The following is a 72089-nucleotide window of genomic DNA, read 5'->3' as shown; positions in this document are numbered from 1 at the left end:
TACCCACTGTTAAATAATAGTTGTAGTTCAAAGCACTCCTTCTGCCCTAGAATTTAATAATTTTGTCCAGAGAAAACTATTCTATTTTTGATCCCCAAATTTTGAGGCAGAGAAACATACACCAGTACCAAGCCACTGTAATTTTTGCAGAATTTTTAGAATTTTATAAAAGCAACTTGTAGTTCAAACCTACTCCAAAACATTTAAGAAAGTAAAAGAAAAGGGAAAAAGAAATAAACCCCACCCCAATAAGTCTAACTTGAGTACTTATCAACCCTCACTAAGACTTAAAAGGAATTCAGTGGAACCCCAAAGATAAACATACCACTTACCTTAGCTAAGTTTAGCCCAATTTACCTAGTACACACCCAAAGGTCTTACATAAGTAAAGTTAACCTTGTTTAACTCAAGTAGATCATACATCGTCAAAAGTTGTAATTTCTAAAAGCAACTATCATATCATGCATATATCTTACCCCTTGCATTCATTAGATTGTAATCTTGCCGACGGAGAGTACGTGCTCATCCCCGAGCAAGGACCTGTCCAAGAGGAGGACCAGGAGCAGGCTTCAGAGGCTGCTATTGAGGATCTCCCCGCAGCCCCAGCAATTGAAGGCAAGCCCCGGTTTTATGCATAACCGTGTTATTATATGCTATTTTACTACACTTAATGCTTGTAGGATTGTAATGTGCACTTAAGTGTAGGAGTTGCTTGAAACCTCTAGTTGCATGAACTTAGGATTCCTTTTTGAGATGAATACTAGTATGCTAGGTCGAGTAGCTGCTTGCTAATCAGGATCTCGGTAGAAGTCGAGTGATTTTTCTAGCACTCGCGCGAGGTCAGGAATTGATTGTATTCATCTTGATAACTGGATATATGTTAGTCTATGGACCTGGATCCAGGGAGGATGCCTTGTCCATGAGACGGGAAAAAGGAATTAAGGATTAATGTGTGGATACCTGAGTCAAGCTTTTGAACGTACTAAGCACATGCCGGGAAAAATGGTAACCGGTAAACCTAGTACCTGAGTGAAGCCGGGCGCGGACTTTATCCCTCATGTGACCTGAGACTAGGTCTCCCATGCTAGCTATGGTGGGTACAAGTGCGGTCACTGCACGGCGGCAACTGGGGTCAGTGGAGCATTGTATGCCAAGGCGGTGAGGCCTGGACGCGAATGGGGAATCGATGGGGACGGTTGTCATGTGTGGGGTCGGAGTACCCTGACATGCTGTGTGTTTAGGTTTACCTTGCAAGGTTAAAAGTCGATTCGAATCGTCTGCTTCTCGCAGCTAATGAGACTGCTTGACCCCTTGTACTGCATCGAGTAAGAAGTGAAATGAGGTTACATGAGATAACTTGTTGATTGAACTAAATGCTTGTCACCATGTATGCCTAGAAGGAGCAAATCTAGCTAATTTAATGATGATAGAATTTGAAAAGCTAAAAATTGATTTTAGAAACAGCTAGTGCTTTTGGCAAACCAAACCCCTCAGCCAAACAGCTGCATAGTCTAGAGGTAGAGGAGTAGACTCCTCATACCGGTTAAGTCTAGCTGAGTATTAGTATACTCAGCCTTGCTTGTGGCACAATTTTTGCAGGTACCATTCAGGAAATGGTTGATGGTGTGACTTGGCCTACCACCCTGCCACCGGGTTGGACGGTCGAGTGGGATGTTGCTCCGGCAGGAGAGGAGCACGAGGAGTAGTGGGCTAGGCCTTGCCCAATTCCTCGATACCGACGACATCGATTATTCGCTGCACTTTATTTTGTGAACTTTATTTGCTACTCAAAAACTCTGATCTATGTAATAATCCAGCACTTAAGTTGAGGTTTCCTGTTTTATTGTATTTCTTCTGTGACTCACCTTCGAGTGAGATTGTGGAATTTGATCCTGCTTAAGTGGCTCTATCAGACTAGATCCGAGGGACTGACGGGTTATTCCGATTTAAGTGTGTTACGGCCCCTGAGGCGTGACTTAGGCACTTAAGCTGGAATAATTCGGGCGGTTCTGCCACAGCTGGTATCGGAGCAAATTCCACCACAGAGAAGGACAATAAACCATGAATACCAATTTTCAAAATCTAAAACTTGCCTAGAAACTGCTACAGATCGTAAGGACTAGACCGCTAGACCTAGGACGAAAGGCCTTAGGCATAGAGGGAGAAATAGGTGGCTAACTAGGCCCCGTGGGCCAGTACTTATATTTTAAGGATGCCCTAAAAAGCACCCTATTTTCTTTTGAGAGGCAACGTTTCTTTCAGCATGCATGCATTATAAAACACAAAGAGGAATTAAAAATTTGAGCTAACCCACTTTCTTTAAAACCATCCAGGCTCTCTTTTTCTTTTTCCTTCCACCATAATCTTTACCATTGATTCCCTTCCGCAGATGAATTCACCCACCCCCGCCAGTGGAGGAGACTCTCGTTTCAGTTCTGACTTCCTTTCTCGCGATGGTTTTCCTTCCATCTTGTGGGAAGTGCTTAACTCCGTCGGTTACCCTACGCCCCCTTTGTACACGGTGCAGTTGTATGAGGAGCATCGGGTACCTCGTTGTCGGGTCTGGCTGACTTTGGAGGCTCATCCCCTTCAGCCGGGTTGGTGTTCTCTTGATTCTGAGACGATTGGACTCAGGACGGATGACACCGTTGAAGCAGCAGCCATGAAGACTCTAACGACTTTCTGTGACTACCATCCCCTGGAGATGGTGATGCACCCCTTGGGACTCTTCCCTGCTGAGAAGAAGGATGATCCCATGTGGTGTAACCGCGTGAGCCATGTGAAGGATGTGTGGGCGATGTATCCTGACTTGGTTGGGAGGATCACCGTTCAGTGCATGAGTGCGTTGTACCGCCTTCAGGCCCTTCAGAGCGATGTTATGGCACTCCTTGCTAACACCGCTCAAACTGCCAAGCTCACTCTCGACAGTCGAGAATATTTTGTGGTCGATCTATCCATCGAGTTGGTAGAGAAGGATCTGCAGGTGGAGAGGCTGAGCCAGCGCATCACCACCTTGGAGCAGCAGGTGGAGATCCGAGACAACACTATTGATGTCTTGGAGAACCAGCTTCACGATGTGCAGAGGGAACTCGAAGAAGCAAACGACCACTTGGACATGCACCACCTAGAGATGGAGGCCAATGAAGCCGAAAGCGAGGGAGAAGAGGCTCCCGAGGAGCTAGGACCAGCCCCCTGGTGCCAATGGGACTACCTCCGCGATGCCTCCTTCACCCGTATCCAGTGTCGCTTCCACCGCTCAGGGTTAAGCAGTCGCTTCGACACTTTTAGGCGGATAGAAACCTATGCGGGCTTAGTAATATCGGATTTTGGACTAGGCTTATGGGTACTTTCCCCTGATTGATGTAACCCTATGAAAATCTATGGGATCTTTGTCACCATGTTATCTTCATTTCGAACCTAATATTATGATTATGGCATTTTTCCTTCCATATGAGATGATATCTTGTCGTTCGAAACTGTGAGTTGGGATAACAATGGCGACAATCTCTGTTTTCAGATGGTAGCTAGGCAGCGTTGCGGGCATAACGAGCAGGTTCCCCTGCCACCTCCTCTAGCTCCCACAGTGTAGGAGCTGATGGCCCAGCAGAATGAGATTCTGCGACAGCTCTTGCAGCGCCAGCCCCACCCTCAGCAGCATGGTGGAGGCCAGCATCAGCGACCTCCGGCTATGGCAACTTACCAGGAGTTTCTGAGCACACAGTCACCCTTGTTCACCAAGGCAGAGGATCCATTGGACGCCGACGTATGGCTTCGCGTCGTCGAGTCTAAGTTTCCCCTCCTCACAGGAGACTGCCCTGATGAGGCCAAGGCTCGCTTCGCCGCACAACAGCTTCACGGCCCTGCTCGGACTTGGTTGGATCACTTCCGTGTTATGCTCCCCGATGATCGTGAAGTATCTTGGGAGGAATTTGAAAGGGAATTAGGCTTACACCTAGTTCCTAAATAATTTTGGTGGTTGAATTGTCCAACACAAATAATTGGACTAACTAGTTTACCCAAGTGTATAGATTATACAGGTGTAAAAGGTTCACACTCAGCCAATAAAAAGACCAAGTTTTGGATTCAACAAAGGAGCAAAAGGGCAACCGAAGGCAACCCTGGTCTGGGGCACCGGACTGTCCGGTGTGCCACCGGACAGTGAACAGTACCTGTCCGGTGCACCAGGGGACTCAGACCTAAACTCTTCACTCTCGGGATTTCTCGGAAGCCGGCGCGCTATAATTCACCGGACTGTCCGGTGTGCACCGGACATGTCCGGTGCTCCAAGGAAGCGCGGTCTCCGGAACTCGCCAGCCTCGGGTTCGCGTGGCAGCCGCTCCGCTAAAATTCACCGGACTGTCCGGTGTGCACCGGACTGTCCGGTGTACCAGCGGAGCAACGACTCTTTTCGGCGCCAACGGCTCCCTGCGGTGCATTTAATGCGCGCACAGCGCGCGCAGACGTCAGACATGCCCATACCGGTGCACCGGACATCAAACAGTACATGTCCGGTGTGCACCGGACACCCAGGAGGGCCCAGAAGTCAGAAGCTCCAACGGTCAGAATCCAACGGCAGTGATGACGTGGCAGGGGCACCGGACTGTCCGGTGTGCACCGGACTGTCCGGTGCGCCATCGAGCAGACGCCTCCAGCCAACGGTCAAGTTTGGTGGTTGGGGCTATAAATACCCCAACCACCCCACCATTCATTGCATCCAAGTTTTCCCACTTCTCAACCACTTACAAGAGCTAGGCATTCAATTCTAGACACATTCAAAGAGATCAAATCCTCTCCAATTCCACACAAAACCCTAGTGACTAGTGAGAGTGATTTGCCGTGTTCATTTGAGCTCTTGCGCTTGGATTGCTTCTTTTCTTTCTCACTTGTTCTTGAGATCACAACTCCATTGTAATCAAGGCAAGAGGCACCAATTGTGTGGTGGCCCTTGCGGGGAAGTTTTGTTCCCGGCTTTGATTTGAGAAGAGAAGCTCGCTCGGTCCAAGGGACCGTTTGAGAGAGGGAAGGGTTGAAAGAGACCCGGCCTTTGTGGCCTCCTCAACGGGGAGTAGGTTTGCAAGAACCGAACCTCGGTAAAACAAATCTCCGTGTCTCACTTGCTTATTCGCTTGGGATTTGTTTTGCGCCCTCTCTCGCGGACTCGTTTATATTTCTAACGCTAACCCGGCTTGTAGTTGTGTTTATATTTGTAAATTTCAGTTTCGCCCTATTCACCCCCCCCCCTCTAGGCGACTATCAATTGGTATCAAAGCCCGGTGCTTCATTAGAGCCTAACCGCTCGAAGTGATGTCGGGAGATCACGCCAAGAAGGAGATGGAGACCGGCGAAAAGCCCACTACAAGTTACGGGAGCACTTCATCGGAAGAGTCCCGCACCAAGAGGAAGGAGAAGAAGAAGGACTCCTCCAAACGGAAGGAGAAAAAGTCTTCCTCTTCTCACCACAAAGAGAAGAAGGAAAAATCTTCTTCTCACAAGCCGCATCGGAGAGGGGACAAGCACAAAAGGATGAGGAAGGTGGTCTACTACGAGACCGACACTTCATCAACATCGACCTCCGACTCCGATGCGCCCTCCGTCACTTCTAAGCGCCAAGAGCGCAAGAAGTATAGTAAGATCCCCCTACGCTACCCTCGCATTTCCAAACATACACCTTTACTTTCCGTCCCATTAGGCAAACCACCAACTTTTGATGGTGAAGATTACGCTAGGTGGAGCGATTTAATGCGATTTCATCTAATCTCGCTCCACAAAAGTATATGGGATGTTGTTGAGTTTGGTGCACAGGTACCGTCGGTAGGGGATGAAAACTATGATGAGGATGAGGTGGCCCAAATCGAGCACTTCAACTCTCAAGCAACAACAATACTCCTAGCCTCTTTAAGTAGAGAGGAGTATAACAAAGTGCAAGGGTTGAAGAGCGCCAAGGAGATTTGGGATGTGCTCAAAACCGCGCACGAGGGAGATGAGCTCACCAAGATCACCAAGCGGGAAACGATCGAGGGGGAGCTCGGTCGGTTCCGGCTTCACAAAGGGGAGGAGCCACAACACATGTACAACCGGCTCAAGACTTTGGTGAACCAAGTGCGCAACCTCGGGAGCAAGAAGTGGGACGACCACGAAGTGGTAAATGTTATTTTAAGATCTCTCATTTTTCTTAATCCCACTCAAGTTCAATTGATTCGTGGTAATCCTAGATATACTAAAATGACCCCCGAGGAAGTTATCGGGCATTTTGTAAGTTTTGAGTGCATGATAGAAGGCTCGAGGAAAATCAACGAGCTTGGCGACTCATCCGAAGCCCAACCCGTTGCATTCAAGGCAACGGAGGAGAAGAAGGAGGAGTCTACACCAAGTCGACAACCAATAGACGCCTCCAAGCTTGACAATGAGGAGATGGCGCTCGTCATCAAGAGCTTCCGCCAAATCCTCAAACAAAGGAGGGGGAAAGACTACAAGTCCCGCTCCAAGAAGGTTTGCTACAAATGTGGTAAGCCCGGTCATTTTATTGCTAAATGTCCTATATCTAGTGACAGTGACCGAGGCGACGACAAGAAGGGGAGAAGAAAGGAGAAGAAAAGGCACTACAAGAAGAAGGGCGGCGATGCCCATGTTTGTCGGGAATGGGATTCCGACGAGAGCTCAAGCGACTCCTCCGACGACGAGGACGCCGCCAACATCGCCGTCACCAAGGGACTCCTCTTCCCCAACGTCGGCCACAAGTGTCTCATGGCAAAGGACGGCAAAAAGAAGGTTAAATCTAAATCCTCCACTAAATATGAATCCTCTAGTGATGACAATGCTAGTGATGAGGAAGATAATTTGCGTTCCCTTTTTGCCAACCTTAACATAGCTCAAAAAGAAAAATTGAATGAATTGGTTAGTGCTATTCATGAAAAGGATGACCTTTTGGATTCCCAAGAGGATTGTCTAATTAAAGAAAACAAAAAACATGTTAAGGTTAAAAAGGCTTATGCTCTTGAAATTGAGAAATGTGAAAAATTATCTAGTGAGCTAAGCACTTGTCGTGAGATGATTGACAACCTTAGAAATGAAAATGCTATTTTAAATGCTAAGGTTGATTCACATGTTTGTAATGTCTCAATTCCCAATCTTAGAGATGATAATGTTGACTCGCTTGCTAAGATTGATGAATTGAATGTATCTCTTGCTAGCCTTAGATTAGAGAATGAAAATTTAATTACTAAGGCTAAAGATTTTGATGTTTGCAAAGTTACAATTGCCGATCTTAGAGATAAGAATGATATACTTCGTGCTAAGATTGTTGAACTTAATTCATGCAAACCATCTACATCTACCATTGAACATGTCACTATTTGTACTAGATGTAGAAATGTTGATATTAATGCTATTCATGATCACATGATTTTAATTAAGCAACAAAATGATCATATAGCTAAACTAGATGCTAAAATTGCCGAGCACAACTTAGAAAATGAGAAATTTAAATTTGCTCGTAGCATGCTTTATAATGGGAGACGCCCTGGCATTAAGGATGGCATTGGCTTCCAAAGGGGAGACAATGTCAAAATTAGTGCCCCTCCTAAGAGATTGTCCAACTTTGTTAAGGGCAAGGCTCCCATGCCTCAGGATAACGAGGGTTACATTTTATACCCTGCCGGTTATCCCGAGAGCAAAATTAGGAGAATTCATTCTAGGAAGTCTCACTCTGGCCCTAATCATGCTTTTATGTATAAGGGTGAGACATCTAGCTCTAGGCAACCAACCCGTGCCAAGTTGCCTAGAAAGAAAACTCCTAATGCATCAAATGATCATGCCACTTCATTTAAAACTTTTGATGCTTCTTATGTGCTTACTAACAAATCCGGCAAAGTGGTTGCCAAGTTTGTTGGGGGCAAACACAAGGGTTCCAAGACTTGTGTTTGGGTACCCAAAGTTCTTGTTTCTAATGCCAAAGGACCCAAAACAGTTTGGGTACCTAAAGTCAAGAACTAAATTTGTTTTGTAGGTTTATGCATCCGGGGGCTCAAGTTGGATACTCGACAGCGGGTGCACAAACCACATGACCGGGGAGAAAAGGATGTTCTCCTCATATGAGAAAAACCAAGATCCCCAACGAGCTATCACATTCGGGGATGGAAATCAAGGTTTGGTCAAAGGACTTGGTAAAATTGCTATATCTCCTGACCATTCTATTTCCAATGTTTTTCTTGTTGATTCTTTAGATTATAACTTGCTTTCTGTTTCTCAATTATGTCAAATGGGCTACAACTGTCTATTCACTGATATAGGTGTCACTGTCTTTAGAAGAAGTGATGATTCAATAGCATTTAAGGGAGTGTTAGAGGGTCAGCTATACTTGGTAGATTTTGATAGAGCTGAACTCGACACTTGCTTAATTGCTAAGACTAACATGGGTTGGCTCTGGCACCGCCGACTAGCCCATGTTGGAATGAAGAATCTTCATAAGCTTCTAAAGGGGGAGCACATTTTAGGACTAACCAATGTTCATTTTGAGAAAGACAGGATTTGTAGCGCATGCCAAGCAGGGAAGCAAGTTGGCACCCATCATCCACACAAGAATATCATGACGACCGACAGGCCGCTTGAGCTACTCCACATGGATCTATTCGGCCCGATTGCTTACATAAGCATCGGCGGGAGTAAGTATTGTCTTGTAATAGTGGATGATTATTCTCGCTTCACTTGGGTATTCTTTTTGCAGGAAAAATCTCAAACCCAAGAGACCTTAAAGGGATTCTTGAGACGGGCTCAAAATGAGTTCGGCTTAAGGATCAAGAAAATTAGAAGCGATAACGGGACGGAGTTCAAGAACTCTCAAATCGAAGGCTTCCTTGAGGAGGAGGGCATCAAGCATGAGTTCTCCTCTCCCTACACGCCACAACAAAATGGTGTAGTGGAGAGGAAGAATAGAACTCTATTGGACATGGCAAGAACCATGCTTGATGAGTACAAGACACCGGACCGGTTTTGGGCCGAAGCAGTCAACACCGCCTGCTACGCCATCAACCGGTTATATCTTCACCGAATCCTCAAGAAGACATCATATGAACTCCTAATCGGTAAAAAGCCCAACATCTCATATTTTAGAGTCTTTGGTAGCAAATGCTTTATTCTTGTTAAAAGAGGTAGAAAATCTAAATTTGCTCCTAAGACTGTAGAAGGCTTTTTACTTGGTTATGACTCAAACACAAGGGCATATATGGTCTTTAACAAGTCCACTGGACTAGTTGAAGTCTCATGTGACGTTGTGTTTGATGAAACTAACGGCTCTCAAGTAGAGCAAGTTGATCTTGATGAGATAGGTGATGAAGAGGCTCCATGCATAGCGCTAAGGAACATGTCCATTGGGGACGTGTGTCCTAAGGAATCCGAAGAGCCTTCAAGAGCACAAGATCAACCATCCTCCTCCACGCAAGCATCTCCACCAACTCAAAATGAGGATGAGACTCAAGTTGATGAAGGGCAAAATCAAGAAGATGAGCCACCTCAAGATGATGGCAATGATCAAGGGGGAGATGCAAATGATCAAGAAAAGGAGGATGAGGAAGAACCAAGGCCGCCACACCCAAGAGTCCACCAAGCAATACAAAGAGATCACCCCGTCGACACCATCCTCGGCGATATTCATAAGGGGGTAACCACTCGATCTCGTGTTGCACATTTTTGTGAACATTACTCTTTTGTTTCCTCTATTGAGCCACACAGGATAGAGGAAGCACTTCAAGATTCGGATTGGGTGGTGGCGATGCAAGAGGAGCTCAACAATTTCACGAGGAACGAGGTATGGCATTTAGTTCCACGTCCTAACCAAAATGTTGTAGGAACCAAATGGGTCTTCCGCAACAAGCAAGATGAGCATGGTGTGGTGACAAGGAACAAAGCACGACTTGTGGCCAAGGGATATTCCCAAGTCGAAGGTTTGGATTTCGGTGAAACCTATGCACCCGTAGCTAGGCTTGAGTCAATTCGCATATTATTAGCCTATGCTACTTACCATGGCTTTAAGCTTTATCAAATGGACGTGAAAAGTGCCTTCCTCAACGGACCAATCAAGGAAGAGGTCTATGTTGAGCAACCTCCCGGCTTTGAAGACAGTAAGTACCCTAACCATGTCTATAGGCTCTCTAAGGCGCTTTATGGGCTCAAGCAAGCCCCAAGAGCATGGTATGAATGCCTAAGAGATTTCCTTATTTCTAATGGCTTCAAAGTCGGCAAGGCCGATCCTACACTCTTTACTAAAACTCTTGAAAATGACTTGTTTGTATGCCAAATTTATGTTGATGATATTATATTTGGGTCTACTAACGAGTCTACATGTGAAGAGTTTAGTAGGATCATGACACAGAAATTCGAGATGTCGATGATGGGGGAGTTAAAGTATTTTCTAGGATTCCAAGTAAAGCAACTCCAAGAGGGCACCTTCATCAGCCAAACAAAGTACATTCAAGACATTCTAACCAAGTTTGGAATGAAGGATGCCAAGCCCATCAAGACACCCATGGGAACTAATGGGCATCTCGACCTCGACACGGGAGGTAAGTCCGTGGATCAAAAGGTATACCGGTCGATGATTGGTTCATTGCTTTATTTATGTGCATCTCGACCGGACATTATGCTTTCCGTTTGCATGTGTGCAAGATTCCAATCCGACCCTAAGGAATCCCACCTTACGGCCGTAAAACGAATCTTGAGATATTTGGCTTACACTCCTAAGTTTGGGCTTTGGTATCCTAGGGGATCCACATTTGATTTGATTGGTTATTCGGATGCCGATTGGGCGGGGTGCAAAATCAATAGGAAGAGCACATCGGGAACTTGCCAGTTCTTGGGAAGATCCTTGGTGTCTTGGGCTTCAAAGAAGCAAAATTCGGTCGCTCTTTCCACCGCCGAAGCCGAGTACATTGCCGCAGGCCATTGTTGCGCGCAATTGCTTTGGATGAGGCAAACCCTGCGGGACTACGGTTACAAATTAACCAAAGTTCCTTTGCTATGTGATAATGAGAGTGCAATCAAAATGGCCGACAACCCCGTCGAGCATAGTCGCACTAAGCACATAGCCATTCGGTATCATTTTCTTAGGGATCACCAACAAAAGGGAGATATCGAGATTTCTTACATTAATACTAAAGATCAATTAGCCGATATCTTTACCAAGCCTCTTGATGAACAATCTTTTACCAGACTTAGGCATGAGCTCAATATTCTTGATTCTAGAAATTTCTTTTGCTAGCTTGCACACATAGCTCATTTGAATACCTTTGATCATATCTCTTTTATATACTATGACTAATGTGTTTTCAAGTCTATCTCAAACCTAGTCACAGGTATATTGAAAGGGAATTGGAGTCTTCGGCGAAGACAAAGGCTTCCACTCCGTAACTCATCCTTCGCCATCGCTCCAAGAAAAGGACCTTGTCTTTGGGGGAGAAAGTAAAAGCCCAAAAGCAAAAGGACCGGATTTCGTCTTTGGTATAATCTTAACTCATTTACTTATGACCAAAGGGGAAGAAATTACTTCGAGGGCTCTAATGATTCCGTTTTTGGCGATTCATGCCAAAAAGGGGGAGAAATGAGCCCAAAGCAAAAGGACCGCACCACCACCAATTTCAAAAACTTAGTGCTTTCCAAAAGTATTTATCAATTGTAATCCTATTGTGTTCAAAAGGGGGAGAAAGTAGTATTTCAAAAATGGTATATCAAAACCTTCTTGAACACTAAGAGGTGGATCTCTTTTAGGGGGAGTTTTGTTTAGTCAAAGGAAAAGCATTTGAAACAGGGGGAGAAAATTTCAAATCTTGAAAATGCTTTGCAAACTCCTATTCATTTACCTTTGACTATTTGCAAAAGATCTTTGAAATGGATTTACAAAAGGATTTGCAAAAACAAAACATGTGGTGCAAACGTGGTCCAAAATACTAAATAAGAAAGAAACATTCCATGCATATCTTGTAAGTAGTTATATTGGCTCAATTTTCAAGCAACCTTTACACTTACATTATGCAAACTAGTTCAATTATGCACATCTCTGTTTGCTTTGGTTTGTGTTGGCATCAATCACCAAAAAGGGGGAGATTGAAAGGGAATTAGGCTTACACCTAGTTCCTAAATAATTTTGGTGGTTGAATTGTCCAACACAAATAATTGGACTAACTAGTTTACCCAAGTGTATAGATTATACAGATGTAAAAGGTTCACACTCAGCCAATAAAAAGACCAAGTTTTGGATTCAACAAAGGAGCAAAAGGGCAACCGAAGGCAACCCTGGTCTGGGGCACCGGACTGTCCGGTGTGCCACCGGACAGTGAACAGTACCTGTCCGGTGCACCAGGGGACTCAGACCTAAACTCTTCACTCTCGGGATTTCTCGGAAGCCGGCGCGCTATAATTCACCGGACTGTCCGGTGTGCACCGGACATGTCCGGTGCTCCAAGGAAGCGCGGTCTCCGGAACTCGCCAGCCTCGGGTTCGCGTGGCAGCCGCTCCGCTAAAATTCACCGGACTGTCCGGTGTGCACCGGACTGTCCGGTGTACCAGCGGAGCAACGGCTCTTTTCGGCGCCAACGGCTCCCTGCGGTGCATTTAATGCGCGCACAGCGCGCGCAGACGTCAGACATGCCCATACCGGTGCACCGGACATCAAACAGTACATGTCCGGTGTGCACCGGACACCCAGGAGGGCCCAGAAGTCAGAAGCTCCAACGGTCAGAATCCAACGGCAGTGATGACGTGGCAGGGGCACCGGACTGTCCGGTGTGCACCGGACTGTCCGGTGCGCCATCGAGCAGACGCCTCCAGCCAACGGTCAAGTTTGGTGGTTGGGGCTATAAATACCCCAACCACCCCACCATTCATTGCATCCAAGTTTTCCCACTTCTCAACCACTTACAAGAGCTAGGCATTCAATTCTAGACACATTCAAAGAGATCAAATCCTCTCCAATTCCACACAAAACCCTAGTGACTAGTGAGAGTGATTTGCCGTGTTCATTTGAGCTCTTGCGCTTGGATTGCTTCTTTTCTTTCTCACTTGTTCTTGAGATCACAACTCCATTGTAATCAAGGCAAGAGGCACCAATTGTGTGGTGGCCCTTGCGGGGAAGTTTTGTTCCCGGCTTTGATTTGAGAAGAGAAGCTCGCTCGGTCCAAGGGACCGTTTGAGAGAGGGAAGGGTTGAAAGAGACCCGGCCTTTGTGGCCTCCTCAACGGGGAGTAGGTTTGCAAGAACCGAACCTCGGTAAAACAAATCTCCGTGTCTCACTTGCTTATTCGCTTGGGATTTGTTTTGCGCCCTCTCTCGCGGACTCGTTTATATTTCTAACGCTAACCCGGCTTGTAGTTGTGTTTATATTTGTAAATTTCAGTTTCGCCCTATTCACCCCCCCTCTAGGCGACTATCAGAATTCAAGACTGCCTTCAGAGGACACCACATCCCAGCTAGCATTCTTGATCGGAAGTTGAATGAATTTCTGGCCCTTAATCAAGGAACCCGCACGGTACTGCAGTATGCGCAAGCCTTCAACGACTTATGCCAGTATGTAGGGTATCATGCTGATTCTGATGAAAAGAAGAGGGATCGCTTCCGCAGGGGTCTCAATACCAAGTTGCGGGAACGACTCAACACTGTCCGGGCTGATAGCTTTAATGAGTTGGTCAACATGCCCATCTCCCAGGAGGATTGCATTGTTGCTCACCGGGCAGAGAAGAAGAGAAAGGCACCAATGGCAGCACCATCCGCTCAAGCTCAGAGGTTCCGGATTGTTTCTCACAATCAGAGCAGGGGTTTTCAGCAGCAGGCAGGCAGATGAGTGATCAGGCCACCTCAGCAGCAGCAGCAGCCGACACCCAACCGCTTTCCAGCTCCCGCCCCAAGGAACAATCAGCCTCCGCAGCAGCAGCAGTTCCGCCAAGGCAATGGGAACAAGTGTTTCACTTGTGGCAATGTGGGCCACTATGCCAAGAATTGTCCCAGGAACCAGCAGAGGCAGATGCCAGCACCATATCAAGACAAGGGAAGAAAGCAGAAGGTGCAGGTTAGGCAAGGGAAGCTCAACTTCACTACTCTGGAGGAAGTACCTGAAGGAGCTCCTATCATGACCGGTATCTTTTCAGTTTATAATCAACCTGCTTTAATTCTGTTTGATTCTGGTGCATCTCATAGTTTCATTAGCCAAAAGTTCAGTGCTAAATGTAACCTGCCATTCTCTCACTCAAAAGGGTCATTCATGGTAGTCACACCTGGGGGTAAAATTGCAACTAATCAATTAAACCAAAGTGTGCCTATTCAACTGGGAAGCCACATTGTTAAAACCACTCTTCTTGTGTTGGGGTTGGAAAATGTGGACATTATTCTAGGAGCAAATTGGATGACCTTGCACCAAGTTGTGCTTGATATAGCCAGCCGTACCGTGGAAGTTAATTCTCCGTTTTGCGGGAACTTCACCTTAATTCTGCCTAATCAAGGTTCTACTCAGTCATGTGCTTTCTCTATGACGGAGTTACCTCTGAAGAAGATCCCAGTGGTCTGTGAGTATGCAGATGTCTTCCCTGATGAATTGCCAGGAATGCCACCAGACCGGGATATTGAATTCGCCATCGAGTTGCAACCGGGAACGACCCCAATTTCCAAGAGGCCCTACCGAATGCCACCCGCTGAGTTGGCAGAGTTGAAGAAGCAATTGCAAGAGTTGCTAGACAAGGGATTTATTCGCCCAAGTACTTCGCCTTGGGGATGTCCAGCACTGTTTGTGAAGAAGAAGGATGAAAGCTTGAGGTTGTGTATAGATTACCGCCCTCTTAATGCGGTAACTATCAAGAACAAGTATCCTTTGCCTCGTATTGATGTTCTTTTTGACCAGTTGGTCGGGGCCAAGGTATTTTCCAAGATAGACCTTCGCTCTGGCTACCATCAGATCAAGATACGAGCAAGTGATATTTCGAAGACGACATTCTCAACCAGATATGGGCTATATGAATTCTTGGTGATGTCATTCGGGCTGACAAATGCACTAGCATATTTCATGTATCTGATGAATTCTGTTTTCATGCCGGAATTGGACAAGTTCGTGGTGGTTTTCATCGATGACATTTTGGTGTACTCAAAGAACGAAGAAGAACATGTCGGGCATTTGCATGTAGTGCTTCAACGTCTGCGAGAGCACCACCTTTATGCCAAGTTATCCAAGTGTGATTTTTGGCTAAAGGAAATCAAATTTTTGGGCCACACTATCTCTCAGGCTGGAATAGCTGTTGATCCTGATTAAGTGCAAGAGGTGATGAACTGGAAGCCACCGACAACTGTCCGTCAGATTCGGAGCTTTCTGGGATTAGCTGGTTATTACTGAAGATTTATTCCGGACTTCTCTCGAATTGCGAAGCCTATAACTGAGTTGCTGAAGAAAGAAGTCAAATTTGTTTGGAGTCAGAAGTGCGAAGATGCCTTCCATGCATTAAGGCAGCATCTGACCACAGCACCAGTATTGGCACAACCCGACAACAGCAAGCCTTTTGATGTATATTGCGATGCCTCTGGCACCAGGCTAGGTTGTGTCTTGATGCAAGACAACCGGGTCATTGCTTATGCCTCAAGAGCACTCAGGCCTCATGAGCAAAACTATCCCACTCATGACCTCGAGTTGGCAGCAGTGGTTCATGCATTAAAGATGTGGAGGCACTATCTAATGGGAACCCACTGCAACATCTTCACTGATCATAAGAGCCTTAAGTACATTTTTACTCAGGCTGATCTCAACATGAGGCAGAGAAGATGGCTAGAGCTGATCAAGGATTATGACCTGGAGGTACATTATCACCCAGGAAAAGCTAATGTGGTAGCAGATGCCTTGAGTCGGAAGATGCAATGCAATTGTATTCTGATGGATTCTCGCATTAACACCTTGTGTGATGAGTTGAGCAAGATGCAAATTGAAGTGATTCCTTCTGGTTCTTTGCCTCACATTTCTGTTGAGCCAGCTTTGCAAGACCAGATTATCATGGCCCAGCTCAGTGACAAGGGAGTGCAAATTATCAAGAAGAATCTCCATCAGAAGGTTGGGAAGTATAATTGTTTCCACCAGGATGAAAAGGGTGTGTTATGGTTCAAAAGCAGATTGGTGATTCCTAAAGATCAGGACCTCAAGAGGAAAATCTTGGATGAGTCTCATCTCTCCAAATTCTCTATGCATCCGGGAAGCACCAAGATGTACCATGATCTGAAGCCTTTGTACTGGTGGACCAGAATGAAGAGGGAGATAGCCCAGTATGTATCAGAATGTGACACCTGTCAGAGGATAAAGGCAAGCCACTTGAAATCAGCTGGAGCTTTGTAACCCCTGTCTATACCTTCGTGGAAGTGGGATGACATCAACATGGATTTCATTATGGGTCTGCCCAACACCTCTCGTCATCATGATTCAATTTGGGTTATTGTGGACCGATTGACGAAAGTGGCACATTTTCTTCCTGTGCACACCACTGATAAAGCTCAGAAGTATGCAGAATTGTATATTGACCGGATCGTGTGTTTGCACGGATTACCTCAGACCATTGTCTCTGACCGAGGAGCCCAATTTGTTGCCAGATTTTGGGAACAATTGCAAGAGTCTTTGGGAACCAAACTAATCAGGAGTTCAGCTTACCACCCACAGACTGATGGTCAGACGGAAAGGGTAAACCAAATTCTGGAGGATATGCTGAGAGCTTGTGCAATCGATTGTGGCAAGAACTGGGATAAGCACCTCTCCTTGGCAGAGTTTGCTTATAACAATAGTTATCAATCCAGCCTAAGGATGGCACATTTTGAAGCTCTCTATGGAAGAAGGTGCAGGACACCACTCAATTGGTCTCAACCTGGAGAAAGAGAAGTTTTTGGACCTGACTTAGTGACTGAAGCCGAAAGGAAGGTCAAACTAATCAGGAAGAATCTAGAAGCTGCTCAGGCCAGGCAGAAGAGTTACCACGATAAAAGAAGGAAACCTCTCCAGTTCGAGGTGGGAAGTTTTGTATACCTCAAGGTATCACCCACCAAGGGAGTGCAGAGGTTTGGGATCAAAGGCAAGCTAGCCCCTCGTTACATTGGACCTTATGAGATCATAGAAGCATGTGGACCCGTGGCATATAAGCTGAAGTTACTTTCAAAGATGTCTGCCATTCACAGTGTATTCCATGTATCTCAGCTGAAGAAGTGTGTTTGATTGCCGACCGAGATCATAGCAGAGCCAGAATTGGAGATAGAGCCAGATCTATCGTACCAAGAGTACCCCTCCAAGATTCTGGATTGCAAAGAAAGATCAACTCGGGCTAAATCGACCAAGATGTACAAGGTCCAGTGGAGTAATCACTCAGAGGAGGAAGCTACTTGGGAAACCGAGGAATTCTTGAGATCCAACTTCCCCGATTGCCTACCTAAGGAAGCTGGTACGTAATCACACCCAACCCCTCCTCCTGCCCTTCGAATCTAATTTTCAAAAATATGATCTTAATTCAGAATGAAGTAACTATGAAGTAAAACTTAAAAAGGGCTTCCTTCTGAAGTTGCAAAGAGAATGACGTTCGAAGAGCAGTTTCACCCTAATAATAACAATAATCACCCATTTCCTATAAGTCTCACCCTTCGCTTCACCCTGGGAGGACTCTGGCCCGAATCTCGGGACGAGATTCCTTTAAGGGGGGAAGGCTGTGACACCCCAGTGTCACCTAGGGTTTCTCTTAAAATGACAAACCAAGAACCATCATTTTATGTGAACCAAAGTAAACATGAGCATCAAATTAACTTAAGAATAAAGAATTCACAAAGCATATACTTAAAAGTATCATGATCAAAGCAAATGGGTCTTTCAAAAAGGTAATAATGTTGTAACCCTAATAAAACCCTAAGTGAGCCCCATGAGCAAATTCAAGAAAATAAGGAAAATGGTATGAAAAATTTAAAATTATGATTTGAGCCAATTATAAAAATTGAAGTATATTTAATAAGCAACAAGAAAGGTTGAGAAAGCTTGGCCAAAATAACTCAAATAAAACCCCAAATCAAGCTTCTCATGTGGGGACTTAATGGGAATTCTGAATTTCAGAATTCTGAAATTCAGACCTTGAGCCAAAGATCAGGGATGTTCACCTTGATCCCTAACTCGAATCCTAATGGCCCCATTAACAAAAATGTGCCTAATTAACCTCTCTGTCATGTGCCAGGAGATGACATTGGGACGCGTGCCTCAGACACGTCAAACCAGAGATTTTCTCCTTGTGTGTGGCAGTGAGACAAACAGGATTTCTCCCCTCTCTATCTCATAATCCAGTCAGCGAAACTTGCTAGCCTCCACAAACAAACGACAAAGGGACCTGAGAGGAAGAGATCTTTCAACGGGATCGTGGCCTTAATCTCAAAGATTTGGGCCCAATCCGTGTTTGAACTTGACCTCTCTCTGCGCTGCCTCGTGTTCGACGCTGTGCCAGGCGCCAGAGCGCGCACTGGCGTTCGCCGCGCACGCCCAGAGCACATGTCAGAGCCCCGCCCTCGGCCGTGCTCGCCCGCGCCTATAAAGCCTCCCCGGGCACGCCTCACTTCACCCCGCGCTCACCTTCACCGGCCAGCCCCCTCTCCTTAGCTCCGGCGAGCTCAATTCCGCCCGCCATTGCCTCCAGAGCTTCGACCATCGTGGCCAGCCCAATCCAGCCACCCCAAGTCGAGCCAGTGCTTCGGCTAGCTCTGCCAGTGGCCCGTGAAGCTTCCCAAGCCCTCGGACCAGGCCGGACTTCACCAGAAGCCCGAGATCGACCTCACCGGACTTTGGTCTTTCGCCGCCGCGCGTGGACAGAGCTAACCGGTGAGTCCCCGTCCAATTCCTTGCAACCATATCTTCTCTGGCATCCCGTGAACCTCTCTGACTCGTCCAATTGGACTATCTCGCCGTGAGCAGGCCGGACTCCTCGCCGCCGACGAGCATCCCCGCCTGCGCACGTGGACCGGCCAACTCAGACCATCCCCGACGGCGACCCGCACACCATTGTGATCCCCGAGACCTCCCCTACATCCTCGACCACCTCACCGGAGCAATCTCGCCGCCGGTAAGCCCCTCCGCCCTTTCTTCCGCCGCGGTTACTGTTTAAGATAGGAGAAGGACCTCAGGTTAGGATTTGAAGAACCCGAGGGGTTTTCTGTAATGTCAGTGACCCATGTGAATAGTAGCCTAAGGACTGATCCGCGAAGTAAACTTAAAATAACCACCAGGGACCCCAGTGCAAAGTGGTTTTCCATTTAATCAATTCTGTTAATCTTTTTAAAATGACCAGAGAACTTAGAAAACTCATAACTTGATGAATTCTCAATAAAAAGTTGTCAAACTAATTTTACTAGCTCCTGAATATTATGAACTATCATTTAAAAATGATAAACTCTATGCTTTCTGTTCTAATTTTTAGAGTTTAAAATTAAAAACAGAAACTGGCCAAACCTTGTTTAATTAAGGAAAATTAGTTTTTCTTCTGTACTGAACCTAAGAAAATTTGTAGGTATTTAAACCTCATTTAGACACTGTTTAAAAATAGTAGGAACCCCAGTATTGAAAAATATGATGTAGATATTCATTTAAAGCTATTTTGCCCAAAACTTAGAAAAAACCAGAAGGGCATTAGAAATTAATGAACAACGATTAAAATTATTTTTCCTAGTTTGCTTATGTAACAGAGAACCTAGGAAAAATAGAGAGACCATTAGTCCAGATCAGTTTTAAATTAGAATGCTTTATTTAGCCTTATTTGAACTGAAAATCAATTATTAGAGTTACAAAACTATACCCAAAAAGGATAATAAAAATCCAGTGAACTTACAACCACCAGAACCCACTACAAAAATAAAGAACACCTCAGCCCAACATTTTAAGTAAGGAAAATAAATATAAAGTGATAATAAGGCATTTTCCGAATAAATCATGAACAACCTCTAATGATGTGATAATGGGCAACCAAAAATTTGCTAAGTTCATAATGAGATAAACCACCAGAGAAAAATGCAAACCCATGAAAAAGGAGCAAACTCATACCTATTGCTAAAGATTTATGAGAAAGGCCACTTAATTCAAATAATACATACCACCCCCTTCCCTTAAGCAAAAAGATGCCAAACTTCAGAATGATTGCTCTTGCACAAAACAATAACTAAGAAAAATAAGAACTGTGTTGTTTGATATTTTTCAAATATAGTGATAGTAGAAAGCACCTAATTGGCTAGAAACTTGAGAAATCCATAGTAAAATAACTAAAAGGAATTAATGGCTAGAAATTTGTATCAAGTCATGTTATAACACCTAAAAGCCAGCAAAAATAAGTTTTAGAGAACTACCCACTGTTAAATAATAGTTGTAGTTCAAAGCACCCCTTCTGCCCTAGAATTTAATAATTTTGTCCAGAGAAAACTATTCACTTTCTGATCCCCAAATTTTGAGGCAGAGAAACATACACCAGTACCAAGCCACTGTAATGTTTGCAGAATTTTTAGAATTTTATAAAAGCAACTTGTAGTTCAAACCTACTCCAAAACATTTAAGAAAGTAAAAGAAAAGGGAAAAAGAAATAAACCCCACCCCAATAAGTCTAACTTGAGTACTTATCAACCCTCACTAAGACTTAAAAGGAATTCAGTGGAACCCCAAAGATAAACCTACCACTTACCTTAGCTAAGTTTAACCCAATTTACCAAGTACACACCCAAAGGTCTTACATAAGTAAAGTTAACCTTGTTTAACTCAAGTAGATCATACATCATCAAAAGTTGTAATTTCTAAAAGCACCTATCATATCATGCATATATCTTACCCCTTGCATTCATCAGATTGTAATCTTGCCGACGGAGAGTACGTGCTCATCCCCGAGCAAGGACCTGTCCAAGAAAAGGACCAGGAGCAGGCTTCAGAGGCTGCTATTGAGGATCTCCCCGCAGCCCCAGCAATTGAAGGCAAGCCCCGGTTTTATGCAGAACCGTGTTATTATATGCTATTTTACTACACTTAATGCTTGTAGGATTGTAATGTGCACTTAAGTGTAGGAGTTGCTTGAAACCTCTAGTTGCATGAACTTAGGATTCCTTTTTGAGATGAATACTAGTATGCTAGGTCGAGTAGCTGCTTGCTAATCAGGATCTCGGTAGAAGTCGAGTGATTTTTCTAGCACTCGCGCGAGGTCAGGAATTGATTGTATTCATCTTGATAACGGGATATATGTTAGTCTATGGACCTGGATCCAGGGAGGATGCCTTGTCCATGAGACGGGAAAAGGAATTAAGGATTAATGTGTGGATACCTGAGTCAAGCTTTTGAACATACTAAGCACATGCCGGGAAAAATGGTAACCGGTAAACCTAGTACCTGAGTGAAGCCGGGCGCGGACTTTATCCCTCATGCGACCTGAGACTGGGTCTCCCATGCTAGCTATGGTGGGTACAAGTGCGGTCACTGCACGGCGGCAGCCGGGGTCAGTGGAGCATTGTATGCCAAGGCGGTGAGGCCTGGACACGAACGGGGAATCAATGGGGACGGTTGTCATGTGTGGGGTCGGAGTACCCTGACATGTCGTGTGTTTAGGTTTACCTTGCAAGGTTAAAACTCGATTCGAATCGTCTGCTTCTCGCAGCTAATGAGACTGCTTGACCCCTTGTACTGCATCGAGTAAGAAGTGAAATGAGGTTACATGAGATAACTTGTTGATTGAACTAAATGCTTGTCACCATGTATGCCTAGAAGGAGCAAATCTAGCTAAGTTAATGATGATAGAATTTGAAAAGCTAAAAATTGATTTTAGAAACAGCTAGTGCTTTTGGCAAACCAAACCCCTCAGCCAAACAGCTGCATAGTCTAGAGGTAGAGGAGTAGACTCCTCACACCGGTTAAGTGAGAGCACCTAGAGGGGGGGTGAATAGGTGATCCTGTAAATCTTGAAAACTTAAGCCACAAAAACTTGGTTAAGCGTTAGCACAGTAAATGCCAAATGGCTAGAGAGGAATCTCAACAAAACACAATAACCACAAGAAAACAATCACAGAGATGGCACGGTGGTTATCCCGTGGTTCGGCCAAGACCAACGCTTGCCTACTCCACGTTGTGGCGTCCCAACGGACGAGGGTTGCAATCAACCCCTCTCAAGCGGTCCAAGAACCCACTTGAATACTACGGTGTTTTGCTTTTCTTTACTCAATCCCGTTTGCGAGGAATCTCCACAACTTGGAGCCTCTCGCCCTTGCACTTTAAGATCACAAAGAAATACGGAGCAAGGGAGGGATTAGCAACGCACTCAAGACCAGAAATCACAGCAACACCACGCACACAAGTTGCAATGAGAGCTCACAACACAACTCAATGAGTTCACCACTCAACTAGAGCTCTAATTGCTATCGCAAAGAATCAAAGGCGCGGAATCGATGTCTTGGTGCTTAGAAATGTTGTAGGAATGCTTGGTGTCCTCCTCCATGCGCCTAGGGGTCCCTTTTATAGCCCCAAAGCAGCTAGGAGCCGTTGAGAGCAATCTAGGAAGGCTGATCTTACCTTCTGTCGACTGGCGCACCGGACAGTCCGGTGCACACCGGACATGTCCGGTGCCCGATTTCTTTCCATAAATGGCGCAGTCGACCGTTGGCAGCCTGAGAGCCGTTGGCGCACCGGACATGTCCGGTGCATACCGGACAGTCCGGTGCCCCCTTCTAGTCGTTGGCTCGGCCACGTGTCCCGCGCAGATCGCGCGGTCGACCGTTGGCCCGGCCGACCGTTGGCTCACCGGACAGTCCGGTGTACACCGGACAGTCCGGTGAATTATAGCCGTACGTCGCAGGTGGATTCCCGAGAGCGGCCAGTTCGCTCGAGTCAGCCTGGCGCACCGGACACTGTCCGGTGCACCACCGGACAGTCCGGTGCTCCAGACTGAGCAGAAACTTGGCTGCTCGAGCCAAGGCATTTTCAATTGGCTTTTTCCTGTTTCCAGCACTTAGACATAATATATTAGTCACTAAAACAATGTACTAAGTCTGAGAAACATACCTTTAACCTTGATTTGTACTTTGTCCACCATTTTACACTTAGGCACTTGTGTTGGTCACTAAATCACCAAAATACTTCGAAATGGCCCAAGGGCACATTTCCCTTTCAATCTCCCCCTTTTTGGTGATTTATGCCAACACAACATAAAGCAAGTAGAACAAGTACAAAATCAATTCGACTAAGAACTCAAAATTGTTTTGATTCAAATTTGACATATATGGATCACTCTATGCCACCACTTGGTTTGTTTTTGCAAATCAAACTCAAATTCCTATCTCTAAGTCAAATCCACTTGTAGAGACATAAAGAGAGGTTTTCCAAAGAAATTTGATCCAAAAACTCCCCCTTTTTCCCATAATCAACACTTCTCCCCACAAGAGGCCAACTTTTGACATAAGAGACAATAAAAGAATTTTGACACACCAAAAGCTCTAATCTACTATTTTCAAAATTTCTCAAGTGGTAGCTGATCCATCTATTGCTTTGGCCTTTATTTTCTCCCCCTTTGGCATCAAGCACCAAAACGGGATCAATCTTGGCCCTTTAACCCCATTGCCTCACCAAAATCTTCAAATGAGAACACAAAGGCAATAAGAGTACATGAGATGAACTTGGAATAAGTTACCCTCTCATCGGAGTGCAGTGGAAGTCTTTCATGGTCCAAGTCCACCTTTTACCTTTCAAACCTCCTTTGAGACTAAAGCAAGCAAACTCAAGCAAACTGTTAGTCTCAAAGGGTCAAGTTGTAGCACAACTCCCCCTAAATATGTGCATCACTTGCACAAGGACTTGTGAGGTCCGGGGAGTGATTGTACAACTTGAGCACCAGAGTAAGCAACAAAATGCATAAGGAACATGATCAATGGCATAAATACATGTATGCTACAATTCAATCCAAGTTCCGCGAATCTAAGACATTTAGCTCACTACGCAGCCTGCAAAAGGTCTTTTCATCTAAAGGCTTAGTGAAGATATCGGCTAGCTGGTTCTCGGAGCTAACATGAAACACTTCGATATCTCCCTTTTGCTGGTGGTCTCTCAAAAAGTGATGCCGGATGTCAATGTGCTTTGTGCGGCTGTGCTCAACAGGATTTTCCGCTATTTGGATAGCACTCTCATTGTCACATAGGAGTGGGACCTTGCTCAGATTATAGCCAAAGTCCCGGAGGGTTTGCCTCATCTAGAGTAGTTGCGCGCAACACTGTCCTGCAGCAACATACTCGGCCTCAGCGGTGGATAGGGCAACGGAAGTTTGTTTCTTAGAGTTCCACGACACCAGGGACCTTCCTAAGAATTGGCACGTCCCCGATGTACTCTTCCTATCGACCTTACATCCAGCATAGTCGGAATCTGAATATCCAATTAAGTCAAAGTTAGACCCCTTTGGATACCAGATCCCGAAGCAAGGCGTAGCGACTAGATATCAAAGAATTCGCTTCACAGCCACTAAGTGACACTCCTTAGGATCAGATTGAAATCTAGCACACATGCATACGCTAAGCATAATATCCGGTCTACTAGCACATAAATAAAGCAAAGAACCTATCATGGACCGGTATGCTTTTTGATCAACGGACTTACCTCCTTTGTTGAGGTTGGTGTGTCCGTCAGTTCCCATCGGCGTCTTTGCGGGCTTGGCGTCCTTCATCCCAAACCGCTTTAGCAAGTCTTGTGTGTACTTCGTTTGGGAGATGAAAGTGCCGTCCTTGAGTTGCTTCACTTGGAACCCAAGGAAGTAGTTCAACTCGCCCATCATCGACATCTCGAATTTCTGCGTCATCACCCTGCTGAACTCTTCACAAGACTTTTGGTTAGTAGAACCAAATATTATGTCATCGACATAAATTTGGCACACAAAAAGATCACCATCGCAAGTCTTAGTGAAAAGAGTTGGATCGGCTTTCCCAACCTTGAAAGCATTAGCAATTAAAAAGTCTCTAAGGCATTCATACCATGCTCTTGGGGCTTGCTTAAGTCCATAGAGCGCCTTAGAGAGCTTACACACGTGGTCGGGGTACCGTTCATCCTCGAAGCCAGGGGGTTGCTCCACGTACACCTCCTCCTTGATCGGCCCGTTGATGAAAGCGCTCTTGACATCCATTTGGTACAACCTGAAAGAATGGTGAGCGGCATATGCTAGCAAAATACGAATTGATTCTAGCCTAGCCACAGGAGCGAACGTCTCCTCAAAGTCCAAACCTGCGACTTGGGCATAGCCTTTTGCCACAAGTCGAGCCTTGTTCCTCGTCACCACCCCGTGCTCGTCCTGTTTGTTGCGGAACACCCACTTGGTTCCCACAACATTTTGCTTGGGACGAGGCACCAGTGTCCAAACTTCATTGCGCTTGAAGTTGTTGAGTTCCTCCTGCATGGCCAACACCCAGTCCGGATCTAGCAAGGCCTCTTCTACCCTGAAAGGCTCAATAGAAGAGACAAAGGAGTAATGCTCACAAAAATTAACTAATCTTGAACGAGTAGTTACTCCCTTGCTAATATCATCCAATATCTGGTCGACGGGATGATCCCTTTGGATCGTCGCTCGAACTTGGGTTGGAGGTGCCTGAGGTGCTTCTTCCTCTTCAACTTGAACATCTTGTGCTCCCCCTTGATCATGCGCCTCCTCTTGAGGTACCTGTTCATCATCTTGGGTTGGGGGATGCACCATAGTTGAGGAAGACGGTTGATCTTGCTCCAATTGTTCCTGAGGCCGTACATCTCCAATCGCCATGGTGCGTATCGCGGCCGTTGGAACGTCTTCTTCATCTACATCATCAAGATCAACAACTTGCTCTCTTGGAGAGCCATTAGTCTCATCAAATACAACGTCGCTAGAGACTTCAACCAAACCCAATGATTTGTTGAAGACCCTATACGCCTTTGTATTTGAATCATAACCTAATAAAAACCCTTCTACAGCTTTGGGAGCAAATTTGGAATTCCTACCCTTCTTCACTAGAAAGTAGCATTTACTCCCAAATACACGAAAGTACGATACATTGGGTTTGTTACCAGTTAGCAGCTCGTATGAGGTCTTCTTGAGGAGGCGGTGAAGATAGACCCTGTTTATGGCGTGGCAAGCCGTGTTCACGGCTTCCGACCAAAAACACTCGGGGGTCTTGAACTCTCCAAGCATAGTCCTCGCCATATCAATGAGCGTCCTGTTCTTCCTCTCTACCACACCATTTTGTTGAGGTGTGTAGGGAGCGGAGAACTCGTGCTTGATCCCCTCCTCCTCAAGGAACTCCTCCACTTGAAGATTCTTGAATTCGGACCCGTTGTCGCTCCTTATCTTCTTCACCTTGAGCTCAAACTCATTTTGAGCTCTCCTGAGGAAGCGCTTGAGGGTCCCTTGGGTTTCAGACTTATCCTGCAAAAAGAACACCCAAGTGAAGCGGGAAAAGTCATCAACAATAACTAGACCATACTTACTTCCTCCTATGCTTAGATAGGCGACGGGTCCGAAGAGGTCCATATGCAGCAGCTCGAGAGGTCTTGAAGTGGTTATCACATTCTTGCTGTGATGTGCTCCTCCCACTTGTTTACCTGCTTGACAAGCTGCACAAGGTCTATCTTTTTCGAATTGCACGTTAGTCAAACCTATCACGTGTTCTCCCTTTAGAAGCTTGTGAAGGTTCTTCATCCCACATGTGCTAAGCGGCGATGCCACAGCCAGCCCATGCTAGTCTTAGCGATTAAGCATGCATCTAGACTGGCCTCCTCTTTTGTAAAATCAACTAAATAAAGTTTGTCGTCTAGTACACCCTTGAAAGCTAGTGAACCATCACATCTTCTAAAGACAGACACATCTACATTTGTAAATAGACAATTATATCCCATATTACATAATTGACTGACAGATAGTAAATTATATCCAAGAGACTCAACTAAAAACACATTAGAGATAGAGTGCTCATTGGATATTGCAATCTTGCCTAAACCTTTCACCTTGCCTTGGTTCCCATCACCGAATATGATTGAATCTTGGGAATCCTTATTCTTGACGTAGGAGGTGAACATCTTCTTCTCCCCCGTCATATGGTTTGTGCATCCGCTGTCGATAATCCAGCTTGAGCCCCCGGATGCATAAACCTGCAAGGCAAATTTAGGCTTGGGTCTTAGGTACCCAACTCTTGTTGGGTCCTACAAGGTTAGTCAAAATTATCTTAGGGACCCAAATGCAAGTTTTATCACCCTTGCATTTTGCCCCTAATTTCCTAGCAACTATCTTCCTATCCTTTCTACAAATAGCAAAGGAAACATTTAAAGCATGATAAATTGTAGAGGGTCCATTCATAACTTTCCTAGGAGCATGAACAATATTCTTTCTAGGCACATGATGAATATTTTTCCTAGGCATATCTCTACCATGCATATAGGAAGATCTGGAAGCATACATAGCATAAGAATCATAGGCATGTGAATCAAAAGCATTACAACTCCTATGAGACTATCTTCTATCATTGTACATAAAAGCATGATTCCTTTTAGTACTACTTGCCATAGGGGCCTTCCCTTTCTCCTTGGCGGAGATGGGAGCCTTATGGCTTGTTAAGTTCTTGGCTTCCCTTTTGAAGCCAAGCCCATCCTTAATTGAGGGGTGTCTACCAATCGTGTAGGCATCCCTAGCAAATTTTAGTTTATCAAAATCACTTTTGCTAGCCTTAAGTTGGGCATTAAGACTAGCCATTTCATCATTTAACTTTGCAATAGAAGCTATGTGTTCACTACAAGCATCAATATCAAAATCTTTACATCTATTGCAAATAACAACATTTTCTACACAAGTTGTTGATTTACTAGCTATTTCTAACTTAGCATTCAAATCATCATTAATGCTCCTTAAGCTAGAAATCGTCTCATGACAAGAAGATAATTCACAAGAAAGTATTTCATTTCTCTTAACTTCTAAGGCATGAGATTTTTGTGCTTCTACAAATTTGTCATGTTCTTCATACAACAAGTCCTCTTGTTTTTCTAAAAGCCTATTCTTATCATTCAAGGCATCAATCAATTCATTAATTTTATCTACCTTGGTTCTATCTAGGCCCTTAAATAAACATGAATAATCTATTTCATCCTCATCACTAGATTCGTCCTCACTTGAAGAAGCATAAGTAGAGTTTCGACTACATACCTTCTTCTCCCTTGCCATAAGGCATGTGTGACGCTCGTTGGGGAAGATGAATGACTTGTTGAAGGCGGTGGCGGCGAGTCCTTCATTGTCGGAGTCGGAGAAGGAGCAATCCGAGTCCCACTCCTTTCCTAGATGTGCCTCGCCCTTGGCCTTCTTGTAATTTTTCTTCTTTTCCCTCTTGCTCCCGTGTTCCTGGTCACTTTCATTATCGGGACAGTTAGCAATAAAATGACCAATCTTACGGCATTTGAAGCATGAGCGCTTCCCCTTGGCTTTGGTCTTGCTTGGCTATCCCTTGCGACCCTTAAGCGCCGTCTTGAATCTCTTGATGATGAGAGCCATCTCTTCATCATTAAGTCCGGCGGCCTCAATTTGTGCTACCTTGCTGGGTAACGCCTCCTTGCTCCTTGTTGCCTTGAGAGCAACGGGTTGAGGCTCATTGATTGGACCGTTTAGAGCATCGTCCACGTACCTCGCTTCCTTGATCATCATTCGCCCGCTTATGAATTTTCCAAGGACTTCTTCGGGCGACATTTTGGTGTACCTGGGATTCTCACGAATGTTATTCACCAAATGAGGATCAAGAACGGTAAAGGACCTTAGCATCAATCGGACGATGTCGTGGTCCGTCCATCGCGTGCTTCCGTAGCTCCTTATTTTGTTGATAAGGGTCTTGAGCCGGTCGTATGTTTGTGTCGGCTCCTCGCCCCTTATCATCGCGAATCGTCCAAGCTCGCCCTCCACCAACTCCATCTTTGTGAGCAAGGTGACGTCGTTCCCCTCATGTGAAATCTTGAGGGTGTCCCAGATCTGCTTGGCGTTATCCAAGCCGCTCACTTTGTGGTATTCATCCCTGCACAATGAAGCTAGAAGAACAGTAGTAGCTTGTGCATTCTTATGAATTTGCTCATTAATGAACATGGGACTATCCGAACTTTCAAAGTGCATTCCACTCTCTACAATCTCCCATATACTAGGATGGAGAGAGAACAAGTGACTACGCATTTTGTGACTCCAAAATCCGTAGTCCTCTCCATCAAAACGAGGAGGTTTACCAAGTGGAATAGATAATAAATGAGCATTTGCACTTTGAGGAATACGCGAATAATCGAAAGAAAAGTTCGAGTTAACCGTCTTTCGTTTGTCGTAGTCGTTGTCGTCGTTGTCCTTGTGGGAAGAAGTGGACTCATCACTGTCGTCGTAGTAGACGATCTCCTTAATACGCCTTGTCTTCTTCTTCTTCCCATCTTTTCGTCTATGACCCGAGCCCGAGTCGGTAGGCTTGTCATCCTTTGGCTCGTTGACGAAAGATTCCTTCTCTTTATCGTTGATCACGATACCCTTCCCCTTAGGATCCATCTCTTCGGGCGGTTAGTCCCTTTGTGAAGAGAATGACTCTGATACCAATTGAGAGCACCTAGAGGGGGGGTGAATAGGTGATCCTGTAAATCTTGAAAACTTAAGCCACAAAAACTTGGTTAAGCGTTAGCACAGTAAATGCCAAGTGGCTAGAGAGGAATCTCAACAAAACACAATAACCACAAGAAAACAATCACAGAGATGGCACGGTGGTTATCCCGTGGTTCGGCCAAGACCAATGGTTGCCTACTCCACGTTGTGGCGTCCCAACGGACGAGGGTTGCAATCAACCCCTCTCAAGCGGTCCAAGGACCCACTTGAATACCACGGTGTTTTGCTTTTCTTTACTCAATCCCGTTTGCGAGGAATCTCCACAACTTGGAGCCTCTCGCCCTTGCACTTTAAGATCACAAAGAAATACGGAGCAAGGGAGGGATTAACAACGCACTCAAGACCAGAAATCACAACAACACCACGCACACAAGTTGCAATGAGAGCTCACAACACAACTCAATGAGTTCACCACTCAACTAGAGCTCTAATTGCTATCACAAAGAATCAAAGGCACGGAATCGATGTCTTGGTGCTTAGAAATGTTGTAGGAATGCTTGGTGTCCTCCTCCATGCGCCTAGGGGTCCCTTTTATAGCCCCAAAGCAGCTAGGAGCCGTTGAGAGCAATCTAGGAAGGCTGATCTTGCCTTCTGTCGACTGGCGCACCGGACAGTCCGGTGCACACCGGACATGTCCGGTGCCCGATTTCTTTCCATAAATGGCGCAGTCGACCGTTGGCAGCCTGAGAGCCGTTGGCGCACCGGACATGTCCGGTGCACACCGGACAGTCCGGTGCCCCCTTCTAGCCGTTGGCTCGGCCACGTGTCCCGCGCAGATCGCGCGGCCGATCGTTGGCTCACCGGACAGTCCGGTGTACACCGGACAGTCCGGTGAATTATAGTCGTACGTCGCCGGTGGATTCCCGAGAGCGGCCAGTTCGCTCGAGTCAGCCTGGCGCACCGGACACTGTCCGGTGCACCACCGGACAGTCCGGTGCTCCAGACTGAGCAGAAACTTGGCTGCTCGAGCCAAGGCATTTTCAATTGGCTTTTTCCTGTTTCCAGCACTTAGACATAATATATTAGTCACTAAAACAATGTACTAAGTCTGAGAAACATACCTTTAACCTTGATTTGTACTTTGTCCACCATTTTACACTTAGGCACTTGTGTTGGTCACTAAATCACCAAAATACTTAGAAATGGCCCAAGGGCACATTTCCCTTTCATTAAGTCTAGCTGAGTATTAGTATACTCAGCCTTGCTTGTGGCACAATTTTTGCAGGTACCATTCAGGAAATGGTTGATGGTGTGACTTGGCCTACCACCCTGCCACCGGGTTGGACGGTCGAGTGGGATGTTGCTCCGATAGGAGAGGAGCACGAGGAGTAGTGGGCTAGGCCTTGCCCAATTCCTCGATACCGACGACATCGATTATCCGCTGCACTTTATTTTGTGAACTTTATTTGCTACTCAAAAACTCCGATCTATGTAGTAATCCAGCACTTAAGTTGAGGTTTCCTGTTTTATTGTATTTCTTCTATGACTCACCTTCGAGTGAGATTGTGGAATTTGATCCTGGTTAAGTGGCTCTATCAGACTAGATCTGAGGGACTGACGGGTTATTCCGATTTAAGTGTGTTACGACCCCTGAGGCGTGACTTAGGCACTTAAGCTGGAATAATTCGGGCGGTTCCGCCACAGTAAAGATTTTGACATTAATGCTTGCAGTGAACACCTTGTTACAATTTCTAAATTGAATGATGAAGTAGCTAGTCTTAATGTCCAACTTAAGACTAGCAAAAGCGAATTTGATAAGTTAAAATTTGCAAGGGATGCCTACACGATTGGTAGACACCCCTCAATTAAGGATGGACTTGGTTTCAAGAGGGAAGCCAAGAACTTAACAAGCCATAAGGCTCCCATCCCCGCCAAGGAGAAAGGGAAGGCCCCTATGGCTAGTAGTGCTAAAAAGAACCATGCTTTTATGTATCATGATAGGAGACATGCTAGAAATGCAGATAGAAGTTATGATGCTTTTGATTCACATATTTATGATTCATATGCTATGATTGCTTCTAGTTCTTCCTATATGCATGGTAGAAATGTAGCTAGGAGAAATGCTATTAATCACATGCCTAGGAGAAATGGTGTTAATGTCCCTAGGAAAATTAATGAACCTTCTACAATATATCATGCTTGCAATGCTTCATTTGCCATTTGTAGAAAGGATAGGAAGGTAATTGCTAGGAAATTAGGTGCAAAATGCAAGGGAGACAAAACTTGCATTTGGGTCCCTAAGACAATTGTGACTAACCTTGTAGGACCCAACAAGAGTTGGGTACCTAAGACCCAAGCCTAAATTTGCCTTGCAGGTTTATGCATCTGGGGGTTCAAGCTAGATTATCGACAGCGGATGCACAAACCATATGACGAGGGAGAAGAAGATGTTCACCTCCTACGTCAAAAACAAGGATTCCCAAGATTCAATAATATTCGGTGATGGGAATCAAGGCAAGGTAAAAGGGTTAGGTAAATTGCTATTTCATCCGAGCACTCTATATCTAATGTGTTTTTAGTTGAGTCTCTTGGATATAATTTGTTATCTGTTAGTCAATTATGCAATATGGGATATAATTGTCTATTCACAAATGTAGATGTGTCTGTCATTACAAGAAGTGATGGTTCACTAGCTTTTAAGGGTGTATTAGACGACAAACTTAGTTGATTTTACAAAAGAGGAGGCCAGTCTAGATGCATGCTTAATTGCTAAGACTAGCATGGGCTGGCTGTGGCATCGCCGCTTGGCACATGTGGGGATGAAGAACCTTCACAAGCTTCTAAAGGGAGAACACGTGATAGGTTTAACTAATGTGCAACTCGAAAAAGATAGACCTTGTGCAGCTTGTCAAGCAGGCAAACAGGTGGGAAGCTCTCATCACACCAAAAATGTGATGACCACATCAAGACCTTTGAAGATGCTTCACATGGACCTCTTCGGACCCGTCGCCTATCTAAGTATAGGAGGAAGTAAGTATGGTCTTGTTATAGTTGACGACTTTTCCCGCTTCACTTGGGTATTCTTTTTGCAGGATAAATCTGAAACCCAAGGGACCCTCAAGCGCTTCCTAAGGAGAGCTCAAAACGAGTTTGAGCTCAAGGTGAAAAAGATAAGGAGCGACAATGGGTCCGAGTTCAAGAACCTTCAAGTGGAGGAGTACCTTGAGGAGGAAGTGATCAAGCACGAGTTCTCCGCTCCCTACACACCACAGCAAAATGGTGTGGTAGAGAGGAAGAACAGGACACTTATAGACATGGCGAGGACGATGCTTGGAGAGTTCAAGACCCCCGAGCGCTTTTGGTCGGAAGCCGTGAACACGGCTTGCCACGCCATCAACAGGGTCTACCTTCATCGCCTCCTCAAGAAGACGTCGTATGAGCTACTAACCGGTAACAAACCCAATGTTTCGTATTTTTGAGTTTTTGGGAGTAAATGCTACATTCTAGTGAAGAAGGGTAGGAATTCCAAATTTGCTCCCAAAGCCGTAGAAGGGTTTTTGTTAGGTTATGACTCAAATACAAAGGCGTATAGAGTCTTCAACAAATCATCGGGTTTGGTTGAAGTCTCTAGCGACGTTGTATTTGATGAGACTAATGGCTCTCTAAGAGAGCAAGTTGTTGATTTTGATGATGTAGATGAAGAAGAGGTTCCAACGACCGCAATACGCACCATGGCGATTAGAGATGTGCGGCCACAAGAACAAGATGAGCAAGATCAACCTTCTTCCTCAACAATGGTGCAACCCCCAACTCAAGATGATGAACAGGAGGCGTGTGATCAAGGGGGAGCACAAGATGAACATGTAATGGAAGAAGAAGCACAACCGGCACCTCCAACCCAAGTTCGAGCAATGATTCAAAGGGATCATCCCGTCGACCAAATATTGGGTGATATTAGTAAGGGAGTAACTACTCGATCTCGATTAGTTAATTTTTGTGAGCATTACTCTTTTGTCTCTTCTATTGAGCCGTTCAGGGTAGAAGAGGCCTTGCTAGATCCGGACTGGGTATTGGCCATGCAGGAGGAGCTCAACAATTTCAAAAGAAATGAAGTTTGGACACTGGTGCCTCGTCCCAAGCAAAATGTTGTGGGAACCAAGTGGGTGTTCCGCAACAAACAAGACGAGCACGAGGTGGTGACAAGGAACAAGGCACGACTTGTGGCAAAAGGTTATGCCCAAGTCGCAGGTTTGGACTTTGAGGAGACTTTTGCTCCTGTGGCTAGGCTAGAGTCCATTCGTATTTTGCTAGCATATGCCGCTCACCATTCTTTCAGGTTGTTCCAAATGGATGTGAAGAGCGCTTTCCTCAACAGGCCAATCAAGGAGGAGGTGTATGTGGAGCAACCCCCTGGCTTCGAGGATGAACGGTACCCCGACCACGTGTGTAAGCTCTCTAAGGCGCTCTATGGACTTAAGCAAGCCCCAAGAGCATGGTATGAATGTCTTAGAGACTTTTTAATTGCTAATGCTTTCAAGGTTGGGAAAGCCGATCCAACTCTTTTTACTAAGACTTGGTGATCTTTTTGTGTGCCAAATTTATGTCGATGACATAATATTTGGTTCTACTAATCAAAAGTCTTGTGAAGAGTTTAGCAGGGTGATGACTCAAAAGTTCGAGATGTCGATGATGGGCGAGTTAAACTACTTCCTTGGGTTCCAAGTGAAGCAACTCAAGGATGGGACCTTCATCTCCCAAACAAAGTACACACAAGATTTGATCAAGAGGTTTGGGATGAAGGACGCCAAGCCCGCAAAGACTCCAATGGGAACCGACGAACACACCGACCTCAACAAAGGAGGTAAGTCCGTTTATCAAAAGGCATACCGGTCAATGATAGGGTCTTTACTTTATTTATGTGCTAGTAGACCAGACATTATGCTTAGTGTATGCATGTGTGCTAGATTTCAATCTGATCCTAAGGAGTGTCACTTAGTGGCTGTGAAGCGAATTCTTAGATATTTAGTCGCTACGCCTTGCTTCGGGATCTGGTATCCAAAGGGGTCTACCTTTGACTTGATTGGATATTCAGACTCCGACTATGCTGGATTTAAGGTCGATAGGAAGAGCACATTAGGGACGTGCCAATTCTTAGGAAGGTCCCTGGTGTCATGGAGTTCTAAGAAACAAACTTCCGTTGCCCTATCCACCGCTGAGGCCGAGTACGTTGCCGCAGGACAGTGTTGCGCGCAACTACTTTGCATGAGGCAAACCCTCAGGGACTTTGGCTACAATCTGAGCAAAGTCCCACTCCTATGTGATAATGAGAGTGCTATCCGCATGGCGGATAATCCTGTTGAACACAGCCGCACAAAGCACATTAACATCCGACATCTCTTTTTGAGAGACCACCAGCAAAAGGGAGATATCGAAGTGTTTCATGTTAGCTCCGAGAACCAGCTAGCCGATATCTTTACCAAGCCTTTAGATGAGCAGACCTTTTGCAAGTTGCGTAGTGAGCTCAATGTCTTAGATTCGCGGAACTTGGATTGATTTATAGCATACATGTGTTTATGCCTTTGATCATGTTCCTTTTGCATTGTGTTGGCTATTTATGGTGCTCAAGTTGTACATGCATTCCCCGGACCTCACAAGTCCTTTGCAAGTGATGCACAAATTTAGGGGGAGATGTGCTACAACTTGACCCTTTGAGACTAACTGTGTGCTTGAGTTTGCCTGATTTAGTCTCGAAGGTGGATTGAAAGGGAAAAGGTGGACTTGGACCATGCAAGACTTCCACTGCACTCCGATGAAAGAGTAACTTCTTCCAAGTTCATCTTAGTACTCTTATTGCCTTTTTACTCTCAGTTGAAGATTTTGGTGAGGCAATGGGGTTAAAGGGCCAAAATTGATCCCGTTTTGGTGTTTGATGCCAAAGGGGGAGAAAATAAGGCCAAAGCAAGAAATGGATCAGCTACCACCTGAATTTTTTTGAAAAAGTAGAGTTAGAGTTTTTGTTTGTCAAAATACTCTTATTTGCTTCTTATTATCAAAAGTTAGTCTCTTGTGGGGAGAATGGTGGATTATGGGAAATAGGGGGAGTTTTTGATACTGTGATCAATTTCTATTGGAACAACTCTCTTTATGTCTCTACAAGTGTGTTTGACTTAGAGATAGGAAATTGAGTTTGATTTGCAAAAACAAACCAAGTGGTGGCAAAGAATGATCCATATATGTCAAATTTGAATCAAAACAATTTTGAGTTCTTATTTGAAGTGATTTTGCACTTGTTCTACTTGCTTCATGTTGTGTTGGCATAAATCACCAAAAAGGGGGAGATTGAAAGAGAAATGTGCCCTTGGGCCATTTCTAAGTATTTTGGTGATTTAGTGTCCAACACAAGTGCCTAAGTGTTGATCTATGCAAAGTGGTGTACAAAGTGAAAATCAAGTCAAAAGGTATGTTTCTCAGACTTAGTACATTGTTTTAGAGACTAATGTATTGTGTCTAAGTGCTGGAAACAGGAGAAATCGAATTGGAGAAGAGATGACCTTGTTCAGCCAAAGCCAACTCTATCTGGGTGCACCGGACTGTCCGGTGGTGCACCGGATAGTGTCCGGTGCGCCAGGCTGGCTCAGGCGAACTTGCTGCTCTCGGGAAGAAATAAACGGCGTACGACTATAATTCACCGGACTGTCCGGTGTGCACCGGACAGTGTCCGGTGAGCCAACGGTCGCCGGGCCAACGGTCGGCCGCTTAATCCGGGCGCGACGCGTGGCTAAGCCAACGACTAGAAGGGGCACCAGACTGTCCGGTGTGCACCGGATAGTGTCCGGTGCACCAATGGCTCCCAGGTGTCAACGGTCGGCTTCGCCAAATAAGGAAGGAGATCCGCACCGGACAGTGTCCGGTGGTGCACCGGACTGTCCGGTGCGCCAGGCGACAGAAGGCAAGAATTGCCTTCCCGGATTGCTCTCAACGGCTCCTAGCTGCCTTGGGGCTATAAAAGGGACCCCTAGGCGCATGGAGGAGAACAACCAAGCATTCCTTGAGCACTCTTGATCACTCACACTCTATTCTTGCGCACTTGTTCGACATTCTAGTGATTTGAGCCCCGTTCTAGTGTGCTAGTCTTTTGAGCTTAAGTCTGGGTCTTGTGTGTGCGTATTTGCTGTGATCTTTGTGTCTTGTGTGAGTTGCTAATCCCTTCCTTACTCCGTGCTTCTTCGTGAACATCTTTGTAAGGGCGAGAGACTCCAAGTTGTGGAGATTCCTCGCGAACGGGATATAGAAAAGAAAAGCAAACACCGTGGTATTCAAGTGGGTCTTTGGACCGCTTGAGAGGGGTTGATTGCAACCCTCGTCCGTTGGGACGCCACAACGTGGAAGTAGGCGAGTGTTGTACTTGGCCGAACCACGGGATAAACCACTGTGTCTACCTGTGTTGATTCTCTTGTGGTTATTGTGTTTCGCTAAGACTCTTCTCTAGCCACTTGGCAATACTGTGCTAATGCTTAACCAAGTTCTTTGTGGCATTAAGTTCAAGTTTTACAGGATCACCTATTCACCCCCTCTAGGTGCTCTCAAGAACCCTCCCTCTCGCGTCCGTGGGGGGATCTCTGCTGCTCTCTGGTGCGGCTCTGGTGCGAGCAGTGAGGCCACTGGTGCGAGCGAGACGGTGCGAGCAGGGAGGCCTCTGGTGCGAGAGAGGAGAGAAGGGACACCCGTGCGAGAGAGGAGAGAAGGAAGATGTCTGCTAGGAGGAGAGAAGGGACACCTCGACGGCGCTCACGGCGCTGGAGACACCGACAGTATCAACGATACTAATCGTTTTTCTATCCGTGTAATGGCGTGGTCATGTCTATTTTGGAGTGTGGATTGTTCTCTAAGTTTTTATAATAACCCTCGTCTACGCCTTTAAATCGTCGAAGCCGCACCTGAGGACCTCCATAATGGCAAATTTCTCGGAGGTCGCAAGCACGAGCCACACCCACACGGACCTTGACGGCGTCTTCCACCTCCTGACGTCCCGGCGCTGAAAAATTAAAGCCGACACGAGGAAAAAGGCAGGCAGGCAGGCACGCTCCCGCACGAACTTCCGTCCTACTCCCAACACCTCCTCGCCGTCTCCACCGGGGCACGGCCCCGCTCTGCTCCTCGCTGTCCCCGATCCCTTCTCTTCAGATCTGCCGCCCATGCCGGCTCCCCGCTCCGGACCCTAGCCGCTAGCCGCCCGGGCCCACCCGCCGCGCCCCCAAAATGGGCCGCCCCAGGATGCTCACCGCCGCCGGTGGCATCGACCCCATCGCCGAGGAGCCCCACCACGCGCGCTCCCCCGCCGATGGCGGGCTCGGGCCCGACCCGGCGGCCCTCGCCTGCGCGATCTCTGCCGAGGCCAGCACCGTGCTCGCCGTCATGCGCCGGGGCCTCCGGCACCCGCGTGCCACGGCCGCGGACGACGCCGCGGCCGAACACCCGCTCGTTGCCTCCCTCCGCGGGCTCCGCCGCCTCGCCTTCTCGCCGTCCCCCTCGGCCGCCGCCGCGCTCCCCGCCGCCGCGCTGCGGCCCTTCCTCGATGCCGTCCGCTCCGAGGACGCCGGCGCCGCCGCCACCTCCGCCTCGCTCGCCGCGCTCCACGAGGTCATGTCCCTCACGGGCCCCGCGCTCCCGGGCGCCGCGCTCCGGGAGGTCGTCGACGCCGTCGCCAGCTGCCGGTTCGAGGCCGGGACCGAGCCCGCCGCCGAGGAGGCCGTGCTCATGAGGATGCTGCAGGCGCTCCTCGCCTGCCTCCGCGCGCCCGCCGCGCCCGCGCTCGGGGACCAGCATGTCTGCACCGCCGTCAACACCTGCTTCCGTGTCGTCCACCAGGCCGCGGCCAAGGGCGAGCTCCTGCAGCGATTCTCGCGCCACGTGATGCACGAACTCATCCGATGCATCTTCGCACGCCTCCCGCAGATAGGCGGTGCTGACGGAGTTGACGGTGCTGTCAAGCCAGAGGTAAAAGAGTGCTTGCTGCTGCTATTAATAGTCACACCTCATGCGCCGAGCTTACAAATGCCAGTCAACCCTGTATCTCATTCTTGACTAACGATTTTACTACTGGATACTATAAGACATTAGTGGCAACAACACACAGTGGCATCCTATGAACTGCATTTTACAATTAATTAGCAAATTCAGCACTATTCTGAGTAAAGCCTTTGGGTTCGCTTGTGTAGGTCTAAACTTGCGTGGTAGAAAATGACACGCGTGGGATGGAAATTTCCTTTCATGCAGTTATTATGAAATGACAAGTGCTACTTTTCAGAAACAATGCCTTGCTGTAGGTTACAGTTTTTGAACCATGTAACTTGAGATCTGTTATAACCTCTCTTAGCAATGCTTCTGTAGTGCCCTGCTTAGTGAAAATTACAAATAAAACTATATGGTAGAAACAGTGAGGTAGATCTGAGAGGCAGGGGAACGGTGATTGTTTATCTTTTATGCTAGATAAAATGTACAAACAGAGTAAATCTGACAATGTTGTTGCATGTATGGCTATGTTTAGTTTTTGCCACAACAAGTTGTGGAAGAAGATCTTCGTTCTTGAACTCTTGAAACTGCCCCCTAATCAGAGCCAAAATCAGCTGACTTGAGAAACATTCTCCAATACTCAGTCAGGTGCTCCTAAGCTAATAATCCGACCAGGTCAGCTCTGCTAACATGAAAAAATGTTTAGAAATTGACATCACTGCAAGGGCATTGTATCTTTTGTTCATGTAGCTTTCCTCGGACAACAGCATGGACAATTGATGAGACATCGCTGCAACAAAGTTGCCCTATGTGACAATATTGCAGCATTCTTGGCCCCTTTTCACCTTTGAGCTCCACTCCTATAACTACCCCTGTTTCAAAGGCGTCACCTAGTTGTCCAAGTGTACCCAGCTCGCCTTGGGGAATAGCGGTGCCTTATCGCCTATCCGTCCAGGCACGCCCAGCTCTCGCTCGGATGCCTGGTCACTTTGAAATCATGATAGCTACTGGCACTGCAACTCTACCAGCTCACTATCAATTGAATTTCTACGTGTGGTTGTGAGAGGAGAGCAAGGTCATGCAGGTTTTAGTTTAGAAAAATGTTTTTATTCATTTCAACTTTCAACTAGCTTGTTAAATTCCCAACTGAAATCTTGTTCAGGCCGTGGATATTGATGTTTATAGGTAAAATTAGGAACACACAGAGATTTGCTTCATCCAGATAGTGAAATAAGTAAGTTGGTTTTACAGTTAAGTAACCCAATTGGTACTTGTATGCATGTGTGTATTTGTCTGGGTTTTGTCCAGGTGGAACAAAAACAAACAAGGTCTCGGTCTAACTCCTAATAAAGGTTTCACTCATTTGAGTATCAAAAAGGGCTTTTAGATGTTTGAAGTGCACCTTGGTGTTTGTTTCCCTACTATGAACTGCTGCCAAGTACAGTATTATTGCACGTGCAATGTGCTTGCAATTTTGCTCGATGGAAACGGTTTATTGATTGTTTTTTGCATGCCATGGACAGATGGGTGGCATGGATATGAATCATCCTTTTGGTATCAAACAAATGGAAAATGGTAATGGAAGCTATGTGTCCGAGACAGGTACATCTGATGAGAATTCTGCAGATGGCAGTGGTCTTGTTGTAGAGCCTTATGGAGTACCTTGCATGGTGGAGATCTTTCATTTTCTATGCTCTCTCCTCAATGTTGTTGAACAGATTGGCTTAGATGAAGATCTTCCTTTGTTTGCTCTTAAATTGATCAATTCAGCGATAGAGCTTGGTGGGTCTTCAATTCAGAAACATCCAAAGCTGTTGTCCTTGGTGCAAGATGAGCTTTTCAGAAACTTAATGCAGTTTGGGTTGTCAATGAGTCCACTCATCCTTTCAATAGTATGCAGTATTGCATTGAACCTTTACCATCATCTCCGGACTGAGCTGAAGCTGCAGCTTGAGGCTTTTTTTTCTTGTATAATTATAAGGCTTGCACAACCTCGTTTTGGAGCAACATATCATCAGCAGGAGGTTGCAATGGAAGCTCTTGTAGACTTCTGTCGACAGAAAAATTTTATGGTGGAGATGTATGCCAATCTTGACTGTGATATAACCTGCAGGAATGTTTTTGAGGAGCTTGCAAATCTTCTATCAAAGAGTGCTTTTCCTATCAACTGCCCCTTATCTTCCATGCACATTCTTGCTCTAGAAGGTTTGATTGCTGTGATTCAGGGGATGGCTGATCGTATCGGGAATGCAGTCTCACGCCCTGAGCTCCTGCCTGTGGAGCTTGATGAATACACTCCTTTCTGGACTGTTAAGTGTGAGAACTTTTCTGATCCTCGGCATTGGGTGAAGTTTGTCCGTCAAAGGAAGTATGTCAAAAGGAGGCTAATGATTGGTGCTGATCATTTCAACAGGGACCCAAAGAAAGGTCTGGAGTTTCTTCAAGGCACTCATCTGTTGCCTGAGAAGCTTGATCCCCAGAGTGTGGCTTGTTTTTTCCGCTATACAGCTGGTTTGGATAAGAATCTTGTTGGAGATTTCCTAGGCAATCATGATGAGTTTTGTGTTCAGGTGCTTCATGAGTTCGCTCAGACCTTTGATTTCCAGGAGATGAACCTGGATACAGCTCTGCGTCTATTTTTGGAGACTTTCCGGCTTCCTGGTGAATCTCAGAAGATACAGAGGGTTCTTGAGGCCTTCTCAGACAGATACTATGAGCAGTCCCCTCAGTCTTTCGCAAACAAGGACACTGCTCTACTGCTGTCATATTCCATTATAATGCTGAACACTGATCAGCATAACATGCAAGTGAAGAAGAAGATGACTGAGGACGACTTCATCAAGAACAATAGAAACATAAATGGGGGCAGTGATCTCCCACGTGAGATGTTGTCTGAGCTATATCACTCAATCTGCCGAAATGAGATTAAGACAACACCTGAGCAGGGTTTGGGATATTTTGAAATGTCTCCTAGTCGTTGGATAGATCTAATGCGGAAGTCAAAATCTACGTCCCCATATATCATCGGTGACTCTCAGCCTTTCCTGGACCATGATATGTTTGCTGTTATGTCTGGCCCTACTATTGCTGCCATTGCAGTGGTATTCGATCATTCGGAGCATGAAGAAGTTCTTTTGACTTGTATAGAAGGCTTTTTGGGTGTTGCAAAGATATCTGCATTTCATCATCTCGAGGATGTTCTGGACGATCTTGTTGTTTCTCTATGCAAATTCACGACTCTCTTGAATACTTCTTTGGTTGAGGAGCCAGTTACTGCCTTTGGAGATGACCTTAAAGCTAGGTTGGCAACTGAGACATTATTTACTATAGCTAACAGATATGGGGATTATATACGCACCGGCTGGAGGAATGTATTGGATTGCATCCTGAGGCTGCATAAACTTGGGCTTCTCCCTGCCCGTGTTGCTAGTGATGCAGCTGATGATTCCGAACTTCCTGCTGAAGCAGTCCAACGAAAGGCTGCTCCTAGTTCAGTTCCCCCATCTCATATTCCAGTGATGGGCACACCTCGCAAATCATCCGGACTCATGGGAAGATTTAGTCAGCTGCTCTCTCTTGACAGTGAAGAACCAAGATCACAACCAACTGAGCAGCAACTTGCCGCTCACCAGAGGACTCTTCAAACAATTCAGAAATGCCGCATCGATAGTATATTTACAGAGAGCAAATTCTTGCAGCCTGATTCACTACTGCAACTTGCCAAGGCTCTGATTTGGGCTGCAGGCCGGCCTCAAAAGGTTGCCAGTTCGCCTGATGACGAGGATACAGCAGTTTTCTGCTTGGAGCTGCTGATTGCCATAACCCTTAATAATCGAGACAGGATCGTGCTCCTCTGGCAAGGTGTATACGAGCATATTGCCAGCATAGTTCAGTCCACAGTTATGCCGTGTGCTCTCGTGGAGAAAGCTATTTTTGGACTCCTGAGGATATGCCAGAGGTTGCTACCATACAAGGAGAATCTTGCTGATGAATTACTGAGGTCGTTGCAGTTAGTTCTCAAGCTCGACGCACGGGTAGCAGATGCGTATTGTGAGAACATCACACAGGAGGTTGCACGGCTCGTCAAAGCAAATGCGGCACATATAAAGTCACAGATGGGCTGGAGAACAGTAATATTGCTGCTCTCCATTACAGCACGCCATCCAGATGCTTCCGAAGTCGGTTTTGAGGCTATCGTGTTCATCATGACAGAGGGGGCTCACCTTTCACTAGCGAACTATGGCTTCTGCATCGATGCGGCACGGCAGTTTGCCGAGTCTAGAGTTGGTTTAGCTGATAGGTCTGTCCGTGCCCTGGACTTGATGTCCGACTCCGTCAGAAACCTTGCCTTGTGGTCCCAAGAGATAAAAGCGACGACATTTGAAGAAGGCGAGAAAGGGCCGGAGGCGATAAGGGAGATGTGGCTCAGGCTGCTGCAAGCACTGAAGAAACTGAGCCTGGATCAGAGGGAGGAGGTGCGAAACCATGCGCTGGCTTCTCTCCAGCGATGCCTAACATCCACGGGAGAACTCTGCCTCCAGTCCGCGACGTGGTCCCATGCCTTTGACCTCGTCATATTCTCCTTGCTCGATGATTTGCTGGAGATCAGCCAGAACCACTCCCAGAAGGACTACAGAAACATGGAAGGGTCACTTGTGCTCGCCATGAAGCTGGTTGCGAAGGTATACCTCCAGCTCTTGCCGGACCTTTTCGGCCTAAGCAGTTTCTGCAAGCTGTGGCTGGGGGTCCTGAGCCGGATGGAGAAGTACGTCAAGGTCAAGGTCCGAGGCAAGCGGAGCGACCGGCTGCAGGAGGTGGTCCCGGACCTGCTCAAGAACATCCTGCTCGTGATGAAGAGCAAGGGCATCCTTGCGAAGAGGAGCACGATCGGGGGCGACAGCCTGTGGGAGCTGACGTGGCTTCACGCGAACAACATCTCGACCAGTCTGCTGCCTGATGTTTTTCCAAGCCAGGAGTACGAGCAACAGAGCAGCACCGGTAGCCCAAGAGGGCCCAGTCCTGTTGAGGCGTAGCGGTCAATGTTTTAACTTGTGTGCGACCGTGTGTGTATGTTTTATTTGTTTTACTAGGTTTACTACTGCTCGTGCCCTAATCCATTGAAAGTGTAAGGTTTCGATATTGTGATTGCGTTTCGCCTCCACGGCAAGTACTATAGCATGTGCCCTAATCCATTGAAAAACATGCTTATGTTTCTGTGAATTATTTAGTTACTAGTCCATAATCCTATCAGAATGCTCATTTTTGCTAGGAAGATGTCATGATGTACATCTGAATATAATATAAGAACAGAACTTCAACGGGTAACCCAACCGATTAGTTTATTTTGGCTCAGATTTTGTTCACTTTCATTTTGTCCTCGCTCACGCATCAGGATAAACTTTCCAAGGTAAACTTTCCGATTAATCACTTATTCCAAAACACGTTTAACTTAGAGGTTTAACTTAGAGATTTTTTCGAGACATGCTTAAAAAAGATATATCTTATTAGTATAAATACTCTATTAATTTTATTAAATCTTGACCAGGATATCACACAATCCATCCACCTGAGCTAAAATATCACACGTGAATAGCCGTAGCAAAAGGGAATGAGGCGAATATTTACAATCCCACAGCCAGACACAGTTACTACCTTTTTATTCAATCGTATACCTCAATGGACATACAATCGCATCGATGCAATATGCACCCTCAACGGCGACTCTCCAGATTTAGACATCCCTATCGGTTTCCCAGCAACCACACCAATCTCGGAAGGCAGCAGCAAGCCAGCAACCTCAGGCCTTCAGGGATGAGTTGCGCCTCCCTGAACATGATCACTGATCGGTGGAGGGTTGACCACAGGAATGTCCAAGCTGCCTCCATCTGCCTCTGGGGAGACCTCACGGACATCAGCGATCAGCGCATCTGACTGCTGGAAGCCACCCCACTCTGCGTCGCCGACAGGACGGATGTCCACCCCGTCCACAGCCAGCTGGACCTCAGTGCTGTCGCTCGACACCAGCACTGATCTAGAGTCACTCACGCAGGCTTTGTCCACGTCATCGTCCGATGCATCAACATGCTTTGTCAGGGGAGGGGGGCTGTCGGCGCCTGAACACGACTCAGACCTCTCCCCACACACTTGCTTTGTGCTGCTCTGCTCTCTGCATCAGTGAGTTTGTGTTCTGGTTATTAGCCATCACAGTGTAAAAAAAAAGATACGTCTATATTCCATGTATACTACGCATTTTGATTGCATATCTATTGTAGGAGTGAGAACGAACCTCTGGACTTGTGACTGGAGAACACCAACCAGGGCTAGAAGCTCCTCCTTTTCTTTCTCAACAGTACGCAGTTTTTCAGCAGCTTCCTTAATCCGAGCTGCAGCATCTGCTTCGGAGACTCTTGCCTTCTCCTCGGTCCGGGCAATAGTTGCTTCCTGTATCACTGCTTGCTCCCTGGCTTTTCCTAGTTCGACGCGCCACATATGAGCCTCTTGAAACGCAGCGTCTCTTTCCTTCATCAACTGCTCCTTCTCTTTGCTCAGGCTGATGACCTTCTCTTCGGACTGTCTAAGCTGCAATGCCCACAGGACCATATTAGCACCATGAATTCAGAGAACTAACACATAAAAAATGATATAGAACATTTACCTTCAGCATTGATTGTTCTACTTGTCTTTCCAAGGCTTGTTTTAGTCGCTCAATCTCCAAACACAAAAGTCGCCTCTGTTCATCCATTGTGAGAGCTGCCGAAGCAGCAGCTTCTGCAGCCTCTGCGGTTTCTGTTAGTTTGTCTGCTATTTCATTTATTGTAGCATCTCGAGAACGTATATCCTTGGCCAAATGTTGCAATTCCTCATCTTTCACTCGTAGAGTCTCCTGGGAGAGCAAAAAACTGGGTAAGAAGGATTGATCAAAGCATGCACGCAGATAAAATTAAGAATGTCACATTCATGAATCATGACTCTTGCACTCGCAGCACAAATACATCTGAAAAAAGTTTGGCAATGTAAATTGTGAAATTTCTAAACGAGCAAATAATAGGAAGGACGAGACCAAAAAACTTTTTAGCTTCCCAAAGAAACCAAATTCAACTGCATATAACAGCATGGAGCATTCTATTCTTCCAAATTTTCTCTAAATTTGTTGAGTGCGTTGTATTTTTCCTTAGACATCTCAACTACACTTAATGGTGTCAAAATACTGAAGAAAACATGCATGTGTAGTAATATAATTACCATAGAAGTAAACTTTTAACTTCAAAGCAGATATATTTCTTGAGTTGCAACTAAATGTAGATTCTATATTTCTATCACAGCCTATCATTTAAAATTGATTTTAAAAAGCTCCACAAAGCATTTTTGAACAAAAATGAAGTGAACATCATTAAGAGATGAATGCAGACCTTCATGATTGTTAGGTCATCAAGTTGGCCATCGTTGGAGTTATTTGTACCCAACCCAAGGGCTGCCCTCATTGAAACCTTTAGTGCAGCTTCTATCTCCTTGGTAGCCTCCATGGCTGTTGCATTAGCATTAGCAACTGCAGTAGCAACTGTGCCTAATGTAGCTGGAGAGCCATTCCCAGCCAAAGAATTTACTGCCTCTTTATGAGCTCGTAAGACTAACTGAGTTGCGCTGTTTCATACCAACAAAGAACTAGTCATGATGCAGCAATGAGATTGACTCCAATGTTGTGTTTTAACCACACAAAGGAGATAATACCATAGCAGCAAAGCACACAAAACTATAGTCAGGATGCAGCAACAGGGATATAACTCAACATTGAGTAGCTCAAATGGATAACACTCCACTCTCGTATTGGAGTCTGCATTCTTGCACTGAGATAAAGGTTTGCTAGGTACTCTGCCTATCAATATACAAGAGACAGAAGTGCGAAACAAGCAAAACTGTGGAATGTACTAACTGGTCAGGGGTCAGAAAGCTTACTGTAATGTAGATACCCAAGCTTTTGCAGCACCAGGAGTTTCAGCGCAAAGAAAGTATTCCTTCTTTTGAGGAGTCCCAATGTCTAAATACAGTAAAGGAACAGTAAAACCTTAAACCATGTGATTCCTCTATAACTATTTAAGAAACTCTTTCTGAAACAATAATCTCTTTGACCAAAATATAGGAAAACAGGATACAGAAGCAGCAGCCATCGTATTTTGGCATCCCTCTGCAAAAAGTTGAGCAATAATTATAGGTTATAACGCTAAAAACTTAGATACGACATGCTATGTAAAGGTTACGTTCATGATCCAATCTTACTGAAAGTTCACAGGAGATAAAGTAATGGTGCTTGAGGCATCAAACAGAATGGTCCCCTTAATCAGTGTTCTTACGGCGCCTAGGCGAGCAAGTGCACCAGCCAACCGCCTTAGCGCCTAGGCGGCGCCTAGGCGACGCCTAGGCGGGTATGGCGAGCAAGGCGGCCAGTTTTGCCCGGGCGCCTGGACGCCTAGGCGTCGCCTAGGCGACGCCTAGGCGACGCCTTAAGAACACTGCCCTTAATGACAGTTTCATTTCTCCGGAGTCTGCACCAATACATCAGTGGCTTCTGATCAGGTATTAGTTGTAATTTTACTTGGCATTCCCGGTTATTAAACAGGCAAGGTTCCATACTTGTATTCCATCTTCCCAGATGTCGGATCCAATATGACCCATCGTTCATTCCATTTCCGTAACTGCTTGAAAGGCCATAAGGGTTTGGAGGATGATATTATTAGATAAAACTCACAAGGACAGCCTCATCAGGAAAAGACAAAAACTATGTTCACTAGTATCATACAGTTGTGCATACGAAAACAGTTGGTCCAGGTGAATCACCCAATAGTACTTTCTAACAGAGTTCCTATGCAATGTGTAGTCATCCCCACCATTCACATTTCCACCCACGCAATCTAATGATACAGCCCCCACAACTAACCATATCAGTTACTACTACATAATCAACCTATACTAACACCAAAATTCAGTGACAAAGCTGAACCCTTCAACACCTCAGCCCTACGGTTAACAAAATCTAGCACCAAGTTCAAATCTTCACACGCTTAATCAAACAAATGCAATCCATCACCCAATGAACGACTTGACTTGGGCCAGGAATTGTCATACCGTCTCAGATCGCTTGAGCAGGGGCCCTTGCAGCAGGTACCTCCCGGACCCCGACGACAGCTGCCGCTTCACCTTCTCCAGGCTGCTCTCCGTGTCCCGAACCCTCTGCAAAATCCCCCACCGCCATAAAAAACATCAACAAAAACACTACCAATCTGAAACAGAAGCTGACATACTAGGCCTTGACGCGCGTACCACGGAGCTGCCGTTGGTAGCCATGGCGGGCACGGGGCTGCAGGCTACAGGGGTAGTAGGGTTTTGGAGGGCGGAGATGGTGGCGGGTCGGCGACGGCGACGGACGGAGCGAGCAGGTTGGTGGAGGTGCGCGACCGGCCGGTGGGGAGGGCGTACAGATCGATTGGAGGAAACCTCGCTTCTGCTACGCTGGCGGCCGGGAATACAACCCGCGAGCTGTCGGTCATGTAGTGTGGGCCCTGCGGCGAGGTCGCTGGTGTCAATGACCGAAACAGTTGCTTGGCTCGTGGGGCACGGTGGGAGAGCATTCTTGTTTGGCTTTATCCATGCCTATCATAGGCAGGGTGAAAACAGTAGGGGCTTGTTCGGTTAGCTCTCAATCCATGTGGATTGAGTGGGATTGGATGGGTTTTAATCCCAAACAAGTCAACCTTCTTCTCAATTTTTTCCAATCCCATCCAATCCATGTGTATTGGGAATAACCGAACAAGCCCTAGTATGGATAATTTCTAAATCCAGGAAATATGATATTTGAGTTAGTAAGGTGATTCTCACGAGTGCATCGAATTTTTTTTATTGTGGCATAAACAATCATTTCAGTACATATCACAGTACTTTAACCTCGATTTTTTATCAGCATGGGTTTTAAATGTAATTTAGAATAACAAATCATTATTAAGAATAGAAGAAGAATTTCTTCGCTTAAGATGCATTTGGTTGTAACGATAGAACGAGATGAGATAGGACGACCCCTTAAATAAAGTTGTTTGGTTCAGGATCAGGACTACCAGAGTGTTGTCCTTAGTTGTCCTTCAAAATTGGAGGGACAAGAGAGGACGCCAGAGAACGTCCCTGTCCTGACTTTTCTCAACTGTCCCTCAACCAAATGCATCCTTAATTGCTCTCACGAGATGTATATAAAAACTAGAGTAATAATGAAAGTGAAGTAGAGATCTAGGAAGAACAAAATCGCAATGAAAGTGAGTAGACAATGAGACACGACGATTTATCTCGTGGTTCGGTCGAAGACTACCTCCATGTTGTGGTGTTCCAATAGACGAGGGTTGCACTCAACCCCTCCCAAGTGATCTAGAGATCAAACTTGAGTACCACGATTGCCTTCTTTACGGTATATTTCCGTTTGTGAGGAATCTCCACAAGTTAGAGTCTCTCACACCTTACACAATATGATCACAATCAAGAACAAGAGTAAGGGAGGGAGTAGCAACACACAAGAACACAAATGTAGCAAGTGATAGTCGCCTAGAGGGGGGGTGAATAGGGCGAAACTGAAATTTACAAATATAAACACAACTACAAGCCGGGTTAGCGTTAGAAATATAAAACGAGTCCGCGAGAGTGGGTGCAAAACAAATCACAAGCAAATGAAGAGTGTGACACGTGGATTTGTTTTACCGAGGTTCGGTTCTCGCAAACCTACTCCCCGTTGAGGAGGCCACAAAGGCCGGGTCTCTTTCAACCCTTCCCTCTCTCAAACGGTCCCTCGGACCGAGTGAGCTTCTCTTCTCAAATCAAAGCCGGGAACAAAACTTCCCCGCAAGGGCCACCACACAATTGGTGCCTCTTGCCTTGATTACAATGGAGTTTTGATCACAAGAACAAGTGAGAAAGAAAAGAAGCAATCCAAGCGCAAGAGCTCAAAAGAACACGGCAAATCTCTCTCTCTAATCACTAAAGTCTTTTGTGGAATTGGAGAGGATTTGATCTCTTTTGGTGTGTCTAGAATTGAATGCCTAGCTCTTGTAAGTGGTTGAGAAGTGGAAAACTTGGATGCAATGAATGGTGGGGTGGTTGGGGTATTTATAGGCCCAACCACCAAAAGTGGTCGTTGGGAGGCTGTCTGTTCGATGGCGCACCGGACAGTCCGGTGCACACCGGACATGTCCGGTGCCCCCGCCACGTCATCAGTGCCGTTGGATTCTGACCGTTGGAGCTTCTGACTTGTGGGCCCGCCTGGATGTCCGGTGCACACCGGACATCTACTGTTCCTTGTCCGGTGCGCCAGTATGGGCGCGCCTGCCTTCTGCGCGCGCAGAGCGCGCATTAATTGCGTCGCAGGTAGCCGTTGGCGTCGAATAGCCGTTGCTCCGGAGTTGCACCGAACAGTCCGGTGCACACCGGACATGTCCGGTGAATTATAGCGGACTAGCGGTTGGAGATTCCCGAAGTCGGCGAGTTCCTGAGGACGCTCTTCCTGGGTGCACCGGACACTGTCCGGTGTACACCGGACAGTCCGGTGAATTATAGCGCGAGTGCCTCCGGAAATTCCCGAAGGTGGCGAGTTTGCGTTGGAGTCCTCTGGTGCACCGGACACTGTCCGGTGGTGCACCGGACACTGTCCGGTGTACACCGGACAGTCCGGTGCCTCCATACCAGAGGTGCCTTCGGTTGCCTCTTTGCTCCTTTGTTGAATCCAAAACTTGATCTTTTTATTGGCTGAGTGTGAACCTTTTACACCTGTATAATCTATACACTTGGGCAAACTAGTTAGTCCAATTATTTGTGTTGGGCAATTCAACCACCAAAATTATTTAGGAACTAGGTGTAAGCCTAATTCCCTTTCAATCTCCCCCTTTTTGGTGATTGATGCCAACACAAACCAAAGCAAATATAGAAGTGCATAATTGAACTAGTTTGCATAATGTAAGTGTAAAGGTTGCTTGGAATTGAGCCAATCTAACTACTTACAAGATATGCATGGATCGTTTCTTTCTTATTTAACATTTTGGACAACGCTTGCACCATAAGTTTTGTTTTTGCAAACTCTTTTGTAAATCTTTTTCAAAGTTCTTTTTGCAAATAGTCAAAGGCAAATGAATAAGATTTTGAGAAGCATTTTCAAGATTTGAAATTTTCTCCCCTGTTTCAAATGCTTTTCCTTTGACTAAACAAAAACTCCCCCTAAATGAGATCCTCCTCTTAGTGTTCAAGAGGGTTTTGATAATTTTTGAAATACTACTTTCTCCCCCTTTTGAACATAATAGGAAACCAATTGATAATATTCTTGGAAAACACGAAGTTTTTGAAATTGGTGGTGGTGTGCGGTCCTTTTGCTTTGGGCTCTTACTCTCTCCCCCTTTGGCATGAATCGCCAAAAACGGAATCATTAGAGCCCTCGAAGTGCTTTCTTCCCCTTTGGTCATAAATGAATGAGTTAAGATTATACCAAAGTCGAAGTCCGGTCCTTTTGCCTTGGGCTCTTACTTTCTCCCCCAAAGACAAAGTCCTTTTCTTTGATGCTCATGCTTTTCTCCCCCAAGAATGGAGAGTTGCTTGGAGTGACGGCGCCGAAGACTCCAATTCCCTTTCAATATACCTATGACTTGGTTTGAAATAGACTTGAAAACTGAAATGGAATTAGGCTTACACCTAGTTCCTATATAATTTTGGTGGTTGAATTGCCCAACACAAACAATTGGACTAACTAGTTTGCCCAAGTGTATAGATTATACAGGTGTAAAAGGTTCACACTCAGCCAATAAAAAGATCAAGTTTTGGATTCAACAAAGGAGCAAAGGGTCAACCGAAGGCACCTCTGGTCTGGCACACCGGACTGTCCGGTGCACCACCGGACATGTCCGGTGCACCAGAGGACTCCAACGCAAACTCGCCACCTTCGGGAATTTCCAGAGGCGACTCCGCTATAATTCACCGGACTGTCCGGTGTACACCGGACAGTGTCCGGTGCTCCAAGAAAGGTCGGCCTCAGGAACTCGCCAGCTTCGGGAAACTCCAACGGCTAGTCCGCTATAATTCACCGGACATGTCCGGTGTGCACCGGACTGTCCGGTGCAGCTCCGAAGCAACGGCTAACTCGCGCCAACGGCTACCTGCAGAGCATTAAATGCGCGCGCAGCGCGCGCAGAAGTCAGGCGTGCCCATACTGGCACACCGGACAAGGAACAGTAGATGTCCGGTGTGCACCGGACACCCAGGCGGGCCCACAAGTCAGAAGCTCCAACGGTTAGAATCCAACGGCAGTGATGACATGGCGGGGGCACCGGACATGTCCGGTGTGCACCGGACTGTCCGGTGCGCCATCAAGCAGACAGCCTCCCAACGGCCACTTTTGGTGGTTGGAGCTATAAATACCCCAACCACCCCACCATTCATTGCATCCAAGTTTTCCACTTCCCAACTACTACAAGAGCTCTAGCATTCAATTCTAGACACACCAAAAGATCAAATCCTCTCCAAATTCCACACAACACCATAGTGACTAGAGAGAGTGATTTGCTTGTGTTCTTTCGAGCTCTTGCGCTTGGATTGCTTTCTTCTTTCTTGATTCTTTCATTGCGATCAAACTCACTTGTAATTGAGACAAGAGACACCAAACTTGTGGTGGTCCTTGTGGGAACCTTGTGTTCCAAGTGATTGAGAAGAGAAAGCTCACTCGGTCTGTGGGATCGTTTGAGAGAGGGAAGGGTTGAAAGAGACCCGGCCTTTGTGGCCTCCTCAACGGGGAGTAGGTTTGCAAGAACCAAACCTCGGTAAAACAAATCCGCGTGTCACACTCTTCATTTGCTTGCGATTTGTTTTGCGCCCTCTCTCACAGACTCGTTTATATTTCTAACGCTAACCCGGCTTGTAGTTGTGTTTATATTTGTAAATTTCAGTTTCGCCCTATTCACCCCCCCCTCTAGGCGACTATCAATTGGTATCAGAGCCCGGTGCTTCATTAGAGCCTAACCGCTCGAAGTGATGTCGGGAGATCACACCAAGAAGGAGATGGAGACCGGCGAAAAGCCCACTACAAGCCACGGGAGCACTTCATCGGAAGAGTCCCGCACCAAGAGGAGGGAGAAGAAGAAGAGCTCCTCCAACAAAGGGAAGGAGAAGAAATCTTCTTCTCACCACAAAGAGAAGAAGGAAAAATCTTCTTCCCACAAGCCGCATCGTAGCGGAGACAAGCAAAAGAGGATGAGGAAAGTGGTCTACTACGAGACCGACACTTCATCAACATCGACCTCCGACTCCGATGCGCCCTCCGTAACTTCTAAACGCCAAGAGCGTAAGAAGTTTAGTAAGACCCCCCTACACTATCCTCGCATTTCTAAACATACACCTTTACTTTCCGTCCCATTAGGCAAACCACCAACTTTTGATGGTGAAAATTATGCTAGGTGGAGTGATTTAATGCGATTTCATCTAACCTCACTCCACAAAAGTATATGGGATGTTGTTGAGTTTGGTGCACAGGTACCATCCGTAGGGGATAAGGATTATGATGAGGATGAGGTGGCCCAAATCGAGCACTTCAACTCACAAGCAACAACGATACTCCTCGCCTCTTTAAGTAGAGAGGAGTATAACAAAGTTCAAGGGTTGAAGAGCGCCAAGGAGGTTTGGGATGTGCTCAAAACCGCACACGAGGGAGATGAGCTTACAAAGATCACCAAGCGGGAAACGATCGAGGGGGAGCTCGGTCGGTTCCGGCTTCGCAAAGGGGAGGAGCCACAACATATGTACAACCGGCTCAAGACCTTGGTGAACCAAGTGCGCAACCTCGGGAGCGTAAAGTGGGATGACCATGAAGTGGTTAAGGTTATTCTAAGATCTCTTATTTTCCTTAACCCTACTCAAGTTCAATTAATTCGTGGTAATCCTAGATATACTAAAATGACCCCCGAGGAAGTAATCGGGCATTTTGTAAGTTTTGAGTGCATGATCGAAGGCTTGAGGAAGATCAACGAGCTTGATGATCCATCCACATCCGAAGCTCAACCCGTCGCATTCAAGGCGACGGAGGAAAAGAAGGAGGAGTCTACGCCAAGTCGACAACCAATAAACGCCTCCAAACTCGACAATGAGGAAATGGCGCTCGTCATCAAGAGCTTCCGCCAAATCCTCAAACAAAGGAGAGGGAAAGATTACAAGTCCCGCTCCAAGAAGGTTTGCTACAAGTGTGGTAAGCCCGGTCATTTTATTGCTAAATGTCCTATATCTAGTGACAGTGACCGAGGCGACGACAAGAAGGGGAGAAGAAAGGAGAAGAAGAGGTACTACAAGAAGAAGGGCGGCGATGCCCATGTTTGCCGGGAGTGGGACTCCGACGAAAGCTCTAGCGACTCCTCTGACGACGAGGACGCCGCCAACATCGCCGTCACCAAGGGACTTCTCTTCCCCAACGTCGGCCACAAGTGCCTCATGGCAAAGGACGGCAAAAGGAAGAAGGTAAAATCAAGATCCTCCACTAAATATGAAACCTCTAGTGATGAAAATGCTAGTGATGAGGAGGATAACTTGCGTACCCTTTTTGCCAATCTTAACATGGAACAAAAAGAAAAATTAAATGAATTAATTAGTGCTATTCATGAAAAGGATGACCTTTTGGACTCCCAAGAGGACTGTCTAATTAAAGAAAACAAGAAACATGTTAAGGTTAAAAATGCTTATGCTCTAGAAATTGAGAAATGTCAAAAATTATCTAGTAAGCTAAGCACTTGCCATGAAACAATAGACAACCTTAGAAGTGAAAATGCTAATTTGATAGCTAAGGTTGATTCTCATGTTTGCAATGTTTCAATTCCCAACCCTAGAGATAATAATGATGATTTGCTTGCTAGGATTGAAGAATTGAACATTTCTCTTGCTAGTCTTAGATTAGAAAATGAAAATTTGATTGCTAAGGCTAAAGATTTTGATGTTTGCAAAGTTACAATTTCCGATCTTAGAGATAAAAATAATATTCTACATGCTAAGATTGTTGAACTTAATTCTTGCAAACCATCTACATCTACCATTGAGCATGTCACTATTTGTACTAGATGTAGAGATGTTGATATCAATGCTATTCATGATCATATGGCTTTAATTAAACAACAAAATGATCATATAGCAATATTAGATGCTAAAATTGCCGAGCATAACTTAGAAAATGAAAAATTTAAATTTGCTAGAAGTATGCTCTATAGTGGGAGACGCCCGGGCATCAAGGATGGCATTGGATTCCAAAGGGGAGACAATGTCAAACTTAATGCCCCTCCTAAAAGATTGTCTAATTTTGTAAAGGGCAAGGCTCCCATGCCTCAGGATAACGAGGGTTACATTTTGTACCCTGCCGGTTATCCTGAGAGCAAAATTAGGAGAATTCATTCTAGGAAGTCTCACTCTGGCCCAAATCATGCTTTTATGTATAAGGGTGAGACATCTAGTTCTAGGCAACCAACCCGTGCTAAGTTGCCTAAGAAAACTCCTAGTGCATCAAATGAACATAGTCTTTCATTTAAAACTTTTGATGCATCTTATGTGTTGACTAACAAATCCGGCAAAGTAGTTGCCAAGTATGTTGGGGGCAAGCACAAGGGGTCAAAGACTTGTGTTTGGGTACCCAAAGTTCTTGTGTCTAATGCCAAAGGACCCAAAACCATTTGGGTACCTAAAGTCAAGAACTAAACTTGTTTTGTAGGTTTATGCATCCGGGGGCTCAAGTTGGATACTCGACAGCGGGTGCACAAACCATATGACAGGGGAGAAAAGGATGTTCTCCTCCTATGAGAAAAACAAAGATCCCCAACGAGCTATCACATTCGGGGATGGAAATCAAGGTTTGGTCAAAGGTCTTGGTAAAATTGCTATATCTCCTGACCATTCTATTTCCAATGTTTTTCTTGTAGATTCTTTAGATTACAATTTGCTTTCCGTATCTCAATTATGTCAAATGGGCTACAACTGTCTATTCACTGATGTAGGTGTCACTGTCTTTAGAAGAAGTGATGATTCAATAGCATTTAAGGGAGTGTTAGAGGGTCAGCTATACTTGGTAGATTTTGATAGAGCTGAACTCGACACTTGCTTAATTGCTAAGACTAACATGGGTTGGCTCTGGCATCGCCGACTAGCCCATGTTGGGATGAAGAATCTTCATAAGCTTCTAAAGGGAGAACACATTTTAGGATTAACAAATGTTCATTTTGAGAAAGACAGGATTTGTAGCGCATGCCAGGCAGGAAAGCAAGTTGGAGCCCATCATCCGCATAAGAACATAATGACAACCGACAGGCCACTGGAGCTCCTACACATGGATCTATTCGGCCCGATCGCTTACATAAGCATCGGCGGGAGTAAGTACTGTCTAGTTATTGTGGATGATTATTCTCGCTTCACTTGGGTATTCTTTTTGCAGGAAAAATCTCTCACCCAAGAGACCTTAAAGGGATTCTTGAGACGGGCTCAAAATGAGTTCGGATTAAGGATCAAGAAAATTAGAAGCGACAACAGGACGGAGTTCAAGAATTCTCAAATTGAAGGCTTTCTTGAGGAGGAGGGCATCAAGCATGAGTTCTCTTCTCCCTACACGCCACAACAAAATGGTGTAGTGGAGAGGAAGAATCGAACTCTATTAGACATGGCAAGGACCATGCTTGATGAGTACAAGACTTCGGATCGGTTTTGGGCCGAGGCGGTCAACACCGCTTGCTACGCCATCAACCGGTTATATCTTCACCGAATCCTCAAGAAGACATCATATGAACTCCTAACCGGTAAAAAGCCCAACATTTCATATTTTAGAGTCTTTGGTAGCAAATGCTTTATTCTTGTTAAAAGAGGTAGAAAATCTAAATTTGCTCCTAAGACTGTAGAAGGCTTTTTACTTGGTTATGACTCAAACACAAGGGCATATAGGGTCTTTAACAAGTCTACTGGACTAGTTGAAGTCTCTTGTGACGTTGTGTTTGATGAAACTAACGGCTCTCAAGTAGAGCAAGTTGATCTTGATGAGACAGGTATTGAAGAGGCTCCATGCATCGCGCTAAGGAACATGTCCATTGGGGATGTGTGTCCTAAGGATTCCGAAGAGCCTCCAAATGCACAAGATCAACCATCCTCCTCCACGCAAGCATCTCCACCAACTCAAAATGAGGAAGAGGCTCAAGTTGATGAAGAAGAAGATCAATCAAATGAGCCACCTCAAGATGACGGCATAGATCAAGGGGGAGATGCAAATGATCAAGACAAGGAGGATGAAGAGCAAAGGCCGCCACACCCAAGAGTCCACCAAGCAATCCAACGAGATCACCCCGTCGACACCATCCTCGGCGACATTCATAAGGGGGTAACTACTCGATCTCGTGTTGCACATTTTTGTGAACATTACTCTTTTGTTTCCTCTATTGAGCCACACAGGGTAGAGGAAGCACTCCAAGATTCGGATTGGGTGGTGGCGATGCAAGAGGAGCTCAACAACTTCACGAGGAATGAGGTATGGCATTTAGTTCCACGTCCTAACCAAAATGTTGTAGGAACCAAATGGGTCTTCCGCAACAAGCAAGATGAGCATGGTGTGGTGACAAGGAACAAAGCTCGACTTGTGGCCAAGGGATACTCCCAAGTCGAAGGTTTGGATTTCGGTGAAACTTATGCACCCGTAGCAAGGCTTGAGTCAATTCGCATATTATTAGCCTATGCTACTTACAATGGCTTTAAGCTTTATCAAATGGACGTGAAAAGTGCCTTCTTCAATGGACCAATCAAGGAAGAGGTCTATGTTGAGCAACCTCCCGGCTTTGAAGACAGTGAGTATCCTAACCATGTCTATAAGCTCTCTAAGGCGCTTTATGGGCTCAAGCAAGCCCAAGAGCATGGTATGAATGCCTTAGAGATTTCCTTATTGCAAATGGCTTCAAAGTCGGCAAGGCCGATCCTACTTTGTTCACTAAAACTCTTGAAAATGATTTGTTTGTATGCCAAATTTATGTTGATGACATTATATTTGGGTCTACTAACGAATCTACATGTGAAGAGTTTAGTAGGATCATGACACAAAAGTTCGAGATGTCTATGATGGGAGAGTTGAAGTATTTTCTAGGATTCCAAGTCATGCAACTCCAAGAGGGCACCTTCATCAGTCAAACGAAGTACACTCAAGACATTCTAACCAAGTTCGGGATGAAGGATGCCAAGCCCATCAAGACTCCCATGGGAACTAATGGGCATCTCGACCTCGACACGGGAGGTAAGTCCGTGGATCAAAAGGTATACCGGTCGATGATAGGTTCTTTACTATATTTATGTGCATCTCGACCGGATATTATGCTTTCCGTATGCATGTGTGCAAGATTCCAAGCCGACCCTAAGGAAGCTCACCTTACGGCCGTAAAACGAATCTTGAGATATTTGGCTTATACTCCTAAGTTTGGGCTTTGGTATCCTAGGGGATCCACCTTTGATTTGATTGGATATTCGGATGCCGATTGGGTGGGGTGTAAAATCAATAGGAAGAGCACATCAGGGACTTGCCAGTTCTTGGGAAGATCCTTGGTGTCTTGGGCTTCAAAGAAGCAAAATTCGGTCGCTCTTTCCACCGCCGAAGCCGAGTACATTGCCGCAGGCCATTGTTGCGCGCAATTGCTTTGGATGAGGCAAACCCTGCGGGACTACGGTTACAAATTAACCAAAGTCCCTTTGCTATGTGATAATGAGAGTGCAATCAAGATGGCCGACAATCCCGTCGAGCATAGCCGCACTAAACACATAGCCATCCGGTATCATTTTCTTAGGGATCACCAACAAAAGGGAGATATCGAGATTTCTTACATTAATACTAAAGACCAATTAGCCGATATCTTCACCAAGCCTCTTGATGAACAATCTTTTAACAAACTTAGGCATGAGCTCAATATTCTTGATTCGCGCAATTTCTTTTGCTAACTTGCACAATTAGCTCATTTGTATACCTTCGATCATATCTCTTTCATATGCTATGACTAATGCGTTTTTCAAGTCTATTTCAAACCAAGTCATAGGTGTATTGAAAGGGAATTGGAGTCTTCGGCGAAGACAAAGGCTTCCACTCCGTAACTCATCCCTCGCCGACGCTCCAAGTCACTCTCTATTCTTGGGGGAGAAAAGGAATGAGCATCAAAGAAAAGGACTTCGTCTTTGGGGGAGAGAGTAAGAGCCCAAAGCACAATGACCGGACTTCGTCGTTGGTATAATCTTAACTCATGTACTTATGACCAAAGGGGAAGATAGCACTTCAAGGGCTCTAATGATTCCGTTTTTGGCGATTCATGCCAAAGGGGGAGAAAGGGAGAGCCCAAAGCAAAAGGACCGCACCACCACCTATTTCAAAAACTTCGTGTTTTCAAAGAATTTTATCAAATGGTATCCTATTGTGTTCAAAAGGGGGAGAAAATAGTATTTCAAAAATGTTATCTCAAAAACTCTCTTGAACACTAAGAGGTGGATCTCATTTAGGGGGAGTTTTGTTTAGTCAAAGGAGAAGCATTTGAATCAGGGGGAGAAAAACTTCAAATCTTGAAAATGCCTTGCAAAATCTTATTCATTTGCCTTTGACTATTTGCAAAAGAACTTTGAAAAGGATTTACAAAAGAGTTTGCAAAAACAAAACATGTGGTGCAAGCGTGGTCCAAAATGTTATAAGTAAGAAACAATCCACGCGTATCTTGTAAGTAATTATATTGGCTCAATTCCAAGCAACCTTTACACTTACATTATGCAAACTAGTTCAATTATGCAATTCTCTATTTGCTTTGGTTTGTGTTGGCATCAATCACCAAAAAGGGGGAGATTGAAAGGGAATTAGGCTTACACCTAGTTCCTATATAATTTTGGTGGTTGAATTGCCCAACACAAACAATTGGACTAACTAGTTTGCCCAAGTGTATAGATTATACAGGTGTAAAAGGTTCACACTCAGCCAATAAAAAGATCAAGTTTTGGATTCAACAAAGGAGCAAAGGGTCAACCGAAGGCACCTCTGGTCTGGCACACCGGACTGTCCGGTGTGCCACCGGACAGTGTCCGGTGCACCAGAGGACTCCAACGCAAACTCGCCACCTTCGGGAATTTCCAGAGGCGACTCCGCTATAATTCACCGGACTGTCCGGTGTACACCGGACAGTGTCCGGTGCTCCAAGAAAGGTCGGCCTCAGGAACTCGCCAGCTTCGGGAAACTCCAACGGCTAGTCCGCTATAATTCACCGGACATGTCCGGTGTGCACCGGACTGTCCGGTGCAACTCCGAAGCAATGGCTAACTCGCGCCAACGGCTACCTGCAGAGCATTAAATGCGCGCGCAGCGCGCGCAGAAGTCAGGCGTGCCCATACTGGCACACCGGACAAGGAGCAGTAGATGTCCGGTGTGCACCGGACACCCAGGCGGGCCCACAAGTCAGAAGCTCCAACGGTCAGAATCCAACGACAGTGATGACGTGGCGGGGGCACCGGACATGTCCGGTGTGCACCGGACTGTCCGGTGCGCCATCAAGCAGACAGCCTCCCAACGGCCACTTTTGGTGGTTGGAGCTATAAATACCCCAACCACCCCACCATTCATTGCATCCAAGTTTTCCACTTCCCAACTACTACAAGAGCTCTAGCATTCAATTCTAGACACACCAAAAGATCAAATCCTCTCCAAATTCCACACAACACCATAGTGACTAGAGATAGTGATTTGCTTGTGTTCTTTCGAGCTCTTGCGCTTGGATTGCTTTCTTCTTTCTTGATTCTTTCATTGCGATCAAACTCACTTGTAATTGAGACAAGAGACACCAAACTTGTGGTGGTCCTTGTGGGAACCTTGTGTTCCAAGTGATTGAGAAGAGAAAGCTCACTCGGTCCGTGGGATCGTTTGAGAGAGGGAAGGGTTGAAAGAGACCCGGCCTTTGGGGCCTCCTCAACGGGGAGTAGGTTTGCAAGAACCGAACCTCGGTAAAACAAATCCGTGTGTCACACTCTTCATTTGCTTGCGATTTGTTTTGCGCCCTCTCTCACGGACTCGTTTATATTTCTAACGCTAACCCGGCTTGTAGTTGTGTTTATATTTGTAAATTTCAGTTTCGCCCTATTCACCCCCCCTCTAGGCGACTATCAAAAACACATTAGTCATAGCATATAAAAGAGACATGATCAAAGGTATATAAAAGAGCAATGTGTGCAATTCAACAAAAGAAGTTCCTAGAATCAAGAATATTGAGCTCATGCCTGAGTTTGTTAAAAGATTGTTCATCAAGAGGCTTGGTAAAGATATCGGCTAATTGATCTTTAGTGTTAATATAAGAAATCTCGATATCTCCCTTTTGTTGGTGATCCCTAAGAAAATGATACCGAATGGCTATATGTTTAGTGCGGCTATGCTCGATGGGATTGTCGGCCATTTTGATTGCACTCTCATTATCACATAGCAAAGGGACTTTGGTTAATTTGTAACCGTAGTCCCGCAGGGTTTGCCTCATCCAAAGCAATTGTGCGCAACAATGGACTGCGACAATATACTCGGCTTCGGCAGTGGAAAGAGCAACCGAATTTTGCTTCTTTGAAGCCCAAGACACCAAGGATCTTCCCAAGAACTGGCAAGTCCCCGATGTGCTCTTCCTATTGATTTTACACCCCGCCCAATTGGCATCCGAATAACCAATTAAATCAAATGTGGATCCCCTAGGATACCAAAGCCCAAACTTAGGAGTATAAGCCAAATATCTCAAGATTCGTTTTACGGCCGTAAGGTGAGCTTCCTTAGGGTCGGCTTGGAATCTTGCACACATGCATACGGAAAGCATAATATCCGGTCGAGATGCACATAAATAGAGTAAAGAACCTATCATCGACCGGTATACCTTTTGATCTACGGACTTACCTCCCGTGTCGAGGTCGAGATGCCCATTGGTTCCCATGGGTGTCTTGATGGGCTTGGCATCCTTCATCCCAAACTTGTTTAGAATGTCTTGAGTATACTTCGTTTGGCTAATGAAGGTGCCCTCTTGAAGTTGCTTCACTTGGAATCCTAAGAAATACTTCAACTCCCCCATCATAGACATCTCGAACTTTTGTGTCATGATCCTACTAAACTCTTCACATGTAGACTCGTTAGTAGACCCAAATATAATATCATCAGCATAAATTTGGCATACAAACAAGTCATTTTCAAGAGTTTTAGTAAAGAGTGTAGGATCGGCCTTTCTGACTTTGAAGCCATTAGCAATAAGGAAATCTCTAAGGCATTCATACCATGCTCTTGGGGCTTGCTTGATCCCATAAAGCGCCTTAGAGAGCTTATAGACATGGTTAGGGTACTCACTGTCTTCAAAGCCGGGAGGTTGCTCAACATAGACCTCTTCCTTGATTGGTCCATTGAGGAAGGCACTTTTCACGTCCATTTGGTAAAGTTTAAAGCCATGGTAAGTAGCATAGGCCAATAAAATGCGAATTGACTCAAGCCTAGCTACGGGTGCATAGGTTTCACCGAAATCCAAACCTTCGACTTGGGAGTATCCCTTGGCCACAAGTCGAGCTTTGTTCCTTGTCACCACACCATGCTCATCTTGCTTGTTGCGGAAGACCCATTTGGTTCCTACAACATTTTGGTTAGGACGTGGAACTAAATGCCATACCTCATTCCTAGTGAAATTGTTGAGCTCCTCTTGCATCGCCACCACCCAATCCGAATCTTGGAGTGCTTCCTCTACCCTGTGTGGCTCAATAGAGGAAACAAACGAGTAATGTTCACAAAAATGTGCAACACGAGATCTAGTGGTTACCCCCTTATGAATGTCGCCGAGGATGGTGTCAACGGGGTGATCTCGTTGGATTGCTTGGTGGACTCTTGGGTGTGGCGGCCTTTGCTCTTGCTCATCCTCCTTTTCTTGATCATTTGCATCTCCCCCTTGATCATTGCCACTATCTTGAGGTGACTCATTTGATTGATCTTCTTCTTCATCAACTTGAGCCTCATCCTCATTTTGAGTTGGTGGAGATGCTTGCATGGAGGAGGACGGTTGATCTTGTGCATTTGGAGGCTCTCCGGATTCCTTAGGACACACATCCCCAATGGACATGTTCCTTAGCGCGATGCACGGAGCCTCTTCAATACCTATCTCATCAAGATCAACTTGCTCCACTCGAGAGCCGTTAGTTTCATCAAACATAACGTCACATGAGACTTCAACTAGTCCAGTGGACTTGTTAAAGACCCTATATGCCCTTGTGTTTGAGTCATAACCAAGTAAAAAGCCTTCTACAGTCTTAGGAGCAAATTTAGATTTTCTACCTCTTTTAACAAGAATAAAGCATTTGCTACCAAAAACTCTAAAATATGAAATGTTGGGCTTTTTACCGGTTAGGAGTTCATATGATGTCTTCTTGAGGATTCGGTGTAGATACAACCGGTTGATGGCGTAGCAAGCGGTGTTGACCGCCTCGGCCCAAAACCGATCCGAAGTCTTGTACTCATCAAGCATGGTTCTTGCCATGTCCAATAGAGTTCGATTCTTCCTCTCCACTACACCATTTTGTTGAGGGGTGTAGGGAGAAGAGAGCTCATGCTTGATGCCCTCCTCCTCAAGGAAGCCTTCAATTTGAGAGTTCTTGAACTCCGTCCCGTTGTCGCTTCTAATTTTCTTGATCCTCAAGCCGAACTCGTTTTGAGCCCGTCTCAAGAATCCCTTTAAGGTTTCTTGGGTTTGGGATTTTTCCTGCAAAAAGAATACCCAAGTGAAGCGAGAATAATCATCCACTATTACAAGACAATACTTACTCCCGCCGATGCTTAAGTAAGCAATCGAGCCGAATAGATCCATGTGGAGTAGCTCAAGCGGCCTGTCGGTCGTCATGATATTCTTGTGTGGATGATGGGTGCCAACTTGCTTTCCTGCTTGGCATGCGCTACAAACCCTGTCTTTCTCAAAATGAACATTTGTTAGTCCTAAAATGTGCTCTCCCTTTAGAAGCTTATGAAGATTCTTCATCCCAACATGGGCTAGTCGGCGGTGCCAGAGCCAACCCATGTTAGTCTTAGCAATTAAGCATGTGTCGAGTTCAGCTCTATCAAAATCTACTAAGTATAGCTGACCCTCTAACACACCCTTAAATGCTATTGAATCATCACTTCTTCTAAAGACAGTGACACCTACATCAGTAAAGAGACAGTTGTAGCCCATTTTGCATAATTGAGATACAGAAAGCAAATTGTAATCTAAAGAATCTACAAGAAAAACATTGGAAATAGAATGGTCAGGAAATATAGCAATTTTACCAAGACCTTTGACCAAACCTTGATTTCCATCCCCGAATGTGATAGCTCGTTGGGGATCTTGGTTTTTCTCGTAGGAGGAGAACATCTTCTTCTCCCCTGTCATGTGGTTTGTGCACCCACTGTCGAGTATCCAACTTGAGCCCCCGGATGCATAAACCTACAAAACAAGTTTAGTTCTTGACTTTAGGTACCCAAATGGTTTTGGGTCCTTTGGCATTAGACACAAGAACTTTGGGTACCCAAACACAAGTCTTTGACCCCTTGTGCTTGCCCCCAACATATTTGGCAACTATCTTGCCGGATTTGTTAGTTAAAACATAAGATGCATCAAAAGTTTTAAATGAAAGACTATGTTCATTTGATGCATTAGGAATTTTCTTCTTAGGCAACTTAGCACGGGTTGGTTGCCTAGAGCTAGATGTCTCACTCTTATACATAAAAGCATGGTTAGAACCAGAGTGAGACTTCCTAGAATGAATTTTCCTAATTTTGTCCTCGGGATAACCGGCAGGGTACAAAATGTAACCCTCATTATCCTGAGGCATGGGAGCCTTGCCCTTAACAAAATTAGACAATCTTTTAGGAGGGGCACTAAGTTTGACATTGTCTCCCCTTTGGTAGCCAATGCCATCCTTGATGCCAGGGCGTCTCCCATTATAGAGCATACTTCTAGCAAATTTAAATTTTTCATTTTCTAAGTTATGCTCGGCAATTTTAGCATCTAATTTAGCTATATGATCATTTTGTTGTTTAATTAAAGCCATGTGATCATGTATAGCTTCAATGTTAACATCTCTACATCTAGTACAAATAGATATATGCTCAACACTAGATGTAGAGGATTTGCATGAATTAAGTTCAACGATCTTAGCACGCAATATATCATTATTATCTCTAAGATCAGAAATTGTAACATTGCAAATATCTAGTTCTTTAGCCTTAGCAATTAAATTTTCATTTTCTACTCTAAGGCTAGCAAGAGAAATGTTTAATTCTTCAATCCTAGCAAGCAAATCATCATTATTATCTCTAGAATTGGAAATCGAAACATTACAAACATGTGAATCAACCTTAGCATTTAAACTAGCATTTTCATGTCTAAGGTTGTCAATCATCTCATGGCAAGAGCTTAGCTCACTAGATAGTTTTTCACATTTTTCTACTTCTAGAGCATAAGCATTTTAACTTTAACATGCTTCTTATTTTCTTTAATAAGGAAGTCCTCTTGGGTGTCTAAGAGGTCATCCTTTTCACGGATAGCACTAATCAATTCATTAAGTTTTTCTTTTTGTTGCATGTTGAGGTTGGCAAAAAGAGTACGCAAGTTATCTTCCTCATCACTAGCATTATCATCACTAGTGGATTCATATCTAGTGGAGGATTTAGATTTAACCTTCTTTTTGCCGTCCTTTGCCATGAGGCACTTGTGGCCATCGTTGGGGAAGAGGAGTCCCTTGGTGACGACGATGTTGGCGGCGTCCTCGTCGTCGGAGGAGTCGCTAGATCTTTCGTCGGAGTCCCACTCCCGACAAACATGGGCATCGCCGCCCTTCTTCTTGTAGTACCTCTTCTTCTCCTTTCTTCTCCCCTTCTTGTCGTCGCCCCTGTCACTATCACTTGATAATGGACATTTAGCAATAAAGTGACCGGGCTTACCACACTTGTAGCAAACCTTCTTGGAGCGGGACTTGTAGTCTTTCCCTCTCCTTTGCTTGAGGATTTGGCGGAAGCTTTTGATGACTAGCGCCATTTCCTCATTGTCGAGCTTGGAGGTGTCTATTGGTTGTCGACTTGATGTAGACTCCTCCTTCTTTTCCTCCGTCGCCTTGAATGTGACGGGTTGAGCTTCGGATGTGGAGGGATCATCAAGCTCGTTGATCTTCCTCGAGCCTTCGATCATGCACTCAAAACTTACAAAATTCCTGATAACTTCCTCGGGGGTCATTTTAGTATATCTAGGATTACCACGAATTAATTGAACTTGAGTGGGGTTAAGGAAAATGAGAGATCTTAGAATAACCTTAACCACTTCGTGGTCATCCCACTTCTTGCTCCCGAGGTTGCGCACTTGGTTCACCAAGGTCTTGAGCCGGTTGTACATGTTTTGTGGCTCCTCCCCTTTGCGAAGCCGGAACCGACCGAGCTCCCCCTCGATCGTTTCCCGCTTGGTGATCTTTGTGAGCTCATCTCCCTCGTGCGCGGTTTTGAGCACATCCCAAACCTCCTTGGCGCTCTTCAACCCTTGAACTTTGTTATACTCTTCTCTACTTAAAGAGGCGAGGAGTATTGTTGTTGCTTGAGAGTTGAAGTGCTCGATTTGGGCCACCTCATCCTCATCATAGTCCTCATCCCCTACGGACGGTACCTGTGCACCAAACTCAACAACATCCCATATACTTTTGTGGAGTGAGGTTAGATGAAATCGCATTAAATCACTCCACCTAGCATAATCTTCACCATCAAAAGTTGGTGGTTTGCCTAATGGGACGGAAAGCAAAGGTGTATGTTTGGAAATACGAGGGTAGCGTAGGGGGATCTTACTATACTTCTTGCGCTCTTGGCGCTTAGAAGTGACGGATGCCGCGTCGGAGCCGGAGGTGGATGTTGATGAAGTGTCGGTCTCGTAATAGACGACTTTCCTCATCCTCTTGTGCTTGTCCCCACTCCGATGCGGCTTGTGAGAAGAAGATTTCTCCTTCTTCTCTTTGTGGTGAGAAGAAGATTTCTTCTCCTTCCCTTTGGAGGAGCTCTTCTTCTTCTCCTTCCTCTTGGTGCGGGACTCTTCCGATGAAGTGCTCCCATGGCTTGTAGTGGGCTTTTCGCCGGTCTCCATCTCCTTCTTGGCGTGATCTCCCGACATCACTTCGAGCGGTTAGGCTCTAATGAAGCACCGGGCTTTGATACCAATTGATAGTCGCCTAGAGGGGGGTGAATAGGGCGAAACTGAAATTTACAAATATAAACACAACTACAAGCCGGGTTAGCGTTAGAAATATAAAATGAGTCCGCGAGAGTGGGTGCAAAACAAATCGCAAGCAAATGAAGAGTGTGACACGTGGATTTGTTTTACCGAGGTTCGGTTCTCGCAAACCTACTCCCCGTTGAGGAGGCCACAAAGGCCGGGTCTCTTTCAACCCTTCCCTCTCTCAAACGGTCCCTCGGACCGAGTGAGCTTCTCTTCTCAAATCAAAGCCGGGAACAAAACTTCCCCGCAAGGGCCACCACACAATTGGTGCCTCTTGCCTTGATTACAATGGAGTTTTGATCACAAGAACAAGTGAGAAAGAAAAGAAGCAATCCAAGCGCAAGAGCTCAAAAGAACACGACAAATCTCTCTCTCTAATCACTAAAGTCTTTTGTGGAATTGGAGAGGATTTGATCTCTTTTGGTGTGTCTAGAATTGAATGCCTAGCTCTTGTAAGTGGTTGAGAAGTGGAAAACTTGGATGCAATGAATGGTGGGGTGGTTGGGGTATTTATAGCCCCAACCACCAAAAGTGGCCGTTGGGAGGCTGTCTGTTCGATGGCGCACCGGACATGTCCGGTGCCCCGCCACGTCATCACTGCCGTTGGATTCTGACCGTTGGAGCTTCTGACTTGTGGGCCCGCCTGGATGTCCGGTGCACACCGGACATCTACTGTTCCTTGTCTGGTGCGCCAGTATGGGCGCGCCTGCCTTCTGCGCGCGCAGAGCGCGCATTAATTGCGTCGCAGGTAGCCGTTGGCGCCGAATAGCCGTTGCTCCGGAGTTGCATCGGACAGTCCGGTGCACACCGGACATGTCCGGTGAATTATAGCGGACTAGCCGTTGGAGATTCCCGAAGCCGGCGAGTTCCTGAGGACGCTCTTCCTGGGAGCACCGGACAGTCCGGTGAATTATAGCGCGAGTGCCTCCGGAAATTCCCGAAGGTGGCGAGTTTGCGTTGGAGTCCTCTGGTGCACCGGACACTGTCCGGTGTACACCGGACAGTCCGGTGCCTCCATACCAGAGGTGCCTTCGGTTGCCTCTTTGCTCCTTTGTTGAATCCAAAACTTGATCTTTTTATTGGCTGAGTGTGAACCTTTTACACCTGTATAATCTATACACTTGGGCAAACTAGTTAGTCCAATTATTTGTGTTGGGCAATTCAACCACCAAAATTATTTAGGAACTAGGTGTAAGCCTAATTCCCTTTCAGCAAGCCCATGCACACAAGTGAAGGAAAAAGCGCACAAATGAAAACCAACAAAGTCTCGACTCAAAACGTGCTCAAATCTATCTCGAATGAACCAAAGCGTGATCGAAGTCTTGGAGTTTGTTGTATGCTCTTGCGATGCTTTTCGGTGTGTTTCACAGTTATCTGCTCCATGCGCCTAAGGGTCCCTTATATAGTCACAAGAAGCCATTAGTTCTTCATTTCGGAAGCAATCAGCCTTCCCTGTCTACGTGCACCGGACTGAACAGTCAACGATCTGTTTCCTTTTGCGGCCGAGCCAACCGTTGCAGTCTTCGGTCGCCTACCACACCAGACAAGACACGAGGGACCTAAGTCACAACTCGTCCGAGGCCACGACTCGTCCAAGGCCACAACTCTCCCGAGGCCACAACACGCCCGAGGCAGCAGCTCATCCGAGGCCACAGCTCGCCTAGAGATGGCAATAGGTAAAAACCTGCTGGGTATTACTTGCCCAAACCCATACCCACAAAGAAAAAATAAGCCCGCTAAAAAACTCATACCCATGACGGGTATAAAATTTTGCCCAAATACATGCCCATGCGAGTTTCGGGTACCCAACGGGTTTCCCATACCCACTAACATCAACATAAAAAATAATTTATCATGTAAATGACAGTCAATACATTAATAAACCGAGATAAAAGGAACAAGTGATAACTAATTTTAGCTTAAACTTTGTTACATGAAGTTTTTTTCAATTAGAACATATTCAATTAATAATATTATGAGACATATTTATAAGGAATGTTGATTTTAAGGCGGGTTTTAAAACCCCATGTTTTTGCGGGTATGGGCAGCGGAAGAACAAACCCATGCCCACGTACCCGTTGGGTTTCCATTTGAACCCATTAACAAACCCATGGGTAGAGAAATTGACCCAAATCCATACCCTAGTAGAGCAAAAAACCACCTGGTTTTGGGTAGCGGGTACCCATTGCCATCTCTAAGCTCGCCCGAGGCAATCACGACTAGCCCGAGGCAGTCATGACTCGTCTAAGGACAACTTCTGGCGGGAGACAAAGTTTCGATTCGCCCGAAGCCAACCTTGGTGGGAGACGCGGTTATGATTCGCCCGAAGCCAACCTCGGCAGGAGACGCAGGTTCGATTTGCCCGAGGCCAACCTCGGCAGGAGACGTAGTCACAGTTCCCCCGAATGCATCTCCGACTCGCCCGAGCACAGTTTCGACTCGCCCGAGCACAATCAAGATTCGCCCGAGCGCGTCTCGGGTGACTGTCCGTTGAGGCCAAGATTGGTCCAAGTTTGGCCATATTTAGCCAAACTTCTTCACTACATTTTGACTCGACTTGAGAAGTTCCCTATCACTTAGATGAACATTGTTAGCACCTAAAACAAATGAGTAAGTGCTAGAAATATATCTTTATCTTTTTGATTCATAGAGGTTTGCAATATACCCAATTTCAAGCCCAAAAGTGCTTTTCTTTATTTTCCTTAATCTTTTGGACTTGATTGCTTCAATTTGCTTTCTAAACACATGTGCTCATGCTCATAAGAGGAATGTTAGTTCTTAGTAATGTGTTCAACATTTAATCACCAAAACAACTGGAGAATGGCCCAAGGGCACATCTACCTTTCAATATTCGTGTCGTTGTAATTTCTGGACACCTAGGGATCAGAATAAACTGGTCGTGTACATGGAGCCTTTAGTTGATGAATTGGTCTGTGTTTAGGAGAAAGGGGTATGGACGTATGACCGAGCTACGAAGAAAAACTTCAAAATACATGTTTGGTACCAGTACTCCATGCAAGACTTATCAGTGTATGGGCCATTCCGCACATAGTGTGTTCACGGTAAGTTCCCATGTGTAGTTTGAAAGGAATCTATTAGGTCCATTTGGTTGAAGAAGGGTGATAAATAATCGTTTATCGACAATTTCTCCCTCCTGACCATGCATTCTGACTAGACATCAAGAACTTTATGAAAGGTGGCGTAGTGACAGACCGCCCACCTGCAACGATGAATGGTGTCGAAGTTCGTTAATAGATAGATGGTCTCGTGGTCAATCTAAAAGGTGGTTTTGTGAGATATGCATGGTGAGCAACATATATGGACCTATAAGTCGGACTTGACTCGTCTCACCTATTATGATGACCTTCTCCTTCCACATAACATTGATGTGATGCACACTGAAAATAATGTCGCCGAGGCACTTTGGACAGCAATTATGGACATTCCTAATAAGTCAAAGGATAACATAAAGGCAAGAGTGGATCTGGCAGCGTTATGTGTTAGACCAAACTAAGAGATGAAGTCACCTAGTGGTGGAAAAACATGGAGAAGGCATAAGACTAATTTCGTCCTAAGCAGGGCCCAGAGAAAGGAAGTACTACAATGGAACAAGATGTTAATGTTCCATGATGGGTATGCAACTAACATGAGTAGGGGTTAACTTATCTACTCTGCGAGTCTTATGTATGGAAGTAGATATTAAAATGGTTATTGATGAGGAGGAGAATGAGGTGCAAAATGAGAATGACTTAGAAATGCTTTAAGGCAATTACAATGACGAACTTGCACCTTCAGATGATGTTGACTATGAAATGGTTGATAGTGATGATGAGACCTATGATCTGGCTAATCCGAACACATACGAAGATTATTTTTAATCGATGTAATGTTATATTTTATTTATTTCGCATCTGTTTCTAAACACATATTTTTTATTTATGCTTATTTGCTTACTCTTAATTGCATGTGGTTGGACAAAGATGGAGGGCGGTGGGATGAGGATGAGGAGGGAGAGCAGGAGCACCCGTAGGACGGAGGAGGAGGCACAGTAGGACGACGCCGTACAACAACAGGTGGAGCATCAGACCGCTATCGATGCGGTGCAGCAGGACGACGATGATGACGCTTAGCAGAACACCTCTGGTTCTCGCGCCTCAGGTTCGACACACGTCTACTTGCGAGGTCCCGCGAGTCTCTCTCAGCGGCCGATACTTCATGTCAGGTGTCCGCTTATTAACAAAAGGTATGTAATTTTAGATGTTGTCGCTGCTTCTTCATATTATATGTTCAAATTTAAAATAGAAACTAATACTTTGTCTTATTCTCTTGGGCATGTCTTGGGAGGTTTTAGAGAATGCATGGGGTCACGATCGCAATTCCAATGTCATCCTCGGCCTTCTGTGCAAGGAACACTTTCCTAGACTTGTTTTGTACGCCGGAGTGATGGGTCCGGCCTATTCCTTCGATCACTACGTCGTCACCCTCGATACAGTGGATCAGGACGACAGGGAATTCAACAACAAGACAGAGCGGGTGAATCAAGAGTTGTGGGTAAGTCTTTCTCACACCATATTATTTAATATGTTGCATTCGTTGCATATTCTTAAAATAATGTATGAATACATCGTCTTTGTATGCAAGATTTCTTCAGATGCGAGGCTGGATACGAGGCCAGGGTGGATGTGGTGGCTACCGCGAGATGTAAGATGCTCGTCGTGGACATGCACTACGAGACGCGTATCTAGATCATCATCACTTAACACGGCTCCGTCCTTGGGGAGAAAGTGAGCAAGAAGGACGCTTGAACCATGCCGTTAACTCGGGACCAGTACTTGTAGGTAAATACAGAACATCAATATTGATATCAAATATGCATAATTTTATATTCTCATATGTCGTGTACTTGTTTTTAGATGATTCCTTATTGGTGCACAACACATCCTGAGTGCTGGGAGCATATGGTGAACATGTGGTGCTCGAACGAGTGGGATGAGGCGCACGACGCTAGTAGGAAACGACATTTGCCGATGCAAGGTCCCTCTCACCACCAAGGCAGCTACAACCTCGGCAAATACACAGAAGCATGGATACACTCTCTCTTTAATTTAGTCTAACTTTCGATTAGGCATGATTCTAACCATCTCGTTGGTTTTCTCGCAGTCGACGTCACATGGTGGCCGACTTTGCTCCATCTTCT

At 45.6% G+C, this 72089-nt stretch overlaps 2 protein-coding genes across 5 annotated transcripts; one reads left to right on the top strand and one right to left on the bottom strand.

Moving 5' to 3' along the window:
- The first annotated feature begins 37592 nt into the window (after window positions 1–37592).
- LOC103626007 (ARF guanine-nucleotide exchange factor GNOM) lies at window positions 37593–43821 on the top strand. Its single transcript, XM_008646391.3, has 2 exons — window positions 37593–38579; window positions 40118–43821. The coding sequence occupies exons 1-2, from the start codon at window positions 37842–37844 to the stop codon at window positions 43625–43627; spliced, it is 4248 nt and encodes a 1415-aa protein (XP_008644613.1). The 5' UTR covers window positions 37593–37841; the 3' UTR covers window positions 43628–43821.
- A 274-nt stretch (window positions 43822–44095) lies between these two features.
- On the bottom strand, window positions 44096–48198 carry LOC100286185 (PH domain containing protein). 4 transcript variants are annotated; one of them, XM_035968115.1, is made up of 11 exons: window positions 47910–48198; window positions 47715–47819; window positions 47223–47284; window positions 47101–47134; window positions 46869–46924; window positions 46745–46776; window positions 46548–46629; window positions 46004–46235; window positions 45250–45477; window positions 44881–45173; window positions 44096–44760 (listed from the first exon to the last, which is right to left on the bottom strand). In XM_035968115.1, the coding sequence occupies exons 1-11, from the start codon at window positions 47931–47933 to the stop codon at window positions 44400–44402; spliced, it is 1509 nt and encodes a 502-aa protein (XP_035824008.1). In that variant the 5' UTR covers window positions 47934–48198; the 3' UTR covers window positions 44096–44399. The 4 variants fall into 4 exon arrangements, with proteins under 4 accessions (XP_035824008.1, NP_001152545.2, NP_001385648.1 ...); NM_001159073.2 differs by having other exon boundaries at window positions 47107–47134; window positions 47910–48086; NM_001398719.1 differs by having other exon boundaries at window positions 44102–44760; window positions 46869–47134; window positions 47910–48086.
- Window positions 48199–72089: the final 23891 nt, after the last annotated feature.

Source organism: Zea mays, chromosome 5, assembly GCF_902167145.1.
Source record: "Zea mays cultivar B73 chromosome 5, Zm-B73-REFERENCE-NAM-5.0, whole genome shotgun sequence".
NCBI lineage: Eukaryota > Viridiplantae > Streptophyta > Magnoliopsida > Poales > Poaceae > Zea > Zea mays.
The sequence above is the reverse complement of the archived record's forward strand: the minus strand, read 5'-3'. Positions and strand labels throughout refer to the sequence as shown.

Coding starts and splice junctions, on each gene's coding strand:
- LOC103626007 (XM_008646391.3), top strand. CDS start 37,842: ATGGGCCGCCCCAGGATGCTCACCGCCGCCGGTGGCATCGACCCCATC. Junction 38,580..40,117: donor ACGGTGCTGTCAAGCCAGAG/GTAAAAGAGTGC, acceptor TGCCATGGACAG/ATGGGTGGCATGGATATGAA.
- LOC100286185 (XM_035968115.1), bottom strand. CDS start 47,933: ATGGCTACCAACGGCAGCTCCGTG. Junction 46,777..46,868: donor TTATCTCCTGTGAACTTTCA/GTAAGATTGGAT, acceptor AACTTTTTGCAG/AGGGATGCCAAAATACGATG. Junction 45,174..45,249: donor TAGAACAATCAATGCTGAAG/GTAAATGTTCTA, acceptor TGGGCATTGCAG/CTTAGACAGTCCGAAGAGAA.